The following is a 66,542-nucleotide window of genomic DNA, read 5'->3' on the forward strand; positions in this document are numbered from 1 at the left end:
GCCTCGCCTGGTTGGTTTGACATCTGCTCCTCAGGTGGGGTGTGTGGGTGGCTGTCCTACACAGCGGGCACAGGCAAAGGGTGGGGGCGGCTGTGGCCCTGGAGGGACAGGTGCTGGGCAGAGCTGATGGGCTGATGGGAAGTCGGAGTTGTGCAGAGGGTGGGGCCGTGGCTGGGCAGCTGCAGCTGTCACACGCGGGGTACTAGATCGCTATGGGTCTCAACCTGCTGCCCTGGCACCAAGCCTGGACACTTCCTGACCCGGTGGGGAAGGAGTGGTCCCTACAGCACGGTTATGGCGGGTGGGGCCTGTGCAAGGCCAGCCCCTTAGTGCCCTGGTGAGGCTGCACCCCATGTGGCGAGCGGCGCTCCAGGCACCCCACTTCACGGCTCTGAGCCAGGCCCAGCACCCCTAGGGGTTCCCGCTGCCGTGGCCACAAGGAACAGGCCATTATCGCGGTCAGGAGTCCTGAAAGCTCCCACTGCCCTGAGGTGGGCCTGGGCCTGCTGGTGCCCCGGAACTTCACTTCGCGGGGACCACCCCCGGGCTGGGCATATGTAACATCCCCTCCCCTGTCACCTCAAACCCCCGCCGGGCGCCGGCACCCCGGCAGTGCGAGCCGGGACCAGGCGGGAGCATGCGCCCCGCGCCCCGTGCACCCCGCGCTCGCTGCGCCCCTCTGCCGGCCTCGCCCCGGGAGGGGTCCCCGCCCCTCGGAGGGACGTCCCCGGGGCCGGGCCCGCCCCCCGCCCCGCCCCCGCGCTTCCTCCTCTTTCGCTTTCGCTTCCGCCCGAGCGGTCCTTCCCGCCGCCGACCATGGACGACCCGGACTGCGACTCCACCTGGGAAGATGATGCGGAGGACGCGGAGGACGAGGACGCGGGGCACGAGGATGCGGAGGAGCCGCTGCCCGGCGCGCTCCAGGTGCGGCCCGGAGAGGGGCGAGGCCCCCGGGGACCCCACGGAGCCCCGGGCTGCGGCCGTCCCGGGGCCGGGTGCGTGTGACGTCCGCGCGGGGTGATGCGGGGGCCGCGGGCGGCCGGGGTGCTGTGCCAGTGGCGTCAGAGCGCGCGTCCCCAGGCCTCGGGCCGAAGCGAGGCTGACCCCGGCCGGCTGCGGTCCCGCGTTTCCTCGCTCCCGCCCGACGGGAGGACCTGGGGAACCCCATCTGGGGGAACTCGTGGGCGGCGGGGACGCTGGCGAGGCGGCCGCTGCACCTGTCACCGCTCCAGGGACTGGAAGTGTGGCGGCGCCTCTGTCCACACCGGCCTGGGACGAGGACTGGGCAGCTGACCCAGGCAGAGGACAGGGGACATCGCGCAGGCGCCAGGGGCTGCCTCTCCCGCAGCTGCAACCAGGCAGCTCCCCTCACCACTTCCCATAAATTCTCCCTGCGTTCTGGGGGCTTGGCTGCCCTGGAAGGGGCCAGGGCGCTGAGGGCTGTGGTGCCAGTCAGGCTGGAGGTGGGCAACGTGGGCTGGGGACAGGTGGGGTGCCCTGTGGGTGGGACACGGCCAGTATGGGTGGGTGTCCTCCGGGTGGGACACGGCTGGTGACAGGTGGGGCGAGTTGCAGGTTGGGTGAGAGGTAGCACGCAGGGCCCAGGTCATGGTAGGGCTCGGGAAAGGAGGTCACTGGGGCCATACCCGTGGGGCGGGGTCAGTCACAGGCCACTGGAGCCCTTCACCTCCCATTCAGCCAAGGTCCAGTGCTCTGTCCTGAGGTCCCCCAGGGAGTTAGCGCTGTGTACCCCCGAGATGAGATAGCGCTCATCCCCTCTACTTCTCCCAGTCCAGGACACCTGGCTCCCGCAACTGGCGAGCCATGCAGGACCTGCGCAGGTACCGGCATCATTACCCGGTAGGCACCACCCCGTGGCCCTTCCACACGCCCCCGTGGTCCTGGGCTGGTCTGGTGAGCACCCGCAATACAGCCACTGCCTGCCCCCTGGGCTTGGGTTTCTCCATCCCTGCCTCTGCAGCTCCCCCCTTTCCCCTCTGGGCCACAGAGGCAGGGCCACCAGGCAGCCCTGAGCCCGTGGCGCGAGCCCAGGCCGGGCTCTGGGGGTGATGACCCCACGGCTCTGCTGAGACCCCCCCACCCCAGCTGCCCACCCACACCCTTTCTCTCATCTAGGATTTGGTGGAACAAGACTGCAACAATGAGGACATGCCCAATCTGAGCTTCTACAAGAATGAGATCTGCTTCCTGCCCAACGGTACCCACGCCTGCCCCCGCCCCACGCCTGCCCCCGCCCCACGCCTGCCCCCACCCCACGCCTGCCCCCGCCCCGGGTGCCCTGGCCCCACTTGAGGCCCTTCTGTTGCAAATAGCTCCATAGTGCCCCCTGCAGGCGACCAGGGGCACTCCGGGGCCAGGATGGTCATGGCTCAGGCCCATGGCCACTACCCAGTGAGGGCCACACGGACTAAGGGGAGACGGGCGCCTCAAGCGTCTCGCGAAATCAGAATTCCTATGCCCGTGATGGGGGGACTGTGGTTGGTAGAGACCCCCAAGTGCCCCAAGCCAGTTTGCCCTCAGCAGGGAGTGCCCGGGCTCCATGCCCATCACAGGAGCAGGGTCCCGGGGAGGTTGGGCTGGGAGCAGCCGGGGGTGGCTGTGCTGACCTGTGCCTGACCCCAGGCTGCCTCATCGAGGAGTTGCTTGAGCAGCGGCAGAGCCACTACACCTGGCTGGAAGACAACCACTCCTACATCCAGTGGTGAGCCAACCGGGGGCTGGGGGTCAGCTCCGGGGGAAGAGGGCCTCCGTGGCGGGGACAGGGCCTCACCTGGGCTGCCTGTGCCAGCCAGTGCATCTGGCATTTAGCCAGTGCTGGGGCAAGGACAAGGAGGAAGGAGGTGGGAGAGGCCCGCCCCAGCTGGCACAATGGAGCCAGGCGGCACAGTGGGGCCTGCTGGCCATGTGCCCCCTCTACCCCACAGGCTGTTTCCTTTGCGGGAGCCCGGGGTGAACTGGCACGCCAAGCCCCTCACGCTGCGGGAGGTGGAGGTGAGTTGCCAGGGTGGTGGGGTGGGACAGGCTGGGGGTGCCTGTCACCCTGAGGCCCCCAAGAGATGCCTGGGCCCGGGGTGGTGGCTCAGGGCAGACACTTTCCAGGCCTTTAAAAGCTGCCCAGAAGTGAAGGAGCGGCTGGTGCGCGCCTACGAGCTCATGCTGGACTTCTATGGGATCCAGCTGCAGGACCGGGCCACAGGTGCTGTGTGCCGTGCACAGCACTACCAGAAACGCTTCCAGAACCTCAACTGGTGAGTGTGGGGGCCGACCCCGGGGCGGCTGGTCCTTCTGGGATGTGGCAGCTTCTGGGCCAGCTTCTGCAGCGGTCACGGTCCCAGCCCCAGCCTGCTTTCCCGGGTGAGGAATGACTATTCCCTGGGCTGGGCAGAGCGAGGTGGCAGAAGGCCCTGCCCGCTCATGGTGCTCCCCGCCCCGCAGGCGCAGCCACAACAACCTCCGCATCACGCGCATCCTCAAGTCGCTGGGCGAGCTGGGCCTGGAGCACTACCAGGGACCGCTGGTGCGCTTCTTCCTGGAGGAGACGCTGGTGCGGCACGAGCTGCCTGCCGTCCGCCAGAGCGCCCTGGACTACTTCGTGTTTGCTGTGCGCTGCCCACGCCAGCGCCGCCAGCTCCTGCGCTTTGCCTGGGAGCACTTCCGGCCGCGTAACCAGTTTGTCTGGGGGCCCCCAGAGAAGCTGCGCAGGTGCCGGCCCCCCGCCAACGCCCTACATGAAGCTGGCACCCAGGGTCAACCCGAACGGCCAGAGCCGAACAGAGATGGGGACAGGGAGCCCCCCAGTCCCCAGGAGGACGAGGCCGAGGAGGGGGACAGTGGGCAGGACAAGACAGGCCTGGGAGAAGAGGCCAGGACAAGCGGGGAGGAACAGCTGGAGCCCCCCAGCCCCAAGGAGAGCAAAAAGAGGAAGCTGGAGGCGAGCCGGCAGGAGCAGACCCCTGAGCAGCCGGGCGGCCAGAGCACCTGTGAGGTGGAAGCCATTGTCCTCAACCTGGAAGGCTGTGCCCTGAGCCAGGGTGGCCAGGACCCCGCTGAGGCCGGGCAGCCCTGCTCCCCACCCCCGGGAGCCAGGCTGCCAGAGGCCAGGAAGCGAAGGAAAGTTGACCAGCCCGGGTGCCTGGAGGCTGCAGAGGGCAGAGATGAGGAGGATGGGGCTGGCTCCGTGGGGTTGCAGCAGGGAGCCCCTGGGAACCCCGCAATGGAGAATGGGGCTGTGGCAGACGAGGCAGAGACTGAGTCTGCCAAACCCGGGAAGCTTTAGGGACCAGGGTGGTGTGGCCTCGGGTATTGTCAGGCCTGCTGCAGGAAGAGGTAGGACGGCAGCAGGGGCCTGCGCCCCTTGGTGTCCCCCAGTACACTGGCCTCTCCCAGCGGTCACTGGCTGCGGGATGGAGGCCCCACCCTCAGGGAAGGCCAAGACCTCAGGCCGCAGCTTACCTCAACCCCCCATCTTTGAGCATAGACCCCCAGGGCTCTGAGGGCAGGGGTGAGCCTATTTTCTTACTCTGGTGCAGGGGGGAGGGCAGAAGGCCTTTTCTGAATAAACTCCTTTGTCTTTGAAGCTCATGGCTGCTCTGCTCCGCCCTCAACTGGCCCAGACAAGCACCCCTGGCAGGACCAAACCCTGACTAGACCTGGGCCTTTAGACACGGGGAGGTGGAGCAGGTGGGTTGGTGCTGCCTGCAGGGCCAGGCCCTTTCCTTTGGCTCATGTGCCTGCTGAGCTAGCTGCTGTCCCTGCTGGGCTAGAAGGCGAGCTGGGAGACAAGGACAGGGCAGAGTGGATCCAGGACGCCGGTCACTTAAGCAGGGGCTATCGGGTTCGGGATGTTTGGTCCAGGTTGCCTTGGGGAGCAGAGACCCTGAGTGCAGGAGGTGTCCTGCCACCCCCTCCCCCCACCTGGGGCTGGCCCCAGGCAGGCAGGAGTGGGGCAAGGAGGGGGGGTGTCAGCAGGGTGTCGTGGGCACCAGTCCAGTCCCCGCCCACCTGGGGGAAGGCCAGCAGCAGGCAGTGCAGCTGGACGCTAGGGGGGGCCTGACCCAGCCTCACCTGCCAGCATCCCAGATCTTGTCTGCGCTGCCTCCTGGACCCCAATTTCTTTGAGACCTGTTCCTGCACCTGCTAACATGGCTTCCTCACTTGGGCACCTCCCAACACCGTCACGACTGCTGCAGTGGATGGGGGGGTGCACATCTGGGTGCAGGTGGTGGTTGCTGGAATCCTATGACCTGGGGGATGTGAGCGCGCCCCCAGGCCTCCAGCAGGGCCACCTGGCCCTCCCCACTGGTGTCGCATTTTCACTTCTGAGTGCTGACGTGGCCAAGCACCGGTTGTGGGCAGATCTCAGGGTCCGTACTGGGCGCTACCCGCCTGGTACTCGTGGGCTGGGGGCGTGGCGCCGCAGCGCTTCCCACAGGGTCCCTGTCGGCCCCCGCCACTGGGGGCGCGCGACAAAGGGTGTCTTTCTTCCCCCCACCGCGCCAGGCCCGGGTAATTTTAACTCTGGCGCCGGCCTGGGGACGCCGCAGCCCGGGTCCCCTCCGCCCAGGTGGGCCCGGCTGAATGGGGGTCTTGTGCACGCCGCCCCCGCCCCCGGCCCGCCCCGGGCCCGCCCCCGGCTGTCGCCTCGACGCCGCCGCCATCGCCGGGCGCTCAGAGCGCAGAGTGCAGCCATGGCCCGCGCGCCCGCCCTGCTCCTGCTGCTGCTCGGACAGCTCCTGGCGGCCGGCGCGGCCCAGGTGAGCAGCCCAGATGCCCCAGGCAGGGGCCCAGCCGCCCGCCCGTCCTCGCCGGCCCGGGGTCAGCCGCGGCTCGCGGACAATGCAGCCTTTGTCCCCGGAGACTCCCCGCGGGGTCTGGCGCGGCAGAGACCCCAGGCTTTGGCGGTGCTCGCAGGAGGGCGTGTGGGTCCCTGCCGAGGCCCCTCAGAGCTAGCTGCTGGGACCAGGCCGGCCCCTCTGGGGAGCTCTCTTCTGATTTTCTCCGTTTCAGAAAGCCGGACCGAGAGGCCCCCCTGGCCCGCAGGGCCCCCCTGGGAAGCCTGGCAAGGACGGCGTGGATGTGAGTGGGGTTGGGATCCTGGGTCCCAGCTCCATCTTGCCTCCCCTGTGAGGGCCAAAACCCACCGAGGCACTGGGCGGACGCTGCCGGAACCCATGCCCTGGGCCCCCGCTGTGCCCTGCTGTGCTCTGGGGCGGGGGGGGGGGGGCGGGATGGAGAAGGGGGTCTGAGATGCCCGCCGGTGCCCCAAGGACTTCCCTCTGCCCCTCCAGCCTGGCTTTCCCTGACCTGAAACTTGGTCTTGGAGTGGGTGGGAGGATTTCAACCCTAACACAGGGGGCAGGGGTGGGGGCTTCCAGCAGAGGCTGGCGGGAGTCTGGAGCCCCTAGGCGTTGCTGTGTGGGGCACAGCTGGCCCACCCTGCTCTGGTCCAGGGATGGGCTGTCCAGGGCTCACGGTGCACATCTTCCACTCTGCAGGGGGAAGCTGGTCCTGCGGGCCTGCCCGGACCCCCGGTGAGTGTCCCTGGCCGGCTGGGGATCCAGAGAACAGAGGGTCATTGAGCCCTGGGCGGGGGGGTGGGCATTTCCGGGCAGGGTCTGGCCAGAAGCTTGCTTTGGGCCAGTGCCCAGGCAGGGCCCTGTGGGGAGGCAGGGCTGCTTGGGCAGTGACCTCAGTTTGATGGGGGGAGGGCAGGGCATGCCCCCCAACCTCACACAGCCTTTCTCTCCCCACGCAGGGACCAAAGGGGGCCCCTGGGAAGCCAGGGGCGCCTGGAGAGGCTGGACTGCCCGGACTGCCAGGCGTGGATGTGAGTGCACGGCTCCCCTCTGCCCACTCTGGTGGGCATCTCGGATCCCCTGAAGCCCACATCCCAGGCCTACTAGTGCTGGCCAAAGTCCCCCCACCTTACTGGCTTGCTGCGCCACCGCCCACCGTTGGCCCTCCCAGCCCCAGGTCCAGCAGCCTGGCCTCCAGTGGACTTGGCACCTGTCCATGGCATCCCTGGGCATTTGCAGGGCATGCGACATGTGACACAGCCAGTTGGTGAGGGCCTGCCTTGGCAAGTGCTCCAGTTACTGCCCGGCCTCCCCCAGAGTACGGGCGTCAGGACCGGCTGCTTCCCCAGGCTCCATATTGCTCTGTCTGCTCCTGCGGCTTCTGGAGCCCCCTCTCTCCCTCCCTTCCCAGGGTCTGACTGGGCAGGATGGACCCCCTGGACCAAAGGGTGCTCCTGGAGAACGCGTAAGTGTTGCCCTGTGTGTCACCTGCAAGGGCCTAGCCAGGGTGGTCAGCAGGACACCTGTGACCACATGAAGCCAGCAGTGGCAAGGCTGGAGGGGCCAAGCTCCTACAGTGGAGGTGCGGGTGGTGGGCATGGTCCACATGCAGGCATTCAGGCAGGGTGGGGATGGTGGCGCAGCACTGGCCACTCGGCCTGCCCCACCTTCCTGTACCCTCTCCTAGCCTGGGTGTGAGGCAGCTCAGCGCCTGGCTGGCCAGCATGGACACCACCATGGCTCCCGTCCTTGGTCCAGCAGCAGGCACGGGCACATGGGGGCAGCTCAGATGGGCCAGCTGCACTCCCCACAGGTGTCCTCCTCTGACTGGTTTGGGGCCGTGGGCAGAGAGCGCTGGCAACCATCTTAGGCCTTGGTCCCAGCACCCCTTCCCCCACCTGCAAGGTGAGGCCAGTGCCCAGCATTCACACCGCTTTTCCTCCCACAGGGGAGCCTGGGACCCCCGGGGCCACCCGGGCTGGGGGTGAGTGCACCCTCCTCCTTGTGGGGGGAGGGCTCTGACCAGATGGGGGTGGCCACTAGCTGCCCCCCCCCACCTCTCCCTGGGCGGGTTCCAGGGCCCCCGTGCAGCTTGTTGGGGATGGCTGGGTTGGCTCTGTGCTGGGTTTTGACCCTGCCATGTGGCTTTGCAGGGCAAAGGGCTCCCAGGACCACCGGTAAGTACAGACCCCAAGCCAGCCTGGACGTGGACAGGGTGCTTCCTGGGGTGCTGACAGCTGTTGGTTTATCACCCACTTCTTTTCCTCAGGGAGAGGCAGGCGTGAGTGGCTTGCCTGGAGGGAGTGGCCTACGTGGCCCCCCAGTGAGTAACAACTGCCCCCGCCCCTCCCCCAGCCCGAATGTGGGCAGTGGCTGGGATCAGGCAGCCAGGGGCTGCTCTGAGCTCTGCCCCTGCCCTGCAGGGACCCTCTGGATTGCCAGGCCTCCCTGGCCCCCCTGGCCCCCCTGGCCCCCCGGTAAGTACTGGGTGGGGCTGGAAAGTGCTAGTCACTGGCCTGGACCCTGTTTCCCAGAGCAGGGCAGAGCAGGGCATGGGGCACGGGGCCAGGTCTGCAGCCTGGCTGGGTGGGCAGGGCAGAGGGGTTTGGGCACATGTGATGCCAACATTGAGGACTGGTTTGTCTGTCACACTCCCAGTGCTAGGAGATATCAGTGATTTTTTTTCCAGGGACACCCAGGGGTCCTCCCTGAAGGTGCAACGGACCTGCAGGTGGGTGCTTGTGCCTGTGCAGGGGGCTGGGCCTGCTGCTTCCAGGACCCTCTGTGATACAGCCCTGCCCAGTGTCGCCCAGGCCTGCCCAGAGCCACCACACACCTGTCCTCGCCCCTCCCCACCCCTCCTCTCCTGAGCAGCACACACGGCGACTTGCCAGCAGGTGTCTGGGACACACTCGGGTCCCCATCCCTGTGTCCGCTTTTGCTGCCATGCATGGGCTCCTATTTCAAGGAGAAAGCCTTCCCCATGGGGCTTAGCCACGGGTAGCCTGCCAGCAGCCTACCCACCCTGGTCCTTGTGAAGGCTGACTGTGTCCTGGGAGGGCTAACCCTGCACAGCTGTGGAATGATCTAGAGAGCACCAAGCCTTCCGTGGGTTTGGGGACAGGGGACTGGTGGCACAGGCCTAGGGCCCTGGCAGAGGGTGGCTTGGTGGTGCCAAGTGGCTGCTCTGAGCTCCTGGGAGGTTGTGGCTGCCCTGCACTGGGCCAGGACGGGGAGGGGCCTGAGCACACTCTACTTTTGTTACAGTGCCCTTCCATCTGCCCACCAGGCCCTCCCGGGCCACCAGGAATGCCAGGGTTCAAGGTGAGAGACCACAGCCCTCGTGGGCAGGAGCCTGGCCTGGCTCAGGGACCTGTGGGGGTGGGCTGAACGCCAGCGGGGCTGTAGTGAACAGTCCTAGCCGGTTACAGCCAGTGAGTCCATGTCTGCTTTCAGGGTCCTGCTGGCTACAAGGGGGAGCAAGGAGAGACCGGCAAGGATGGTGAGAAGGTAGGCAGGACCCCAGGTCCCAGGTGGGAGTGACCCTGGGGTGCAGCTCTGAGCCTGTGGCAAGGTCAAGGTGCCTCTGAGTAACCCTCACTTGCAGTGGAGTGAAGGGCTGGGGCAGGGCTGGCAGGGAGGTGACCGCAGGCCCTGCTCACTTGCATTGTTTGCCTCCGCAGGGTGACCCTGGGCCTCCTGGGCCTCCTGGGCTCCCGGGCACTGTTGGGCTACAGGTGAGGCTAAGACAAGCTAGCCGGGGACGGAGGTGGGATATGCTGGGCCGGGCACCACTTTGTCCTGTCCCTCTCTGCCTGCAGGGCCCCCGGGGATCTCAAGGACTTCCAGGGCCACTTGGACCCCCTGGGGACCGGGTGAGTCCTGCTGGCCACGTGGGGTGGTGGGAGGCTGCTTGGCTGGAACACGGCTCTACCTGGCCAGCCCAGCACTGCGCGTTGGGAGGACCCAGCGCCCCTTGTGTCTCATGCAGGGTCCTATAGGGTTCCGAGGCCCCCCTGGGATCCCAGGAGCACCTGGCAGAGTGGTACGTGTGTTGCTTGTGTGTTGCTTCCTCTCCCCCGCTCTGCAGGCAGCAGGGGGAACGGAGAGGCTGTCACCCAGAACCCTGGGTCATGCCTGGGCCATACTGAATCCTTCCCCCCTCGTTTCCAGGGTGACAGAGGCGAGAGAGGCCTCGACGGGTTCCGTGGCCCCAAGGGTGACCTTGTAAGTGACAAAGAACCTGACCTCCTGGTCCTTTTGGGAGGAACCCTCATCTTGGCCTGCTACCCCAGCACACCCCTTCCCAGTGGTTCTCAGGACACTGGTGCCTTCCCGGGGCGGCTTGAGCCCTGCCTGGGCGGAGGGAGGGGGCAGGTGCATCTGCAGCAGTGGCACAGTTGGGTGGGGGGTACAGCCTGGCAGGAGGGTCTTCGGGACTCCACCTATAGCCACCCCCACCCCGTGCGTCCTAGGGCAGAGCTGGTCCCAAAGGCATCCCCGGAGTGGCTGGGCCTGGCGGAGAGCCGGTGAGTGCTGGCAGCTGCCTCCAATTCGTCCCTTCTTGAAGTCGCTGCTCCCAGACAACTGTCCTGGGCAGTCATGGGCCCGCACGCCCTCCCTGCCGCTCACGTCAGCCCGCAGCGCTGTGGCCACTGTTGCAGTGCGGGCTCCAGGGTGGGGGGAGAAGCCTTGGGAGGCTCGGCCCTGGCTCCTGCAGTGTGGGTCTTGGCGGGCCTGGCCCACTCCTTTCACTCCAACCCTGAAACACAACCAATCCTGGAGGTGGGAGGGGCAGTGAGGTGCTTGGGCAGGCCCAGTTCTTTGTGGCCCCCATGCAGCGCTGGCTCGGGAGGGGCAGCCCCCTGCCCCAGCCTCATGGGCCTGACCTCTTTTCCCTAAGGGCACGCCAGGCAAAGAAGGCCGGGATGGTGTGCCGGGCCTCGACGGCGAGAAGGTCGGTGGCTGGCAGGTGGCCTGTTGGGGTGGGCCAGGGAGGTATCCAGCTTCCCTGGCCCGAGCCCCCATTTCCTTCCCACCCACAGGGAGAGGCAGGTCGCAGTGGTGCCCCTGGAGAGAAGGGTCCTGACGGGCTGCCGGTGAGTGAGCAGGATGGTGGCACTGGTCCGGCCTCAGCAAGTGGCACCTCATGGCTGCATGTGCCTGTGCCCTGTGGGAGCTCCCCGGAGGCCTGGGAAGCTGCGGGCCCGCTTCTGACTCAGCAGGGCTGGAATTCTCTGGCCCCGTGTGTGTCGCCCTGCCCTGTGCGGCTGGTCACTGAGATTTCTCCCGCAGGGTCTCCCTGGCAGAGCAGGCTCCAAAGGCGAGAAGGGAGAACTGGTACGTGGCTGCTCCCCTGGGGAGAGACCAGAGTGTGGTGGCACCTGGTCCTGGGCAGACTGGGGAGTAGTTGGGCACCCAAGGCTCTTTTCTGCAGGGCCGAGCTGGGGAGCTAGGTGAGGCTGGCCCCTCTGGAGAGCCGGGTGTTCCGGTGAGTACTCAGAGCCACCCCACACGGGGCCTCCCGCCAGCCCCTCCCCTGCACCCACCCACCCGGGGCCTCCCGTCGGCCCTTCCCCTCATCCATGTCCCATGCCCCCTGTAGGGAGATGTCGGTGTTCCCGGGGAGCGCGGCGAGGCTGGCCACAGGGGCTCTGCAGTAAGTGGGGGTCCAGCTCTGGGGGGGGCCAGGGGACCTTCAGGGCACACTAGTGGCTGAGCTGTGCATGCTAAGGACTTCAGCCGTGGGGCAGGGGCCCACGGAGAGATGAAAAGGCTACAGGGTCCATGCAGGAAGTACCCTGGCCACTGCCCCATGTGCGCCAGACAGTGCCAGCGGCACCCCTCCCTGGCCCCTCAAGCCCCTGGCCTTGAAGCATCTGTCCACTCACACTCTGTTTTTTAGGGGGCCCTTGGCCCACAAGGTCCTCCAGGGCCCCCTGGCATCCGAGGCTTCCAGGTAAGGAAGGTCTGGGAGGGTCAGGTCCAGCAGGGACTGGTCCTGGAGCCCAGTAGATGCTAACATGTGGCCCCATCCACAGGGCCAGAAGGGCAGCATGGGTGAGCCTGGCCTGCCAGGCCCCCAGGGTCTTCGAGGAGACACAGGTGATCGGGTGAGCATCCTGGCGGGCTGGGGCCCAGGGTCAGAGACCAGCTCTCGCAGCAGACAGAGGGGCTCGCCCCGTGGGCTCAGCCTGCCTCCCCTGCTGGGTACAGGCCCAGGACCTCTTGAGTGTGTGCCTGAGGTTCTGTGTGCGTGCTTGGCTGCAGGCCAACCCCAGGCCTCCAGCAGGACAGTGCAGCTGGCGGAGAAGTGCTGGAAGCCCAGGGCTGAGATGGGAGGCTGGGAGCTGTGCATGTGTCCTGGCTCCATGGCTCCAGGAAGCGCCCTACTTCCTCCTGTGGGGTAGGGGGAGTGGGGTGGGGTCCCTGTCCCCCTGCCCTGCTCTAACCCAATACCTCCTCCTGTTCTAGGGCCTGGGAGGTGCTGCAGGTCCCAAGGGAGAACAGGTGAGTAGGCACCATTCCACTCAGGTCTGCCCATTTTCTGCCATCCCCCCCCCCCCGTGTCCACCTGGTGCCATGGTGGGAGCAGGGACCAGCTCTGGGGGTGGGGCTGGCTGTGACGTGGGGTGAGGTGGTATGGGGTAGAACAGCCTTCCCGTGGGTCCCACCTCGGGCCTTACCTCCACATGGGGTCTCGTTTTCAGGGAGTGGCAGGTTCCGATGGTCTTCCTGGAGACAAAGGCGAGCTGGTGAGTGTGTGAGGGGACTTGGGGTCGGTGCCATGGCAACTGTGGGTGCAGCAGCCACAGGAATGGTGTCAGTGGGTCCTGGTAGCCTTAGGCGCTTCCTCGGGGGCCCTGTGGTGTATGGACACGGCCAGCAGATGCATCCCTCGCCTCCTGCTGGCCGTCTCCAGGGAACTCAGGCCAGCGTTGTGGCACTGGCTTCCCATATGGACATGGGTTCAAGTCCCAGCTGTTCAATTTACAGTCCAGCTCCTTGCTAACACACCTGGGAAAGCAGCAGAGGCCAGCCCAGCACTGGGCCCTGCACCCACAAAGGAGACCAGATGGAGTCCAGCCTGGCCGTGGGCTGGCTCAGCCACAGGGGTGTGACCCAGCAGGTGGCAAGCTTCTGTCTCCCCCAGCTTTTCCACATACAACTGCATCCCCTTTCTTTCTTCACAGGGACCTAGCGGCCCAATAGGACAGAAAGGAGATGTGAGTACCTGAAGTCTCTATGACAAAACCAGGAGCCTGTGGGCCTGTGGCCCACACTGGGCTGTCAACCCCCCCCCCCCCGCCCCCAGGAGCCTGTGGCCCCTGCTGCGCCTTCAGCCCCCGGGAGCATGCGGGCCACACTGTGCCATCAGCCCCCAGAAGCCTGTCCATGCTGCGCCGTCAGCCCCAAGAACACAAGAGGTGCCTCCCTGCAGGCTGGGAGCAGCTGCTGAGGCTCACCTTTCGGCCCCTCATCCCGTTTCCCCACAGTCCGGCAGTCGAGGGGAGCCAGGTCCCAAGGGCATCCAGGGCTCCAACGGCACCAGCGGTGTGCAGGGCGTCCCGGGCCCCCCAGGCCCCCTGGGCATCCAGGGCGAGCAGGGTATCCCAGGCATCACGGGAAAGCCAGGAGTTCCGGTACGTCAGACAGCAGTGATGGGGAGGCTTCAGGGCTGCCAGGGTGTGGCCCTTCATCTCAGCTCACACCCTGGGGCGGGTGGGCATTGCAGGGCAAAGCAGCCAGTGAGCAGCGCATCCGAGAGCTGTGCGGGGGCATGGTCAGCGGTGAGTGGCCAGGCCGCCCCGGCCTCCTCCTCCTCCACTTCCCCTCCTGCCAGGCCTAAGGCCACATCTACCTGTCTTCTGGTGGGGGGCTCATGTCTGTAGGTGGCCACGGACACACCCAGGTGGCTAGCCCTGTCTGGAGGGCTCAGCCTGGGCAGTACCACAGGCCCCTGTGGAGGACCCGCCTGCCCCTTCTCTCCCCAGAGCGAATTGCACAACTGGCTGCACACCTGAGGCAGCCGCTAGCCCCAGGCGCCACTGGCCGGCCCGGTCCAGCCGGTCCCCCCGGCCCCCCAGGACCCCCTGGCTCCATTGGTCACCCTGGCACTCGAGGACCCCCAGGATATCGTGGTCCCCCCGGAGAGCTGGGAGATCCTGGACCCAGAGGTGAGTGTCGGCACACGTGTGGGCTGCAGTGGCACACACATGACGGCAATGCCTTGCCACGCGGCAGCGCCCCAGTGTCCCCATGTACAGCCCCTCCACAAGCGGGGATGGGACAGCCTGTGACCACAGCGGCCCTAGGCCACCCAAATGTGACCAGCTGGTGTGAGCCGAGCCACCGCATGGCATTCACCATCCACAAAGATCACAGATGCTGTGCATGTTGGTGTAGTCCCCAGGCCGACTGGTGGGCTTGGCAACAGCACCTTGTGGGGGCCAGCCCCTGCCCGGCAAGTTGGACCCCACCTGAACTGGGCACACAGTCCAGCCTCACAAACCCTAAGGAGCCAGATTCTTCATGTGGCATTTTCCTTCAACACCATCAGCGCCACATCTGGCGGGGGCGCTGGGAGCTGGGAGGCGTGGTGGGCCCCCAGCACGGTCTTGGTGGGCACTGTCGGTTAGAAGCATTTCTGAAAACTCCTTTAATGCTGTCAGAGCTCAGGAGGCCTTGGCCAACAAACATGGTCAAGCTGAGCACTCCGAGCTGGAAACCTGCGGGCCCCCAGTGTGGCCAGGGGGACCCATCATCTCGAGCAAGGGGTGGCTGAGCACATCTGGAGCAGGGGTCAGCAGGTGGAGGGCCGGACACTGTCCCCAAATGGCCCTCGGCAGCCTCAGCCCCAACACAGGTATGGGGCTCACGAGTCTGAACCCCAACAGCTCCCGCAGGCTGTACCCTGGGTGCCCTTTTGGCCGAGTGGCTTCATGTCACTTCTGTTTGAGGTAACCAGACTGGGGAACCCCAAGGGTAGAGAGGTTAAATTCATTTTGCCTGGATGTACTGTCTATCCCAAGTCAATAGTCAGATGCTTCCTGTTCCCTGCACGTTTCCCCCAGTTGGGCCTCTTGGCCCTCATGCCAGCTCAATGCCCCAGGAGGCATCACAGCCTTCCAGAGGCCACAGAGGTTTTCAAACAGGGGCCCAGATTCCTCCTAGACTGGAAATGAAATTCAGACAGGGCAGTCACCCCTCCACTGGCCCTGTCAGAGTCTGACCATGTGAGGAAGCCTGACGGCCGAGCCCCCTCAGCTGGGGGCTTTTCAACAAAGCCAGTGCCCACCCCGGGCAGGGAAGATGGCCGTGGCCTCCCGGGGCCCTGCACGGTCACCGGTCACAAGCAGTGAATGCCATGGGGTCAGACTGTCTGATGGCACCCGTGTCCTCACCACAGGGAGCCCAGGAGACCGAGGTGACAAAGGTGCGGCAGGCGCTGGGCTGGACGGGCCTGACGGGGACCAGGGACTCCCAGGTACGGAGACGCGCCTTCCTCAGCAGCCCGCTGCCCCTGGGACTGTGTGAGGGCCCTGCTTTCCCTGCCCTGGGGATACGCTTTAGCTAGGCACAGCTGGCTAAATCCTGTTTAACTCTATTTACTATTTATTCCCGTTAACTCTAATAGTTTTCTAACCAACCCAAACATAAGTGACTGATGCACTGAGAGACAGAGAAGACTCCTCTGGGCTGCCTCCCACTCCACACGCACACAAGGACAGTGGTGGGAGTCCGGTGCCAAGGACTGGAGCAGCTCTCCTGTGCAGGTGGCAGGAGCCCTGTCCCATAGGCCGTGCCCACTGACCCCCGGGCAGGAAGCCAGCCAAGGCACTCCAGTATGCGGTGTGGCATCCTAACCAGCTCTCTCACAGACTTCCTGGAAAGGGAGAGAGGGAGGGGCAGGGGGTAGGCAGGCAGGGCAGGCAGAGGTCTCTTCCACTGCTGGGTCACTTCCCACATGCTCCAACATCAGAGGCTTGGCCAGGCTGAAGCCAGGGGCTCCTGGCCCTCACTGCTCCTCCCAGGGCATCAGCAGCTCCCACAGCCAACACCAGGCCCTAGACGGAAGCAGGCGCTCCATGGAGGCAGCAGGTGGCACTGCTGCCCCTAGCAGAGGCAGCCTCTCCACCGGCATGCTCACCCCGAAGTCCCTGTCCCCCACTGTCCCAGATCCGTCACATATAGGCGGCTAGTCGACTGGCTGGCCCCGGAGGTCCCACCACCATGCCTGGGTGTTCCTGGCCAGGCCAGCTCTGCCCACACCTGCGAGGCTCTCGACCCAGCAATGGCTCCGGGAATAGTCCCTACTTCCTCCTGTGGGGAAAGGAGGAGCAGGGCAGGGCCCCTGTCCCCTTGCGCTGCTTCAACCCAATACCTCCTCCCTATTCCGTCGCCCAGCTGTGGGCGATGCCAACACTGGGCATATGCTGGGGTTGGCATACCATGGAATGGGCACACTGTTACCTGCTGGTTCTCGTTGCATCTTGACTCTCCTCCCGCTCTGTCTCAAGGACCACAAGGTGTACCTGGCATCAGCAGAGATGGCCAAGACGGCGCTCACGGTGAGCCTGGGCTGCCTGGCGATCCTGGCCTTCCCGGGGCCGTCGGTGCTCAGGGGACTCCGGGCATCTGTGACACGTCAGCCTGCCAAGGAGCCGTGTTAGGAGGGAATGGGGAGAAGTCGGGCCCCAGGAGCTCCTGAAACAGAACCGGAGGAAGCGAGAAAGCAACGGCCACTTGGGCAGTGAGTGTCCCACCCCCGGGAGCAGGTGTCACCACAGCTGCCTGCAGCAGGAACTGGCCTGGCCTGCACAGGGTATTGTCTGACCTCAGACACGGGCCAGCATCCATGGATGCCAGGTGAGGAGTCGGCAGCAGCTGTGGCCGTGACATGGCGAACGTGGCGTACTCCCAGTGAAGTGGCCTGCCTGGTCTTCGCATGAGTGAGCGCACGGCCCAGCAGGATGCCAACCCATAGCCCGTCTACACCAGCAACTGGACCCCACCTACTTTGTGTGTCAACTGAGCCCGGCAGGCGCGTTTACCCAAGGCCATCTGGTGCTGCACTACGCACTGGCCGCCTCTGTTGCAATAAATAAAGCCACTCACGTGAAAAACTCAGCTCCAAACACTACAGTTTATTGCACATAAATAATGACTCTCAATAGGAAAATATGCACATTTGAGCAATCTACCGAGACAATATTTGTTATGAACAAAAGTAGCACTGAGGGGGTCTGGGAAGTTTTCGTACAGAGGCTCCAAGCAGTGCTGTGTCCTGCAACACGGCACGCACAACGGGAGAAGGGGCGCGAGTGAAATAGCGTTTCTGAACTCCTACTTAAGAACAATTTAACTTGTTCTGGTCATTAAAGAGGCATTTTTTTTAAAATGTAAACAAAATAAGTAAAAAGCAGTGTACTTATTAAGACTAAAGAAATTACAAAGGATGTTCATTTTCAAAGTTATCATGTTGAGGAAACATGATGGAATCAGACAGATAATTGAAAAATTACTTACTAATTGTCAAGATGTCGTCACCCCAAAAGGTCTCAGAGGACATGGATGGACCAGTGCTGGGTGCTAGGTCACTCACACTGCGCACCCCCAGCCCCGATGGGAGTCCCTCACCTGGGTCAGCCCCCCTTGAGTTGGCCGGTCAGCTCCAGGATCCCGGGCCCCCTCGGGGTCACAGGCCGAGACTGCTCCCGTCCCAGGGGTCCTGCTCAGTCTGTCACTTGATCTCCATTGAGGGGCTGCTCTGTAGGCTCCCCTGTGCTGGACAGGCCATCAAGGAGTCGGGTCTGGTCAGCTTTAGCCTTCTGCCAGTTTTACCGCAAAACACGCTCTCAAATTCCTAGAGTGAAGAAGCGATCGTTAGGGTTGGGGCACAAGCTACGGGACAAAGCAGGGCTTGCGGCCTCACTCAGCTCCCATCACCCAGGGGCGGGGGAGGGCAGGCATGTGACAGGGATCCAAACTTCCCAACAGCTATCACACTGTTTACAGCCATTTTTAAACTGTGTGAAAATATACACAGAATGTGCCACTTGAACCATTTTTGAGTTTCCAAGTCAGTGGCGGCACTACCCACTGGGCAGCCCCTGCCTCCCAGCCTACGGTCAGGGGGTCACCAGGGCTTGGAAGACCTGCTGCTACACGAGTCTGCCCTGTGCCTGCTAATGAACACAAATGCAGCCGGTCACCTCAAGGCCTCGGGAAAGGAAGCGAGGGCTGCATGGACATGCCCAACTCGGGCCAGACTCCCACTTCCGAATACATGCCACAGAATAAAAGCGGGGACAAGGGTCCAGTGCGCCAGCCCAGGACAGCGTGTGTTCGTGGAGAAGGCCACCACGAGGGGCTGTCGCCAGCCTGTTTCACTTTCTCCTCGGACCTGCAGCAATGGCTTTGCAACAGGGCAGGCCTGGGGTGTGTGCCCTCTGCAAACACTTTCCAGAACAGCAGTCTGTGCTTCAGGCTTCTCAGGCTGAACTGTGGTAAAACCCTGCCCGTGTACGGCTCAGCATTAGCACTCCCCCACCACGTCAACCGCCATGACCCCGGACAATGTTTCGTTCGATCAGCAACTGTACTTTTATTGAGATTTGTTTGAGCACAGAGAGACGGGTAGGGGAGAGAAGGCCAATCTGCAATCTGTAGTTTGCCCCCAGATGGCCCCAGTGGGGAGCGCTGGGCCAGGCAGAAGCCAGGAGCCACACACAGCACCTGCCGCCGCCCCCCGTCTTCCCATCTTCCCTGGGGCAGTGCAGGGACCTGGGTGGAAATAGGGCACCTTGGACATGAACAGCTGTCCTGGTGGGACATGGCAAGGCAGGTGGGGCCCCCCACTTGCACTTATTTAGAGGCAGACTGACTTCACAGCGCAGGTTACAATACAATCAGAGCAATGGATGTTATCTATAACCTCACACTGTCACAGTTTGTTTTAAATATCCAAAATCTTTCCTGTTATTTTGAAATGGCCCTGTTTTGTCATCCAAGCTGACCCCTAGGGAGGGAGGGAGGTGCCTTCATGTTCTTAGAAGTGCATCTCAGCCTAGTGGAACAGTGTCACTAATTCTCCCCCTTGGGCGGCGCCAGAATCCCATATGTGCATCGGATTGTGTCCTGGCAGCTGCACGTCCCATCCCGCTCCCGGCTGCGGCCTGGGAAAGCAGAGGAGGGTGGCCAAAGCCTTGGGCCCCTGCCCCCACGTGGGAGACCGGAGGAAGCTCCTGGCTCTGGATCAGCTCAGCTCCGACTGTTGCAGTCACTTGGTGTGAACCAGTGGATGAAAAACCTCTCTCTCCTCTGTAAATCTGATCTGCCTTCCAATAAAAATAAAGTTGTTTATCTTTGAAGTTCATGAAATCTTCTTTTTAAAAACAAGTTCAAGAACACAAGCTGCTCCTCCTGTACCCCTTCTGCCCCCACGCACCTGCAGGCTCTAGCCTTTCTGAGTCCGCACGCCTGCGGAAGGAGCCTCCACCTGCTGGCTCCCTCGGACACCTGACCGCTGGGCCCGACCCCGTGCATCACTCCCTACAGCCCCCGGGATGCCTCAGCAGGACGCCGGCTTGAAGCAGAGCCAGGACTCCGCCCCGGGCCCTTCCACACGGGGGCAAGAGTGCCAAATGCCCCACCACGTCCTCAGGGTCCAGCCCCGAAGGCCTTCCCTCCGTCCTTCAGCCGACAGCCACCTGGCTGTGTCTAATGTCCCTTCGGCCTCTTCCAAGCGTCTGCCCAGGGCACTGGTGGGTCACATGTGGCCTTTCTCCTGGGAAGTCTCAGCATGCAGTGTCCCACGAGGGCCGTGATCACTGACAGGCCCACCAGCAGACAGCGGGCCCCTTCACTCTGACACCCTCAGCAGCATCCGCTGTCCTCTGGCTCTCCCTGTGCTCTGCCGAGGGGAGTACTTGGTCAGACCTGCTGCCACATATATGTCCTCTTTGGAGACATGTCTTCACTCCTTCACCCACTGTTGCCCACAGGACTATTGCCTGCTCATGGGCACTGAGCCGTCTGTATGTCCTAGACAGACGTCCGAGGCCCGCGGTGGGCAGCCACCTTCCCTCCTCTGCCGCCCTGTGGTGGGCAGACCCTGAGCTGGACGACACCTCAGTGGTCAGTCTTTCCTGCTACGTGTTCTGGGGTCTTACCTGGCCTAGTAATGTTCGAGGTGCCCTCCTCGCACCTTTTCCGAGCAGCTGCAGCCGGGGGGCTCAACAGTCCAGTCCTCACTCCATTTTGTCTTGGTTTGTCACTTGGCAAGGGACAGCTTGGGTTTTTTAGTACACACAGAGCCTGCTTTCCCAGCACCACGTATTCTACACTCTCCTTTGCCGTCTTCTTCAATCGGCTGGCTGCAGCCCAGGTGGCCGGGCCTCCCTGCTCCCCAGGCCTGTCTGCGTCACGCCAGCTTGTATTGTTGGTCACAGCTGTACAGCACCTCCCAGCTTCCTCTTTTTGCTCATGGCCACTCCAGCTACTTGGGCTCTTCCACGGCTCCATACAGACTTGCTTGCCTCATCAATTTCTCTACAGAATGTTACTGCTATTTTGGTGGGGCTGCATTGAATGTGTAAACTGCTTTGGGTAATACGGATATATAAGTAACATGAATTCTTCCAGTTCAAGAACAAGAGATACCATTTCATTTGTGTCTTCTTTAATTTTGCTTCACTGTTTGGTAATAATTCTAAATTTTATTTTTATTCTTAATATTGTACATAGTTGAGACGGACGCATGCCCACGTGGGCCTCGTTAGGGTGGGGAGGTGAGTGGACACGTTTGTCTTTAAAAAAAAAAAAAAGACTTATTTATTTTTATTGGAAAGTCAGATATACAGAGGAGGAAAGACAAAGAGGAAGATCTTCCATCTGATGATTCACTCCCCAAGTGGCCACAACAGCCAGTGCTGAGCCAATCCGAAGCCAGGAGCCTCCTCCAGGTCTCCCATGCAGGTGCAGGATCCCAAGGTCTTGGGCCGTCCTCGACTACTTTCCCAGGCCACAGACAGGGAGCTGGATGGGAAGTGGGGCCACTTGGATTAGAACTGGCACCCACATGGGATTCTGGTGCATGCAAGGCAAGGACTTTAGCTTTTAGCTGCTAGGCTACTACACTGGGTCTTCCGTCTTTTGTTTTCTCCTGTGTCTGCAGGGGAGGTGGAGAGGGCCACTCCTTGCTGTCTAATACCATCAGCGCCTGGGATGGGGTGGTCCCTTGATGACACCTCGGACGCTGCGGCACGGCAGAATGCTGTGAGCGTTACCTGAGTGGCTTGGTAGCTCTGACACATCGTCAGTTTTGTTGGGAAAAGCCCTCCAAGGTCTACTGGTTGACCAGGCGTATCCACAGACCCAGACAGCTGCTGCAAGCTTGGCCAGGAGAACTGTCCATCCTCTGACCAGGCAGTCCGTATCCCCTGGCGGTCCTCGTGTCCTCGTGCACATCTGGGCATGCTACCAGGCACAGGCATCAGCAAACCAGGAGGTCACGGCTGAGGAATCCCCAATAAACCTTGCCGGGGTGACCTCAAACTTGACTCTTACATGTGCTTGCCAGTGCAGCGTCAGGTTTGGTCCATCCCCTAAACCAGTGAATGTGCAAACCAGTGGGTGTAGCTGCCTGGTTGGTTCTGCCCCCAACCCCAGCCCTGGTTCTTGTGCTCACCTGTGACAGGTACAGCCTACCAGAGCAGTGCCCACAGTTCTGCCAGCTCCAGGTTCTGCTCCTGGCAGGGGGTACTGTGGTCCAGCCTGATATGACTTGCATCCCGTCCTGGCATTTGCCCCCTGAGGCCTCCTTGGCTGACCTGTACCCATTCTGGCTCTCATGCATGCCAGCAGGTGCAGCAGCTTAGCCCAGCCCTCGTGTGAACTGGCAGCTGTTGTGGTCCAACCTGGCCTGGCCTGTACCGTCTTGGCTCTCACTCACGCCAGCGAGCATTGCCGACTGATCCTACCTGGCCCACTCTCAGCACAGTTCACACATGTGCCAACAGGTGCTGCAACCCAGCTTGGTCTAGCCTGCTTCCAGCCTCAGCTCTCAGACTCACCAGCAGCTGTGCCTAGCTGGGTAGTTCCCCTACCATGCAATGGATCTTGCGTGTGCCCTGGCTGACATGGCTGGACCCCAGTCCTGGCACTCACCAGAGGGTGCTACGGCCTTGCCCATCTGGTCTGCCCAGAGCCCAGCTCTCACATTCACCAGTGGGAGCTGCAGCCTAGCAGAAGAGTCCCTAGAGTTCCTCTACCATGCCCATTCCCAGCCCTGGGTCTCACACGTGCCGGTGGTTCCTTCAACACAGCCTGGCATGGCCCGCCTGCAGTCTCAGCTCCTGCTGGCAGGAGCTGCAGCCCAGGAGGGCGTGGCCCACATCCTGTCCTGGATGTTGTCCTGGCCTGACCCCAGACCTGGCCCACACTAAAGCTGTCGAGTGCTGCAGCTGTGCCTGGCCTGGCCAGCCCCAAGCCCTGGACTCTGGGCTTTCCAGAGGAAGCTACAGGCCAGTAGAGGAATTCCGCTCGTTCCCCTATTAGGTCTGCTCCCAGCCCCCAGAGATGGCAGGCGGGGCCCTGGTGAGTTTTGTGGTCCAGCCTGGCTCAGCCCATCACTACCCTAGCTCTCCACATAACCAGTGGATACTGCAGCCCACAGAGGCAGGCTAACAACTGCCCTACAGAATCTGTCCCCAGAGCCAGTTCTCTCGTGTCTTGGTGGGTGTTGCTGCCTAGCCTGACACCGCACACCCGTGCTGTGACACTCATGGGAAGGTACACGGCCTAGCCCAGCCCAGGCCTCCCACCTGGGCAGGTGCCTTGGCCTGACCCAGACATGCCCTCTGGTTTCACCCTCTAAACCACTCCATTTCAGTTCCCTTGCCTGCTTGTGAGTACGTGGCCCAGTCTGTGGGAGGTCCCAAAAGTCATTCCTCCCTGTTGAACACGCCCTCAGCTGCTCCCACTGCAATACAAGCCCAGACCCCTTCCCTTGGCAGTCTACAGCCCATCCCACCTGGGGGCCAGGGGAGTGTGTCCTGGCCCAGAGTTCCCCCACTTTTCTTTAAAAAAAGCAGCAGCAACAGCAACTATTCCGGCACACTGAGTGCACCAGAGTGCCAAGCAGCCACTGGCTGCCTTGATCCCAGCAGTGCGAACACTCGCCTAGGGACAAGACAGCCGAGAGAGTTGCCAGCAGCTGCAGAGTTGTAATGTTTTGTTTTGGAATTTGAAAGGCAGAATTACAGAGAATAGGAGAGACAAAGAGAAAGGGAGGAGGAGAGATTCATCTTCCATTCACTGGCTCACTCCCTGAACAGCTACAGTGCCAGGGGGCTGGGCCAGACAGGAGCCAGGAGCTTCCTCTGGATCTCCCATGCGGGGGCGGGGGCCCCAGGACTTGAGCCATCCTCTGCTGCGTTCCCAGGTCACAGCAGGGAGCTGCATGGGAAGTGGGGCAACTGGGACATGAAGCAGCACCCATGTAGGAGGCTGGTGCTTGCAGGTGGAGAATTAGCCAGTTGAGTTTCCACGCCAAACCCCCTTGTTAATTGTAACAGCTGTTCAGTGGACTTAATCTTAAAATACAATCTTAATCTCTAAATACAAGATCCTGTCACTTGCCATTATGCTTTCTATGATTTCGAGTGCTTCCGGCACCTCGTGTAACGTGATGGTCCGGCATGTTTCCATCACTCGGCAAGATGGCCTCCAGGGGTCTGTCCTTCCTTTCCATGGCCGGGTGGGATTTTACCCCACATCTGCTCCTTTCTTCAGTGACTGTGAACGCTACTGCCAAGAACATGCGTGTACAAGTGTCCGTTCCAACACTCAGGAATGGATTTGCTAGGGCACACAGTAACACCTGCCAGTTCTCCACAGGCTGAACCGTCTCATCCCACCCACATTGCACAGCGGCATCTCGGTGCGGCCCCAGTGGCTGGCTGGCACCCTCCCCTGTGATTCTTGCCACTCTGTAGATCTTCCTTGGAGAAATGCCTATTTATTTTAAGTCCCTTGTTGGTCTTTTGTTTTTATTTTCATTTTAATTGTTGCTAATAGCAGAGAGAGATATTTCATGTGCTGGTTCACTCCCCAGATGGCCACAACTGGGGCCAGTCGGAAGCCAGGAGCTTCTTCCAGGTCTCCCTGTGGGTGACCCAAGCATTGGGACTATCACCCACCGCTTTCCCAGGCACTTTCAGGAGCTGGATGGGAAACAGAGCAGCCAGGCCTCCAACCAGCCGGCGGCGACCTGATTCTACGCCTCGGCCCCGGCCCCGCTGCTGATACTTAACTCAAGTCCAGCATGAAGAGTCTAGGCTTCCGCTGCCCCTGGCGTAGCTTCGGAGTGGACACGGCCCACTCATCCACACTGTGACCAAAGCAAACTGCCACTGTCAGCAATGTGCACTCGGAAGACGTCTCCAGTCCTCTCCCGAAACTTGAAAAGGTTCTATAACACAACTGAAGATGGACAGTTCATCAGCGTGCTGTGTCCTGACTCCTGACTGTCACTTGGTGAGGTTCAGCTTTCCTTTGAGAGTAACTAAACCCAAGAATGAAACCATCATTTCTCAGATGTCAAAAGCACCTGATTTTCCAAACCACCACATGCCAGGGCACAGCTGCAGAGCGGGCAGGCAGTGAGCCAAGACCAAGGCCACGCACGGTCACTGCCCTCTCCCAGCATTTATGTCCAACAACCACACACAAAATAGGCGGGTTCAAGGGATTTTTACAATTTACCAAAACACCTTGGGATGACATCTGATCAAAGTGTATATTCACACTGGATTTGTAACCATAAAAACAATAGCAACGATACAAACTGTATTTCTTAGTAAGAAAAACTGGTAACTACAGAACAGATTGGCAGAGCAAGAAGCTACTTAGAAGCTACACAGTCTGTTCCACCGCGAGGCCTAAAGGACACTGGACATGGCCGCCAAGGCTCGCAAGAAACGCGCAAGGCAGAATGTGGCTGACGAGGCTCTGCAAGACGGCGCCCTGCCGGACAAGGTCACGAACAAGGTCAGGGGAGACAGCCTCGCGGGCCTCGGATGGGAGACCTGACAGGTGAACACGACGGCCATCTGAGAGAGGCTCACCTCCAGACCAGCCCAGAGTTGGGGACCGGCAGAGTCCCAACATGAACTCCGTTGCTTCTCCCTTCTGATAATTTCTGAAGAGGGAGTGTGCACAAGGCCCCATGTGCTGGTGTCCCCCTGGAGACCAGCCCCACGGCCTCCCATGTGAGTGGCTGCAGTCATTTAGATGCCTCTCAGGCCCAGCCCTGGCTGGAAGCTGGAGCCAGGAGACAGGTGGGACATGAGGGTCCCAACCGCTGACCCCGCCCTACAAGCTGCTTTCCTACATGATGTCTCTGCCCATTGCAAAGGGCAGAGAGAACTGAGATGCAGTACTTCACCCTAACCTGCTGCCTTCTCCAAGAGAGCAGACATCAAAATCTGCTGTAATCATTAGAAAGCAACAGACTCGGGCCTGGCGGCATGGCCTAGTGGCTGAAGTCCTTGCCTTGAGCATACCGGGATCCCATATGGGCGCCAGTTCTAATCCCAGCAGCTCACCTTCCCATCCAGCTCCCTGCTTGTGGCCTGGGAAAGCAGTTGAGGACGGCCCAAAGCCTTGGGACCTGGCACCCGCGTGGGAGACCTGGAGGAGGTTCCTGGCACCTGGCTTCGGATCGGTGCAGCACCGGCCGTTGCGGTCACTTGGGGAGTGAATCATCAGACGGAAGATCTTCCTCTCTGTCTTTCCTCCTCTGTATATATCTGACTTTGAAATAAAAATAAGTAAATCTTAAAAAAAAAAAAAAAAAACGGAAAGCAACAGACTCAAAGCGAAGGACGTAAACTCTCAGCAAATCCATTAGAAAACATGCAACTTCAGAAAGAAGCAGCAGACACAGGTTCTAAGATACTAAGGTGGAACACAGGACCGCGGCCCCAACCCCCCTAAGCTGGCAGCACAAGAAGCCCGGGGGAGGGGGTAGGGATCCAAGTCGTCCCAACGACAGGGACCCACTGCATCAGGGGAGGGCAGGAAGGGGCGACTCAGGAACACAGACGCATTCTTTTGCCAAGACTTTGCTTTCAAGACATGCCCAGCACAGCTCACATCCCTCTGCAGGGTGCAGCTGTACACTCCCACACAGACAAGACCCTGCGGCATGGCGTTTCCACGGGCACCGCCCAGCCTGTGGCTCCTGCATCCATGCCCACTGCCCTCTCACCGGCCCCGTGTGCCCCTTCACAAGAGCCATGCTACAGCGAGGGTCCCGACACGTCTGCCGGCTGGCGCACTTGTCACACCCCCCAATGCAGATACACAGGCTCAGCCAGCACAGTCTACCTCCCCGTCTTCATGCTCAGTTGCTTTTGCAGTAGTGCTGGCTACAGGGCACAGGGGTTGGGGATCCCACAGTTTCTTATGTGGCACAGATGGGGTCCCTGCAGTCTGTCACATGGGTGATCAGGAGAACCAGCTCTTAGGTTCAGGCCTGGGGACCTTAGGGTGCTCGGGAGAACCAGCTCTTGGGGAGGGGCTGGTTGCTCTGTGCCTCACCCTCCCACCTAGAAGGCTGCAGGTTCTGCTGTCTGGGCGGTGAAGCGGGGTTTGCACCTGGGGTGGCCCCTTGGCCACTGGCCTGGGGGTCACAGCATGCCCAGTGAGCGGCAGCCAGCAGGGGGCGCTGGGGAGGCTGGGGCAGAGCGTGTGTAGCATCTCTCACAGGCAGAGAGAAGCAGCATCTGTGGGAGCACGTGAGGACTACAGCACAGGGTAACATGGCAGGGTGCCAAGCCTTGGTGACAGGGCATGGAGAGTGGGCACCAGTACGTAGGCTATGCAGGCGCAAGAGCCTGACTACAGCGTCTACCACAGCTGGACATGCCCAGTGACTGGGGAGTAGGTTCCCTGCTGGATACAGAGTGGAACTAAACATGAGCCAGAAATCAGAGGCAGGACTGAGCGCCGACCCACATCCCGACTGCGCCGCTACACTCGGAGCCCATCGGGTGGTACCCCTGGCCCAGGGAGGCCGAGTCCTGGCACCTGGGTGAGGAAGGAGCACAGTGCGTGTGAACCTGGCAAGGGACCCAGGCATGTGTGGACAACAAGAGGAGCACGGCTGACCCAGCAGGGGTCCATTCTGGCACTGCCTCTCCAGGCTTGAAATTACAGCAAGAAACCAAAACCTGCAGCCAAGCAGCCCTACCCTTCCACCACCAAGGCCCAGGCAGCACCTTGGGCTCCGGGCAGCAGAGCCTCAGCCAGCACAGGACATGGGCCAGGGCTGTGCGGCACAAGATGACCCAGCTGTCCTCAGCCTCCTGGGACCTGGGCACACCACAGCAGCACACGGAACACGTGGGCCGAAACAGAGTCAGGTCTGTCACTGAGCTTGTGCGTGGTCAGTGCCATCTGATTCGTGCACTGGCCCAGGCCTCATGTTCACCTAGGAACATGACGTAACCTCCACCTGCCGGCCCTGGGCACAGCCACCAAGCACATCGTGCACGATGCTGACTGCCTGGCCCATGCCCTCCCACCCCCTCTCAACATCCACACAGCCAAGCTGCCCTGGGCGAGACTCACCTCCCCACAGCAGTGAGTGGGACAGAGGCTCTAAAATGCACCTCAGGGGCCCGTTCTCCCCAAGTGCCCTCCAGCCTGCAGCGCCATGCCTTGCCAGTCCCAGACACAGTGAGGCACTGCCCCCAAGTTCCTGCCCATCACCTGGGCCTCACAGACACCCGGCCCAGACAAGCCCAGCTGAGAATCCTGCAGGACCCTTCTGCCTAGGTCCTTGGACATGTGCTTGGCTGAGCAAAATGTAAACTAGAATAATCCAGAAAAGCACCTCAAACTCGCATGGACTACACCTGAAGAACAGATGTACACGTAAGAAAAGTCGCCCAGGAAAGGCTCTGGCACACGTTTCCCTGGCCCCGCAGGCAGTCGGCGGCCACGTCTGCCCGTTTCTGACAGGCCTGATGTCCAACCCAGACAATGCATCATTTCCGTCTAATTAAATTATTTGTTGAACAACAGAAAAGGGCTTTTACTCCAAAGATTATAAACACCATAGTCATATTTGAATGAATCACATAAAACCATCTTTTAAAATATAAAAGCTTTATTACAGTAGAACCGGCCACCACCTCTAACACAATGACTGCATCACAAATGACCAAAAATGCTCCAGGTTCAAGCAGCACGGCTTAATTGGGCTCGACACACAATGAAACACCTCAGCACAGGAAGGACTTGAGAAGGCACAGCATGAGAAGCCCAAGACAGACGCAGAGCCCAGCTCAAGCAGCCTGGCACTAGGCGCGGGGGCCCCTGGCACACTGGGCCCCCCACCCGGTCCACTGCGCTCCCTCTGTGGTGTCATCCGAGGGTTTGGCCAAGCCACAGACCCAGGACAGTGTGGGCCCTTTCCAAAGGCACAGCATTCCTGGAGGAGCATGGCTGCTGGCCCCAGTGACCGAGGCTGGCACCTGGGACTAGAGGTCTCCAAGGTGGACGCCGCGACTGCCGTGCCCCTTCCCGGAGGGCCACAGCTTTCAAGCCCAGAACCCAGAGCCCCGGGCAGAGGGTCATCAGCTCTCCGGGGGCTTTTCTGAGGACAATGACTGGACGGCACAGCCATCCGGGCCCCGGCATACGGCAGCCGCTCCTGCGCTGCCTACACTGCCAACGTGACCTGCGGCCTGCCCCATGAGCGGAGTGTTCACATGTGGGTCGGTACCGGACGCCAGGAGACGCACCGAGGCTGAAGGGCCACAGCCTGGCCGGGCACTGACCTTCTTGAGAGAATCCCCGTGTCTTTCCTGGATGTACTTCAGGAACGCCGTGGTCCACTGAAGCGTTGTTGCCTTGTCTGTCTCCGCGTTGCAAAACGGAACCAAGAGGTTCAACTCGTCACAGCAAATCCGGATTCTGCGCCTGCAGTCCAAAGCCAAAGGGGTCACTCCAGAGGCCGGGCCAATCAGCTCACTCCCAGCCTGGGCCTCCCAGGGGGACGGCAGTGTGCGGGGTAGCCTCCCACTGCCCAGAAAGCACTGGGCCGGGTCATCGGCCACACAGGCGCCCCAGGTTCAGATCGGAAGCTAAGCTGGAGCACTGTGCGTGCGCTCTCCGCCCCAGCAGCCCTTCACCTGGCTGACTCATGGTCGGCTCTCCAGGGGCCCAGCGCTGTGTCGGACCCGACACCGACACCCTGCTACGTCCTCCAACTCTCACGTGGACACAGCTCCAACCACAATGTGGCTCTCACTTTCACACTGAGTGTTCATACTACACTCAATAAAGTCCTAACTAAGCTAGCAGCTCATCTCCACACCTGTGGGTGTGCAGCTACGGAGCCTTTAAATATAATGTTGAAAAATTTGTTTTCATTTTACTTGAAAAGAGAGACACAGGGCGAAGAGTTTCATCAGCTGATGCAGTCTCCCAAATGCCCCCATGGCCAGGCTGGGCCAACAGCTCCCCATCCGGGCAGAGGGCCACGCACCTGAGGCACACCTGCAGGAAGCTGGAGTAGAACCCAGCCCAATCCTGCAATCCAGGCTGCAGCGGCCCACGGTCCTGTGGGCACTGGCTTCCAGCACCAATGACTGGCCACTGGCCCCCCAACAGACGCACGACACTCTTGGGGACCAGCCTGGTCACACTCCACGCCATCCACAGGAGCCCAGGGCTGCTCCCCAGTAGGAACTACACGAACATCAGGAAGTGCTCCAGTCGGTTTGTGAACACAGCTTTATTGACCCAACAACAAACAAGCTGGCTTAGTTCACCATTAGCGCCTTAGCAGATGCAGCAAAAAAACTACATGGGCCCCATAAATACACACAATTTTATGACTCAGACCAAAACGAAAAATATATAAACTACTTGGACCAGCATGGAGCCTCTGCCAGTGGTGCCAGCAACCCACATGGGTGCCGGTTCAAGTCTCAGCTGCTCCACTTCCCATCCAGCTCCCTGTTGATGGCCTGGGAGAGCAGCAGAGCATGGCCCAAGGCCTGGGGACCCTATACCCATGTGGGAGACCCAGAAAAAGCTCTGGGCTCCTGGCTTCAGACCAGCCCACCTCCAGCCTTTGCAGCTATTTGAGGAGTGAATCAGAGAATGAAGATTAAAAAAATGTAGACACCACTGCAGTTTCAAAGTTGCATATTTAAGTTGGTGTTTTACTGCCCTAGCAACACAGCAATTGGACAGAGCCCTGGGACGAAGGTGCTCACTCACACAGAAAATGCTGTGTGACCGTGAACCTGCAGAGAATGGTAAACAAAATCCTGACACAAAGCACTTCGCAGAACAGCTAGAACCTCTGCCTCCCCAGCACTTCTCAAAGGAGCAACACAGACCCCAACGGGCCTGCCCTGCGGCCACTGGCTGTGCAGGCTGCTTCGAGACTGGCCCAGCACTGGCTCCTGGCCCCCCCCGAGCTCAGGGGGCTGGAGGAGGCTCTCAGGATGCAGACCACAGGGGTCACACCCTACACCTGCCCACAGTCCCCAGGCACTGGGTCTCCCATGAGCCTCCCTGACTGGCAGCATCCCCTGCACCCCAACACAACACTACTGGCCCTGGGAGAGGGGACAGGCTTCCAGGCGCCTGGCCAGTTCTCCCCCAGGCCCACTGCCCACGCACCTCCCTTTGCAGACTGGGCTCTGGGTCCTTTCTCTGTGGTCAGTCACAGGCATCCCAGCCCATCCCTGAACCTAGAGTGGCCTGGGGCCCTGCCCAGCAAGGCAGCCCGGCTCCTTGCTCCTCCCTTCACGGCAGCAGCTGGGGGCTGCCTGGGAGGCCTGACCCCGCGAGCGTTACCTCCTGTCCCTCTCCATGCGATTGTGTCTCTCCCGCCGTTGAGACCTTCCTCCCGGGGGCCCGCTCGGGGCCTGCTCGCCCAGGGTGGACTGCGAGGACTCCGAGGCCTGCCAGACACCCTGCGTGGCCGGGGCGCCCTCGCCCACATTCTGAATCTCGCCAAGGGCTCTTCGTTCCATGTTCGTGTCCAGCTGCCGCATCCGACTCCGATTCCTCTTATTGATCGCTTGTTTACATAGCGCTTCTTCTTTGCAAAAAAAGGAAAGAGCAGTATTTCAACTTGGTATTCCTAACCAGCTGCCACACCACAGCACAGAAGTGGGGGAACCCAGGAACAGCACCGCCCGGCCCACCCCACCAGGTACGAGGGGAATCCCCCTCCCCAGCACTAGGCAGCCTATGCATCGTGTCAGAAGCCCCGAGCTCATCAACAGATGTCCTCCACAAAGAGAGAAAGCAGGAAGGGCCAGTTCCCCCCTTTCCCGCTCTGTCCACAATAGGGACAGTCAGTGGCAGACGGCCTGGAGGCCATGTACCCACGTCACACTGTGCACCACTGTTATGCCACAATGTGTAGCACGCCATGCTGTGCACTGCACCATGCTGTGGGGCATGCCACACTGTGCATGCCATGCTGTGCACCATGCCACGCTGTGCATGCCAGGCAGTGTGCCACACCGCACCACGCCACACTGTGCACCGCACCACGCTGTGTGCCAAGCCATGCTGTGCACGCCAGGCTCTGCACGCCACGCTGTGCAAATGCCATGCACCATTGCCACACAGTGCCTGATGCCAGGCTGTGCGCCATGCTGTGCGCCACACCACACTGTGTAAATGCCATGCACCATGCCACACTATGTAACATGCCACGCTGTGCGCCATGCCACACTGCAACACGCCACGCTTTGCGCTATGCCATGCTGTGCAAATGCCATGCACCATGCCACACCGCAACACGCCATGCTGTGCGCCACACCACACTGTGCTCCACGCCATGCTGTGCACGCCACAGAACCTGCCAGCTTCCCTCTGCCAAGCACAGCAGTGTCCGAGCAGGGGCACTCCCACGCCCCACACAAAACCCGTCCTCCAGTGTCCTCTGGCCTGGGATGACTGGCAAGCCTTCCCATGGCCTGATGGCACTTCACCCCTTCATCACAGCAGTGAACAAGGGGCTGGCTTTTCCCCTCACCTCCAGCCTTTAGGAACGTTAACAGCAAGACTGGCAGCATGTGGCACGTGTGACGAGAAGCAGTCACAGGGCGACATGGGGGCAGCCACGCATGCCACCGGCCACCCAGCTGCCTCCGGTCTGGAACCGCACAGCACAAGCTGGGCTGCTTTACTGAGTAGCTGGAGAATTTTGTTTTTGTTTTTCTCTACAAACTTGCCAGGTCAAGGGTTTTCCTTCTTCACTGGGGCCTCTGGCTCCAGCGCCCATCCCCAGCCTGCCTGCAGGCAGCGCCCAGACTTCTCCACTCCTCCGCCACCTCTCCCTGGGGCCGCATCCCCTGCACTCCCAGCCACGCTCAGCCTCGCGCCTCCGCCCTCGGGGACCCCAGGGCCCCCCACGCGTCAGTCATAGCTTACCTCCCACTTTGATCCAAACCTGCTCGGGCAAGGCTTTGCTTCTGCTGCCCAGCGCCTGCTTGGTGGACTCGATCTCCTGCTGGTAACAGAAAGAGAAGGCGCGCGGCAGCCCAAGGTCCTGGTGCTTGGCGGCCTCCACGGCCGAGCAGGAGCTCCCCGAACTCTGCGGGAGACGGACAGCCGCTCAGCGCACGGCCCCGCGCTCGGGCCGCTCCCCAGCCCGCGGGCGGCCGCTACCTGCGTCTGCGCCAGGCCGGAGCTGCCCGCGGCCGAGCAGGCGCCGCCGCTAAAGAGCGGGTAGGTGAACTGCAGCGCCGTCGTGGCGGCCGCCGTCTTGTTTTTCACGAGCGCCGTGCACTTGTTCTGCTGCTGATGGAGAGGGACATTCATCAGGTCGGACGGGTGCCGGATCAGAGTCACCAAACTGCCAGACACAGGAGGCCCGGGCCCCGTGAGGCGGCGGGCCTCGCCCCCGGGCCCCGCCGGGCACCCCGGCCCCCCGACGCACTTGTTGAGCGCCACGCCCGGCTGCTCGGCGGACTCGGGGCCGCGCGGGGCGGGCGGCGGCGGCTCGGCCGGCATGCTGTTGAAGCGGTCCTCCAGGCGGACGCGCACGGCCGGCTTGGCCCGCGCCTCGGGCGCACCCTCGGGGCCCTCCTTGGCGCCGTCGGGCCGCGCCCGCGCCCCCGCGCCCGCCGCGTCCGCGCCGCCCGGCGTCTTGTCGGCCGCGCCCGCCTCGCTCAGCAGCATCATGCGCAGCTCCTGGAAGTCGATGTGGCCCAGGCAGGGCGCGTCGGCCGCCAGCGCGGGCGGGCAGAGCACCGGGTAGACGGGCGGCGCGGCGCCCAGCGCGCCCACGCCCGCCGCGCCCGCGCCCGGCCCGGCCAGCAGCGCCGAGCTGAGGCGCGCCTCGAGCTCGCCGTCGGCCGCCTCCATGTGCGAGTAGAGGATGTGCTGCAGCTGCGTGTACTCGATCTCCGTCATCTCCACCAGGCTCAGGTCCGTGGTCGTGAAGCTCAGCCCCGGCTCGCCCAGCGCCGCGTCCCCGCCGCCCGCGCCCTCGGGGCCCGCGTCGCCGCCCGCCGCGCCCGCCTCAGGCGGCGGCTGCTCCCGCGGCCCGGGGCCCGACATGGCGGCGCGGCGCGGCCCAACGGCGGCGGGGCGCGGGCGGCCGACGCGGGACGCGGGACGCGGGCGGGGCAGCGGCCACCCGGCCCGAGCGGACGCCGGACGTAGCGCCGGCCACCGCGGGGCGCGCCGTTGGGGGCGGAAACCGCTGAGCGCCTCGCAGCGCGCCTGCGCCGCCCCGCCTCCGCAACGGTAACCCCACCCCGCCCCGGCGAGGCCACGCCCCTCCGTTACCCGCCGCCCCGCCCCCCGCCCAACCGCCCGCCGCCCCGCCCCTCCGGCGGCGGCCACGCCCCCCGGGCGGCTGCGCGCGCACGCGGCGGGCGAGGGGCGAGCACGTGCTTCCGGCGTTCAGCGCGACTCGACGCCCGCCGATGGCCTCGCCCCCTCCCCCCCCCCCGCGGCGGCCGCGCGTGCGCCGCAGACCCCATCAGGGACATCCCGGGTCTGTGGGGCGGCGGGGGAAGGGCAGAGGGGACGGACAGGAAGGATGGAGGGGAAGGACGGGAAGGACAGAGGGGAAGAACAGGGAAGGGCGGTGAGGCCCTTGGTGCTGCTGAGCATGGCGCCGTGGCAGACTGCCACCCTCATGCCCAGCCATGGCCCCCCGAAACGCCGAGCAGGGCGGTGGGAAGCCATGGCGTGAGACGGCCGCGTGGCTGTGTGTGACAGCTTCTCCAGTGCCCACGGATGCACGTGGGGGGGTGTGGGTGTGCGGCTGTGCACTCACACAGGCGCTGGGACTTCTGGCTGCTGGCTCCCCACTGTGGTGGTCAGGTTTGTTTGTGGCGGAGCTGAGCCCTGGTTGTCCCGCACTGCGACCTCGGAGCCCCCACCAAGCCGTGTGCCTCTTAGTGCCCTGGGAGTGAGGGACATGGCGGTGACCTCGTCTAAGCCTTGGTTTGGGGGTGATGCTCCCCCAAGGCCACCCTCAGCCTGAGCAGCCACTGCCACTGGCCCTCAGCATTGCTGGGGACAGAGGACTCTCCTGGCTGACCATGAGCACTTGAGGGCCCAAGAGCTGCCAGCCAGTGTCTGGGTACCGCCCGGCAGGGGTGGCTCCTGCACATGGGTTGGCAGCCTGACATGCTGCCTACCAGAGCAGGTTGGTTGTAGGAACGCCTCAGCTCTGGCCGCCAGCTCTGACCCCCCCAAGTTCCCCGGGGGGAGCCCAAGGGCTGGGCCTGCATGGCAGCTGTCCACCATGGGTCAGGCGGGTCCAGGAAGGGGCAACAAGCCAGGGGCCCGCGCTCGAGTGGACCTGCCACCCAGCCACTGCCACCGCAGTACCCTGGGAGTCCCGCCCACCCTGAGCTCAGTGACAGCTAAGACAACGTTGTGTGGGTGTTTATTCTGCATCAAGTAACAAAACCTATCAAGTCTGTGTGTCACGTACGTGATACAATATTCTGCAATATAAAATACAATTTACACAAACCTCTATCAAGTAACCCTAAAGGAACACACTTGATTTTTACATTTGTGTATTTAAATTAGAAAAATCTGCTTTATATTGTAAAAAAAGAAAAAGCAACAACAAACACAAAGCCCCCACGTGACAATGGACACCGGCCCCATCCCTGCTGCCACACACCACAAGTGGGTGGACAGAGCGAGAGCGTTCGCGCCCTCCAGGCGGGCTGCGAGGGGACAGACTCTACCGAAGAAACGCATTCTGGTCTTAGGTTTGCAAGAGTCAATTTATGAAAATATGAATTTCTTTTGCTAAAGTTTTTACAAGGTAAGTGAGCCCGGCCCGTGTGGGCTGCCACGTCACTGCTGGCTCCCCCGCCACCAACACTGTGCTCCATTTTCAACAATTCATCAACTGAAGAGCTGAACGGCCTGCAATCAAGAAGAGCTGCTCGGAGGGCAAAATCTGACCAAGAAATGTTCCCAAAGGCACACCCGCCCTCTCCCGCAACACCAGACTGTCCACTTTATCTCGGCTTGGTCCAATGGAAACATGTTCAACAAATCCTTGTTTAAAATGCCAAGTTTCTTTAGTGGGAAGGTTGCTGCTTTTAGCCGCGTTCTGAAAAATGAGGTGACAGAAATAAGCGTAAATTCCTGGCTGAAGAAAGCCGAGGCTGTCCGCGGGGGTCCAGGGCCACTCCGGACGGGAGCCCCTCGTGGCTGTCGGCACCAGGTGTCAGCACTGCTGCAGCCACGCGGGCCCCACAACGTCCCATGTCTACAACCGTCAGGTCACCACAAAAGAATTTATAACCTCAGAAAAGCAATATGCTTTTTAGATGCCTTCCCATTTCTGTAATTTTAAATGGAAATATTAGAGTTCTTATTTTAAAAAAGCATCAGAATTGCAGCTGTGAAATTTTTCTAAGAAACCATTATACACAAAACCAGTCATTTCTGAAGTCCAGAATTGCTCTCCCGCACCAAGGTCACAGCGGTTCCCAACAGTGCGAGCCGAGGACCCGCAGGGCCAGGCGTCGGCCTCTAGGCCTGGACAGAGGCAGTGCCCCCATCCCGGGCGTCCCGCGTGCTTTCCTTGCTCTTGCTGTGGTCCCTGTGGTCACGGTCACGGCCACGTTCCCGGTCCTTGTCCCTTGACCTCTCACGGTCCCGGTCCCGGTCCCTGCTGCGGGAGCGATCTCGGTCCCGTCTCCGGTCTCTCTCCCGGTCCCGATTCCGACTTCTGTCGCGACTGCGGCTGCGGCTGCGGCTGCGGCCCCGCTCTCGCTCTCGGTCCCGGTCCCGCTCTCGGTCTCGGTCCCGCTCTCGCTCTCGCTCCCGATTGGAGCTCCGCTCTCGGCCTCTGTCCCACTCCCGGCCAGCGTCCTTCTCTCTGTGCCGGTCCCACTCCCGGCTCCAGTTCCGACCTCGCTCTCTCTCTCGCCTGCGGTCTTCGAAGGCCCGGCCCTGCCGACTCTCTGGCACCTGTCCTTCAGGCTCATCCAGTGACTTCTCTCGGGGGCCAGCTTCAAAACGCTCCCTCAGCCGGCCCTCCACGGCCTGGCCCCTGTACTCGTGGCCTTTGCCCTCGCGGAAGTCATTGGCTGTCCACTGCCCATCAGCCTCAAGGCCCTGCCCAGAGGAGTCCGAGGGTGCAGCTGAAGCTGACCCAGCCTCATCCCAGCGGTCCTTCCTGTGCTGCGGATGGCCAGGGAGCTCGAGCAGAGGCCGGGGCGCAGGGCCAGGCTTCAGCCCCTGTGGGGGCTGGCCCTGGAAGGGGAACCGTGAAGGTACTGCCTCGTTCTTCTCTGAAAAGGGCACAGATCCCCTGGGCCCGCCAAACTGTAGAGGTGCAGGTACTCTCTGACCCCCAAACCTAGGTGGCGAGTTCACCCTCTGCTCCTCAAACGGCTGCGGCTGCACCCCCCTGGGACCTGGTATGAAGGCTGGTGCCTGGCCTCGGGGTCCCTCAAACTGGCCCGGATGGGGCCCCCGTGGGCCCACAAAGTGGCCAGGTGGGGGTCCTCTCTGAGCCCCAAACTGAGATGGAGGCGGGCCTCCCCGGGGTCCCGTGAGCTGGGACAGCAGAGGCCGCCTCTGTCCGCCACACTGGAAGGGTATCCCGCCTCGGCCACCTGCACCTGGGGCTCGCTCGGGCCCCTCAAACTGGGCTGGCGGGCCAGGCAGCTCACTGTACACCACCTCCTGGAAGTCCCTGCTCTCCGCATGCAGGTCCTGGCGCTCTTCAAACTGAGAAGGTGCCACTCCTCTGGGGCCGCCGAGGAAGGGGGGTGAGGGGCCCCTGGCCTCCCCATAAGGAGGGGGCCCATGCTGACCAGGAAACAAGGAAGACATGGGCCCTTTCTGGGCCCCGAATCTGGCAGGAGGCCCCCTTGGCCCGTCACTGGGAGCAGTGTTCTCCTCGGGAAACGAGGGGCCTGGCCCCCTAGGACCCGGGAAGCTGGAACCGGGTAGTCCAGGCACCCCAAAAGCACGAGGCACTGGTTCCCGCGGGCCTGGAAACTGGGGCTGAAAGGGGGCCCCTCCTTTGTGCCCGGGTGGGGGGAAGGGGACAGTGCCCTCCCCCGGCCTGCCTGGAGGCTCCCTGCCCATGTCCACATTGGCCACTGGGCCAGCAGGTGGGGTGTGTCTTGGGCTCTCATAGGGTGCCGAGCCAAGAGGCTGTTCCCCAGGTGTGAATGGAGGGATGGGGTAGGGGCTCTGACCAAAGTTCTGCCCATCGCTGGGCAGCACGAAGCCAGGCTGCAAGGAGGTGCTAGGGGGTGTGGGCAGCAGCACCCTGCGGGCAGGCCTGGCCACGACGTCTCCGCCTGCCACAGGATGGATGCCATCCAGGGGCAGCTGGCCCGAGTTCCCCAAGTGCTCAGCCCTCTGGCAGTCCTGGCTGGGGAGCAGGGGTGGCTTTTCAGGAGGAACCCACGGGGGAGGTGCTGCCTCTCTCTCTTCCTGGGCTTGCACAGGCCCCTGCGGGGGAGCCTCCCTGGCTGCAGGGCCCCCCTGGCTGCTGCCCGTTGGGGCCTCGCTGCTCTCAGCAGCCAGCCGCCTGGCCTGCCGTGGGTCTCGGCGCTGTCTCGCCTCTGTGTTCAGATGTGCTGCCTGGGCAGCGGGGTTTGGGGCGATGGGCAAGGGGCACCCCTGCTCCGGCAGCTCAGCCCTGCTCAGAGCTGACTTCGGAGGCGGCGACATGAGCGCGTCGGACACGGAGAAATGGGCCATGGAGGCGCCCACAGCAGCCCGCTGCTGCCGCAGTGCCTCTTCCTGCTCCTCCAGCTGCCGCTGCTGCTCCTCAATCTGCTTGTTCAGCTCCTCCAGCATCTTCTGCTGCTCCACCAGGGAGGGGGTGGGGGTGTCCGCGGGCTCGCTCCCTGTGCCTGCACACATCCTGTTGGGCAGGTCCTCCACAGTCACTTTGGCCTCCTCTAATATCGTCTCGTCCTCAGGGTCGTAGGCCACCTCCTCCTTCTCGGCAGCCTCTGGAACAGGCTCCCCAGAGGGGCACGCCGGCGGAGCGGCGAGCTGAGGGTCAAGAGCCCTCTCGGGGCCGTACTCCTCCTCTGGGTCATAGGGCCTGTCGTCTTCCTCCTCCACTGGAACCTTCTCTCTCGACAACTGGCCAAACTGCTGCACGATGGGATCCAGCAGAGGGGCTGCTGGGGCCCTGCTGTCCGGCGGGGCTCCAGGCTCCTGGAGGGGCGTGGGGGTAGTGCCCCCAGCTTCCTTGCCAGGCAGCTCGAAGGATTTCTTCTTCCCAAAGAGTGCCTGCAGGATGTGCTCCAGTGGCGAGGCCGTCTTGGGCGCAGTGGGTGTGGACACAGTGGGCGCTGCGGGCACAGGCGCCGGGGGAGGCCCTGGGATGGAGCTGGTGGCTGCAGACTTGAGGGACGCCAGCCCCTTTGAGGTGGGTGGCTCTGGAAGAGGGGGGGGTGGGGGTGGGGACGCAGGGGGCGTGGTGCTAAGCACTGGGTCACTTGAGCTGAGTGGGTACCTCGAGGGCTTCTTGTCGCCTGGGGTGGTGACAGAAGTCCTGGGCCCAGTCGAGATGTCAGCCTCCTCCTGCGGGCGGCCCCGCCTCTCCTCCACTTTGTCCAACTCCCCGGTGTTGGAAGGACGCTTTATTTTTTGACAGATGACCAGCCCAAGAATGATATTTGGACGTGGAGATTCAAGACCTGGAAGACAATGTGCAGGCACCAGCATTAGACCCAACCTCCCGTTTTCCCTTCGGGGCCAATCGGCCACAGGAATTGCTCATCCAAAGATCTCAGAAGATTCTGGGCTGTGACGTCACTGAGCTGCCCACCTGGTCCTGAGCACGGCCATCTGAGGGAAGATCATGACTGACACTGGCCACAGGCTCTGGTCAAGGGCCCAAGAGACAGGCCATCAGAATCTGTGTGAGGCGCTGCTGCTCGCTGTGTCCAGTTGGCACCATGGCCCCGCCAGGCCCACCAACTGTCATAAAGGGCACTGCATAGTTCTCCCTCATGGAATAATGACACACGCTAAGCAGCGACACGCTCGGAGCAAGTGGCAGGCAGGGCCATCAGGGAAACTCGTTGATTACAATTAGTGCAAATAAAATATATGGGCTGAAATGACAGGGTAAAATAAATGCCTTTGAAGCCTAAACATTCCTGTATCAAAAACTCCTTAAAGTTCAAGACCCCGCAGGACCAGGACCCTGAACAGAGCCGCACAGCAGGTGTGGATTCTGCTACTTTGCAGTTTGGCAACTTGATGTGGAATGTTCTGGATCACGCTGTGCAGTGCGACCCTCCCACCCCTGCCCCTGCACAGGAAAAGTCCAGAATGCCAACGGGAGTTGTCATCTCAGTAACTCAGGGAAAGCACAGACCAGAGGCAAGAAGGACAAGACCACCTAAGTGCAGCCAGCGGGGCACCGTAGCACTCACAAAGGCATTCACACTGGGTTTCTCCCCTCAACACAAGAACTACGAGCTTCCTATGCTCGGAGACTCTGAGGGAGCCAGCAGGAGGTTCTAGCCACCCGCACCTGCACATTCCAGTCAGGCCATGCTGGGAGGCAGAGGCGGGAGCAGGCCCCTACAACAGCACCCCGTGCCCCTTCTGGCAGCAGCTGTGCGGAGCCAGTACCGAGCGTGGACAAGACCGGGCAGGCCCCCACAGGTTCCTGCTGCCCTCCAGCCATGACAACCTCAGGACTCCCCACCTAAGCGCCTCACTTCTGCATGCCTAATGGCCAGTGGGAGCGGCCAGCTCAGCGGACGGCAGGAAGGCCTTCGGAGCAGGCTCCTCACAGCACCAGCAACAGCCCAGCGGGATAAGGGGCAGCCCTGGCAAACGGGGAAACTTCCTTGGAAGGGTCTGTGCCGGGTAACAGGCATCCATTGTTCAGCTAAGCCTTGGTGCAGGGAGCAAGTCCAGCCAAGAGCTGCACCAACCTCCCAGGCACACCCATCTTGACATTACTGACAAAGACAGGTGGCTCTGACCATGTCCTATCCACAATGGTCTGTAAGTAGCAGGCCCCTCAGAGCCTGGCTTCGCAGCAGGCCCACGGCACCCCCAGCATCACATCCCACTCACCTCCTCCAAGGACCACAACCCCGTCCTAGCCTGACCTGCAGCCGGCCCCTGCACCGCATCTTGGCTGTGCCTGGAACTGAGTCCACATGTCACCCCTACCCCAACAACCCGAGCCTTGAGAGTGGGCAGAGGCCACTGCCAAGGGGCTCCCTTTCCGACCTCACCCCATCTTGGCACCATCCTGCTGTGAGCACTCGCCCTGCCCTGGCAGACCATGGTGGGGCCACTGGACAAGCCACCAGGTGCGAGGGATACCGTTTCACAAAACACACCTCACACTAGGAAACAAACTGCCAGCTCCACATGTCTGCGTCCAAGTTTCCAGCTGGGAGAAGCCAGCTGCGGATGCAGTGGCCGCGCCAGACCCGGGACCTGTGCACTTGGTGGGACGAGTTTCCACAAGCCAGTGGGCAGCTCTGCTTCTTGAACGAGCCGCCGAGAGTGAGTCCTCCTCACCCGACATGACCCCACTGAACCCTGAGTTCATGAAGATGACCAGGACCCTCCTACGTCTGGTTGGTCACAGACCTGGACAGAACCTGTGTGAATTTAGTCAACGGCAGTCCCTAAGTGTGAGTCTGACAGACTTGGCAAATGTGGAGACAGCGTGCTCCCCGACCCTCCCCACATATGTGGTAATGTGCACTCTCAGCACAGACCCATGCAGGGTGTGCTACACGCAGCTGCTGGAAGCAGCCAGTAGGAAATGCCTTATTGCTCAAGGACACAGTACATGCCATTGAACACTCGCATTCTGACGACACACCTGTGCAGGAACATGTGGGGACATGTGGGGATGTGCACGCAGTGGACACTGACACACAGGGACATGAGGGAATGCAGGGGCCCTGACCTGGAATGTCTCTTGGTCACTGACCTTCTCGGCCCCTTTGGAGAGCAGCTGCTGGTAACTGTGGATCAGAGGTGGCCCGGGCCCTCCCCCTCCACAGGGACAGAACCCCGTGGGTGGCAGTGGTTTTCACCCCCTCCCAGGCCAGAACGCGTCTGGTCAGAGAGCCCCTGCAGACACCCCGAAACCTCAACTACTAGAAGCGCCAGGCGGGGGGGTGGGGGGGTGTCAGCAGCAAGGCACTATCCTGTTGCAGGCTCCAAGCCGCCAGGGCAGATGGACCTGACCCGAGGCGGCCCTGGCAAACAGGGTCCAGGAGTGTGACTCCACAGCCTCACAGCTCCGGCTGAGCTGACCCCCGCAGATGAAGGTGGCCAGCTCCCCCGGAGGACTGGGTGAAGTCCCCAAATGTGCCATGGACCCATGATAAACTGGGATTTCTGGGTACAACGGACAGGATAGAGGCCTTGGGGAGTCCAGCTGGCTCTGCAATGCTAGATGCAATGCCATGCAGCTAAAGAGCCACGAGCCCAGCTGGCACTGGCACCCAGTGCCCCGGCCGTCCTCACCACTCGCCAGCATGGACAGGAGAGCTCGGGAACAGCCCATGTTCCCAGCTGCCCCTTGAGCCTGCAGCTGCTGAGGGGTCCAGCCAGCCATGCAGCCCAGCACCTCCTGGGCATGTGCTCATGGGCAGCACACCCAGGAGAGCCACAGGCCATACCCTCGGCCCTGGCCCGTGCTGCCAAAGGCCTTGTGTAGAGAAAAACCGTAAGACAGGACCCAGACCCCAACACAGAACCATCTGCACGCGCGCACACACACATGGAGCCACACACATACACACAGAGCCACAGCTGTACCCTGCAAGCACCAGGACAGCTGTCCCATGGAGCCAGGCTGGGCTTGGCTGAACTGTCAGCCGTGGAGCGTCTCCTAGGTGTCAGTGTCCAAAGGCCAGCACGAGGCCAGCCCTCAGCTTCCTCCACGTGGTGCTGCTCCCCTGGGGTTCAGCCGGTTCCCCGATGCTCCCGGCCCACACCTTGGCCCTGCTGCTTCTGGCTGCGTCATGGGGCGAGAAGCCTCCTGTCCTGCGGAGGCCAGTGCTCGGGACTGCTTCTGCTCTCCAGCCCAAGAGCCAGGCATACCGTCTCCACACAGCTGCCAAAGGGGCAGGTCTGACAGCAGCCTTGAGCACTGCGCTTCCAGAGGGTGATGCTACACATCCTGTCAAGAGGGCCCAACACCGAGGTGTAGCCGGCTAAGCCTCTGCCTGTGGCACCGGCATACCATACAGACCCTAATTCAAGTCCCTGCCGTTCCATGTCCTGACCAGCGCCCTGCTAACAGCCTGGGGAAGTAGTGGAGGATGGCTCAAAGACTTGGGCCCTGCGCCCACAGGGGAGACCTGGAAGGAGCTCCTGGCTTCAGCCTGGCCCAGCCCCGTCCAGCCACTGTGGCCACAGCAAGAGTGCACCAGCAGGTGCAAGACCTTTTCCTCGTGCACTCTCTAACTCTTTCAAGTAAATAAATACATACATGCATAAATGTTTTTAGCAGCACAGTGCTCAGGTCCTGGGATTACTGACAATCAGCCTCACTCGAGAGCACGCACCACCAGGCCCAGGCCAGTGCATCGCTGCCTCTGAGGCCCCAGGCCAGCCAGGGCCGCAGGTGCACCCCTAGTGCTTGAGGTATGGCCCTCACTGACCCACAGACCTTCACGTCAGTTCAGGCCTGACACAAAGTGGTCTTTCTCATGGGGGGCTCATCGCTTCAGTGGCTCTGCCCCCAGCGAGCACTCCACCCACTGGCAGCTCCCAGGGACCCTCGTCCGTGAGGGGGAAGCCGCGGGCACCACACTGGCGCTTACCTGGCCCCTCAAACGGCAGGAGTTTGGAAGGAACCGGGTCCTTGGCGCTCAGTGGGATCAAGTACAGGTCCTTGATGTGCCTGCTGTTGTTGGCGACAACGCCAAAGCGGCCCCGGCTGCTGAAGTACGAGTAGAGCGAGATGTAAGCGACCTCCTCCTCCTCCGTGGCCGGGTGGAAGCGGATCAGACAGAGCTCCTGCAAGCGGGCAGAGGCAGGACGCGGGTGTCAGCAAGGGCGCTCTCGGTGGCCATGCCACCCGTGTCGTGGCCCTGCAGCCAAGGGGGCTTTGTGACGCACCGACGGCCACGATCAAGGGCGCTGGAATCACAGGGTGAATCCAGGCCTGAGGGAGAACAGAGGGAGAGTCCAGAACTCCCATGACCCTGACGGTCACTGCAGGCCCTTCCCAGATGAAACGACACTCAGTCCCAGGTGCCCACAGGGACAGACTGAGGCCCTGGCCAGATTGCCGTCCATGCTCCCGGCTGCCACTCCTGCCTTTCCCTCAAAAACGCAGCTGTGTGCACCCCACGCCTGCATTGCTGCAGTGTCCCACAGAGCCTCGCAGTCATGTGCCTAGGACACAGGTGCTCTCTGCAAGCTCACCTGCTGAGGGGCAGCCCCGCCCACAGGCAGGCGCCCCTCAGCCGACTGCCCACCTGCAGCTACAAGCACATACCTTGGAGAGAGAGGACTTCAGCTTGCCGACGTAATCCCAAACCGTCTTGGGCGCAATCCTCCCACCAATGTGAATTGTGTCGGGCAAGTCCTAAACAAAAAGTACTTTGAGTGAGCAACCAGTGACAGGATCCGCAGGCAAAACTGACCAACCCTAGCGCTGGCTGGGACAGGCCCAGGGGGCTGAGCCACCGAAAGCCAGGGGCCTGTGACAGAGACCTGCAGGACAACAACTCACTCAGAGACCATCGCCAGCAGTGCATTTTCTTCCTAGACACCCAGTGCAGGTATTCGCGTGACTGGCTCCATGCTAAAGGAGCAACAGCCTGCTGTCTGCACTCCCTTGAACGGGACAGCTCTGTCACGGCCTGGCTGGACAGATCACCAGCACCCCGGCCTCTGGCTGGGCTTTCTGCCCGTCTACACCACTGCCAGCACACCGCAGCTTGCAGCGCCGAGCCGTGGCAGGGTTCCACACTTGCCACCCCTACGGTCTGGGCAGGACCCACTGCGCACCCCTCTGTTCTAACCTCACTGAGGTGATCAAAGCCCCCCGACACGGGGTACGCCTTCGTGACAAACTTTGCCACACTCTGCATGTTGATAAACCCTTTCCACACAGTGCTGAGCCGAGACAGGAAGAGGCTCGTGTCTCCCTCTGGAGTGCCCCGAGGGTCTGAGATGCTGAAAAACAAGACCAGATGGAAACATGACCACGGTGAGCAGCCGGCCAGCCAGCCACACGGACACTGCAGAGGCCCTGGGCTAACCATGGGGACCGCACGGCCCTGGGCAGAGAAAGCTGAGCCGCTGTGACCCCAAATGCAGATGCCCGTTCTCCACAGCCCCACATCCTACACCTGGGCCCCCCTGAGCCGCAACTGCTGACGCAGCCATGACCATCCCCTTGGCGAGCAGAGGGCACGCCAAGCCCGTACCTGGCCCCTGAGGACGGCGGAGCCGACAGGTAGCGAGGCTCAGGGCACGCAGACGGCTTGGCCAGGATGGACTTGGGCACTGAGGCAGCAGTCAGCACAGCCTTCAGTGGTTCAGCTTTGCCCTCCGTCGTGTGGGGACCGTCCAGCCGGGTCACTGCCGGGCCCAGGCCTACACTAGCAGCACTCGAACCAGTCCTGGGGTCCCGGCCAGACACGGTGACCGTGGTGACCACCGCAGCCCCAGAGGAGGCCAGGCAAGGAGCCAGGCCATCCGGCGGGGAGGCCTCGGGGCAGCCATCTCCGGGCTTCATGTCCTGCTCCAGCGCAGTGGCGTCCTCTGGCACAGCCTCCAGGGCCGTGGGCGCAGCTGCACCGGCCGCTGGGTCGGGCGGGGAGTCGTCATGCTTGGGTTTCAAGTCTTCCCTCCGAGCAGAGCCCGACAGCTTCTGCTTCTTTGGAGCTGGTTCATCTTCTGACGATGGAACCTGACCTGAGGAACAGACTGCATGACCACCCCGACAGGTGCAGGGACGCGGGGCATGTGAGCCCAGGCAGGCGAGGGCCACAGGAACCGCCCGGCCCAGTAACTGACCCGAGGTGACAAACTGCCTTTACAATCCCATTGTCTCTGTCTGCACACACTGCCTGTCCAGCCCCTCAGCACGCTCACCTGTACAGATCTTACAGTTGAGGTCGAACAAGTGGGCACGGTGCTGGCCGGTCGTGTCCTTGAGCATGCTGCTGCAGATGTCCAGGGCGGGAGCCACACTCCTCTCCGGGGCGGTCCGCACCGCCTCCTGCTGCTCCTGCAACCACAGGGGCCACATGTCTCCCGGGCTCAGCCATGGGCGCAGCCCGCCACTCGCAGGAGAGAGGACGAGAGACCCAAACATTGTGGTGCCAAAAATATCCAATTTAAGTATTCGGGGCTACTTCAAAAATACTCGGGAAAATGGAGTTAAAGGGTAAGCTCATTTGGATGCAAACTGAAGCAAGTGACCTGCACACACTCTCCTAACGGGCGTCTCTCGGGTCACGGGAGGCACTGTGCCGTGCCTGTGTGCTGCCACGCTAGCAGCCACGCTAGCTCACTAGCTCGCGCGTGTCCCCTGAGCCCCGGAGGCGGGAGGAGCTTACATCCGAGTCCGACGCAGGCGGCGAGTCCTCCATGTCAGGGACGGCCTCCGGCACCGTGGCCGGCCGCCTGCTTCCATTCGGCAGCTTAACTCTGGGCTCTGGGGGCTGTGGGGAAAGGGACAAGCTGGGGCTCGGCCTGCGCCTCCCGGCCCACAGACAGCCGACCCGCGCCCTTGCCGTGCCCACTCACAGGCCTGCGGGGCTTCTCCCTCCACGCAGACAGTTCTTTGGACACAAGCTCCTCTGGCTTCATTCTCACAAGCTTCGCCAAAGAGATTTCTTCACGCAGAACACGATGAAAGAGGCCCTACAAACACACACCGTTCAGCCACTTGGTCAGAAACGGACATGGAGAGTGAAAGGAAAACCCCAGGCCCGGGGCCCCAGCAGAGCCAAGACAAACCCTCAGTGCTGGCATGGGTTCACACTGTGGGGGTACAGAATGCCCCCTCGCCTCCCAGGCACAACGGTCAGAGGAGTGGTGCGGAGTGGTGCCATGGCAAGGACAGAGACAGCAGTGCGGGACGGAGCCTCCTGCCCGAGGCGGGCCCCGCACACACCTGATTCTTCGGGTCCTTCAGATTGAACAGCAGGCTGCGGTACTTGCTCTTGTAGCGGTTGTCCGTGACCTGGAACAGGCCGAACAGCTCCTTCTCGATGCGCAGGGCCACCTTGCCCACCTCACTCTCGGTCATCAACAAGTCATCACTGTCGTTCACTCTGAGCGGGACAAGAGTGACATTAGCCACCTGCGTTTCCAGGCCGCGGGGGACAGCCACAGCAGCACACAGCTCACCTTCTCCACAGGATCTCCTTCAATGAGCGCCTTATGTTCTGCCGGATCTGGGAGTTGGGCTGGGATGGTGCAGGGCTCACGGGCCCAACGTGTCCGGGGGCTGCAGAGGCCGCAGCGGGCTTCCTGTCAGCTGCCCCTGCAGCAGCCCCAGGAGACTTCTTGGAGGCGGTCATCCCAGGGACAGTGGTCTGCCCCACCTGCCTTGTGGCCGATGCACTGCCCGAGGGAGTGGCCGAGAGCCAGGGCCTCTTGGGGATGGTGCCCTTGAAGCCCGAGGGTGACTTTCTGACGACCATCTTGGCTGTCTTCGGGAGGAGACTTCGGGGTGCGGTCTGCATGCCCGTCGCAGAGCCTGGCCCAGCCATCTTCTTGGAGGCTGCAGCCGCCACCTTCTCCTCTGCTCTTCGCTCTTCCTTCACAGCTGGAACAGAGGAGGAGGCCACATCAGGCGGTAGCTATCATGTGACAACCAGGACACAGGAGGCATGACTGAGATACACGGAAGCCCCTAGCTACAGGAGAGTGTAAGGCTTGGCTGCCAAGAGGGGTAGGGGTGCAGGGCAGGTGCACAGCACAGTGATAACCCTGGCAGTGGGAGTGCCTGTGCTCCAGCCTCCTTCGGAGAGGGGCCTGGGGGAAATTGGCTTGTGCTTCCACTTGGGGGCCTGGATTCAGTCCCTGGCCCCATTTGGGAAATCACCCACTGGAGAGGAGGCCTCTGCCTCTCCACCTTTGAAATAGAGATTTCTAGAAATGCTTCATTAAAGCTTTCACTTCAAGTTATCATTCAGGCACCAGCTGAGCTCCGCACCGGGACAAAGTCCCCTTATCACAACGGTGGGTGGAGACTGACGCTGCGATTACTGAACACGCAGGGGAGATTCCTGGTGAACTCGCACACGCGTTCTTCTCCTCACATCCAGCCCCAAGGACAAGTCAACGGCAGCTAAGGCCAGTAGCGACACAGGAAACAGAAGTGTGGAAGATGATTGGGGAAGCCAAGAATGCAGTGATGCCACTACACCAGGGTCACCATGTAGAACCCAGAGCTGGAATTCAAACCATGTGGCTGGTGAGCCCGAGTTCTCTGAACTCCAACGAGATTATGGCAAGACGCTCGGGCAGAAGATGGAGGCCCTCTGCCCGTCCACATGTGACCAGGCCAACCACCAGGCCCCAAGGGGCAGCCATGCCACAGTGGGAGGCCTGGCATGCAGACTGCCTTGGTGGCAGGGGACCGTGTCCATCCAGCGCCAGAGGCAGCAAGAGCCTGCACTGCAATGCCCCATGCAGACTCCCAGGCTGCCAACTTTGGTCTGAGCTGGAAACCAGTCATCAGACCTCTGCCCTTGCAACCAGACTTGGAACCCCAGAAAGAATGGGACTCCAAGTGCAAATGAGGCCTCACTGTCCAGTGTCTCTACCCAAGGAAGCCTGGGCCAGGCCTGCTGCCAACCAAGACATGCTGGTAGGAGCTGGAGCTGCTAGTAGCCTTAATTTCACCATCCCCTGGCCAATGTGTCCCATGGTGCTAAGCCTGGGAGTCACACCTTTCCTCATGTTATAGGGTAAGAGATTCCTTCACTTCCAGCTCAGCAGTGTGGAGGGCAACTCTCAGCTCAGTCAGACCCACCGTGTGGCCTAACAGATCACCCCATCACCCTCATTGTGTCACCTGAACCCCACTTCATGGGGTGCCCTTTTGGGAACTCTACAGCAGTCACAATGTCCAGCAAACTAAAATATTGGGACACACAGGGAACAGGTGATTAAACCCACTTCCTGCCCCAAGCCAATCCCCTCCTTGCAAAGAGGGATGTAGGTTCCCCATGGGCAGAGCCTGAACACCCCCTCTCAGCAGGCCCCCAAACCTGGGGGACCCTGGACCTGGCCACCCTTTTTGAGGTGTAGATTTTGGAGACTGCCCCAGGAGAAGGAGAAAAGGTCAGGTCACCAGTCAGCAGACATAAATAGGCTCATGAGACCAGGAAGGGAGGCCGGAACTCCGGCCAAATGGAAATGCCACTGCCTCCGGGAGGGCTCTAGGGCCTACCCTTCCGTCCCTGCAGGTCAGAGAGGGGCTCACTCTGAAGATTCCAACACTGCCTCTCCCACCTCCCAGGACAACTGCATATCCCTCATTCAGGCAAAATCCAAGTCATCCCAGTGCGTGACTAAATCAGCCAGGGTCCACTGGCGTGTGTCCTCAATCAAGGTAACTTTCTGTAATCTCCACGTGGCCCCTTGGGAAAGCAGCTGCTTCCAGCCTTTCACCGGCTCTCTGCCGCCCCCTACTGCCACTCCCGAGAACACACACGCCTCAGCAGGCAAACCGGGAAAAGGCCGGCACCTGGCAGGCTTGGGCTGTCACTTGCCTGTCGGTGTCACCTGTCGGGCTAAGTGGACCACATCAGGGGCACTACACAACTCCTAACCCTAGGGGACCTCCTTTTACGGCAGCCAGCCACTGCACTTGCAAAAGGCAATGACCATTACACTTCTGGGTCAAAAGTCAGCAAGAAGTTGAAACTTTGGATTCACTGCTCATTTCATTGTGCAAATTTAGAAACCTCCCACCAGACCTGTGGGCCCTGCACGCCACGCCTGCCCATGGAGGGAGCGCTGGCTGCAGGAAGGTGCTGATCTTAGCAGTGTCCAGCAGGTAGCACAGCTGAACCAGGAGGAAACAGGCCACAGGACCCCCAGCCTCCTATCTCAGAGGCGAAGTGCCCGAGCCTGGCTTTGGCATGCCCACTGGGCAGCATGCTGCAACAGACCAGTGTCCCCAAATAGTGAAGCGCCTTGCAGTGCAGCCTGTTGCTATAGCACCACTGGCCACTGGGTGGCACTAGCGGACCTCGGCGCACAATGGAAGGTGGCCAGCCCCCTCTACCCCGGCCAATGGTGCCCTGGAGGACCCACAGGGCTTCACAGCCCGGCAGGCCCCACACCACCCCAGTCCTGGCTGCACTCTGGGGGCAGAGCGGCAGTCCTTCTGCCGCGGGTCTTCCTGGGGCAGTCCTCTCCCATGGGAATCCTCTGGAGTTCCCCAAGCAACAGAACTGCCCAATCCTTGCAGACACAGGCGAGGTGCTGGCCAGTGGAACATTCTGAACCCCAACCTGAGGTGGCGATGCTGCTCTGGCCCGCTCTGCCCTCAGAGGGGCAGCACCTGAGTCTTGAGAGCAAACCGGTGATCTCTGGGGGTGGCTGAGCTCCTTGGGGCACACTTGACGTCAAGGTCAGACCCTCCTAAATTACACTTCGGTGTGACCCACCAGGATTAAAGGAGAGTCGGCCAGCAACTGGTCATCTTGTCTGCTGGCTTGCAGCAGGCGTGTCCAGGTGGCAGGTGAGCCACTGCGTTCCTCAAGTGTCCCCCACTGTAGCAGTGGGGGGCAGCACTGCTGACACAGCAGAGACAAGCCCATCCCCTCGGGGGCCCAGCCCACAGCAGGGGGCCGGCTACCTCACATTCCTTCATTGAGAACGACTACGGTTCCCAGCAGCCAGTTTAAATAAACGGGAAGTAGCAAGAGTTCTGATTAATATAAGTTTACTTCTAATGTTTAGAAGCCAAGAATGTAACTAGGCGGGTGTAGTGTGTCCACTTACAACCTGCCGCTGCAGGGTTTCGAGGTGCAGGCTTCGGGGCTCCCCAGAGGCGGACCTGGGCAACACAGCCCAAGCCTGCCAGACTTTCACCTTCTCCCCGCCCCCAGCCCCCTTCTCTACACTGTGACATTCATTGTTTACATGAATGGCATTTAAAGACGCGGTTAAGCTCTAGCTGGGAGGCTTGGAGAGATGAAAACAGAGGCTCCTTGTTTTATTGTCCTGCACAGGGGAGACAAAAGCCCCCTTGGCCCCCACACTGACAGAAGCGTGTTCCTCCTAGGGTCCGCTGGAAGGTGCTTCTGGAATCCTGGAGTTCCCTGGAGCCGCCCTGCAGGCCGTCCGGGCAGCACTTCCGTCATGGCTAGCAGCAGGGCTGGCTCTCTGGATGGTGGTTACAAAGCTGCAGGTTTCCATTCTCACCCTCTTAACTACACATGTCCACCAGGGCCGGAACCACGAGGCAGCAGCGCAAGTCTCCATCCAAGGCACCAGCATCCCACTTGGGCGCTGGTTCAAGTCCCAGCTGCTCACCTTCCTATCCCAGTCCCTGCTTAAGGGCCAGGAAAGCCATGGAGGACTGACCCTGCTCCCACACGGGACACCAAGAGAAAGCTTCTCCAAACTTCGCACTGGCCCAACTCCAGGCGTTGTATCCGTTTGGGGAGTGAGCCAGCAGATGGCAGCTCTCTCCTAATTCCATATATCCAATAAAAATAAGTTTTCAAAAATATTTTCCAACTAGGAATTATCTGTACGAACACTGAGGGTGCTGTCCAGAACCCTAATAAATCAACATTTAACTGGGGCCAGGGTGAAGCCGACTGGCTAATGTATCTGCAAGCCGGGCACCCCATATGCTGGTTCATGTCCTGGCTGCTCCACTTCCCATCCAGCTCCCTACTTGTGGCCCAAAGCCTTGGGACCTGCACCCACAGGAGACCTGGAAGAAGCTCCCGACTCCTGGCTTCAGATCAACTCAGCTCCAGCTGTTGCAGCCACTTGGGGAATGAATCAGCGGATGGAAGATCTTTGTCCCTCCCTCTCTGTAAATCTGCCTTTCCAATAAAAACTTTTTTTTGTTGTTGTCTTTAAAATAAACTAAATGTCCTAACCATGTTAGGAATAAAAATGAAAAAACGGAATAAGGACACAGAAACCCAAGGGTGATTTTGTGGACAATCACGGCAATTGCTCCATCAGCTAAAGGAACTGTACCCCAAGCAGTCACTCCACCAACCGAGCAGGGGCGCGACGGGGCCAAGGGGGTCACCTCGAGTCGAGATGGGTGCTCTCTCCCGGGCAGCGTGCCCTCCAGCAGCAGCGGCACAGGTGCAGGCCCCACGCCAGCCTACTCCGGGGCTCTGGCCGGCCGTGGAAGTACTGCAGTAGAGGCTGCTTGGTCAGCTGTGCCACAGGCTCCTCCCAGTGCCCAGGCAGGGCTAGGGCTGCAGCCTGCTTCGGCGCCAGGGTGACCGGCGCCAGCCAGCGCTGAACATGGGCACACCCAGAGGCCTGGTTCCGCTGGCCTATCCATGAGGTGCCTCCACAGCTTTCGCCCCCAGTGGGAAACGGAGCCACCCACTCCTCAGCAGGGCTGTGGCCAGGTCCCATGGCCCTGCTGTCTTCCCGCCTGCCTGTGGGAAGGCCCTTCGAGGATAAGTCAGCTGGCTCCAAGTGTGTATGGTGTGTGTATGTCATGTGTGGGGAGGGTGTCCGGCTCACTCGGAGATGTGGACGTGCCCACCGGGCAGAGGCTGCGACACCCAGCCTGTCCCACTTCCTCTGAGCTCAGGGGAACAGGTGTAGCAGGGAGGGGGCGAGCAGTGGAGCCTGCCCCTCCTCCGAGCCCTCAGGGAGCCCCCAAGCCCTGACTCCGTGCCCGTCCTGCGTGCCAGGGCAGAGCCGGAAGTCACCTGCACTGAACTAGATGACCGTGGCTCCAGTCCCGCTGCTGAGCTGTCTGCCTGGGCCTGCTCCCCTTAACTGCCCTGCAGGCCTCCTGGGGACGTTAACACTCCTAGGCCACAGCGGCTGCAGAGGGACACAGATGGCTCCCACGGGGTCCTCAGCTTCAGCCGCCTCAGGTGTATGACAGTACTCTCCATGGGGGCGGGGCCGGGCCCATCTCTCCCTGGGTGGGCTAGGTCTGGTCCAGCCTGCAGCAGCACCCCGAAGCTCGCTGTGGTGCCCTCGCAGCCCACTGTCCCATCATGGCATTCAGGGTGATTCTTCAAAGGGCACAGGAGTTAGGGTCAAACTGAAAATGGCTTCCCTGATGCCGCAGGAGGTGTCCTGTGGCTAAGACTAAAGCTGGTGTCGACACTCTGAGGCAGGGCTGGGGCCTTTGACTCCAGACACCCCCGGGAACCAAGAAGTCCTCTCCCCCCAACCTCCACTACAGCCAGACGCTGTCACTTACCACGGCACCAGGACAGCCTGCAGACTCGGCAGTGTGAGATGGGTGTGTAGTGAGTGAGTAACCGTGAAATAGCTTGTGTCTGCCCGGTTCAGGTCAAAGTCCCTCCTGAGAGCCCCACTGGCCCGAGCGTCAGATACGACAGGAACGGACAGAGGTGCTGAAGGTTTTATGTGCTAACAGCAGAGAATGTGGAAACCAGCACGCACGGCACCCAGACCCGAGCCCTCGGGTGGGACAGGGAGGAGCTGCCAGCACCGGGCGGTGTCTGTCCAGCCTGCGCTCACGGCCACATGGATACTTACCGGGTCTGGCAGTGCCAACACACTGATGCAGCCAACTGCCAGGGCGAGGCACAGCAGCAGCAAGCCTTCCACAACAGGGTGGGAAAGCCCGACAGGGAAACCCCAGGTGCCACGGACAGGACCACGGGGTCCAAGAGGATTCCTGGGCACAGGCACCTGCTTCCGGCTCTGAGGGCGCCGCCCACGCGTGGGCTCAGCACTAGGACATCGGCGTGACTCACAGCTCTGGGGAGGCCCAGGGAGCGCTCTCCAGAGCAGGCAGCCAGCCCCTGGGAAATACGTACATTTATACAAGAGAGGCCCGGCGGCGGCAGCACTCTGCTCCGGCTTCACCGCGTTGTAATTGTGGTCGCTTGCCCAGGACGGGGTGCCCTCGCTCGGTGCCTCCTTGGCCAAGGCGTCGCCCCGGGGAGAAGCTGCCACCGCCTTCTTTGCTGGGGTCTCCTTCGTCTCTGGAGCCGGTCTCTTGTGCACAGAAGGGATTTTAATGCCTGCCTGGATAACGAGTAAAGCCCCAATCACGAGAGGGTCGCTGACGAGGGCCTAGACACTCCCTCCTCTCGGGCTCACGCTCAGGACCCTCGCCCACCCGTTCGCACGTCCCAGGGTGGCAACAGGGCGAAGGAGACAGCAGCACAGACGCCATCGCTCCTCCTGTCGCCCAGCACCCACACAAATGGCATCTTTTAGCACTTCCAGCACTCCAAACACCAGCTTTACAGTCTCACTGGGGTACATCACATCCACCTGAGTTCCAGGAAGTTTCCCAGGCCACAGTGAGCTCTGGACACCCCAACTCGTCCCAACTCTCAGAACAGCAAACATGAGGCGCATCCACAGCCAGGCCTTGAACAAGGCCCCAGTGGCCGTCCCAGGGCCCAGCTAACTACACAGACCAGCTCCTGGGCTCCTGATGCGGGGGCCAAGTTCAGCATGCTGCTCACTGACCCGCCTGGCCCTTGGCCAGCAGGTGCCCGTGCCTGTGGGGCTGCCTGGCCACCTGAGGGCTGCCAGGCACACTCACCTGCACACTCCACTTGGGAAGACTCAGCTTTTCCGATTTCGTCCTCACCTTTTCTTTAGGTTTTGGTTTTTGATCTTTCCCTGAGCTGAGGAACTTCATGGTGGCTGCAGCGTGCTTCAGGATGCAGGCACTGCTGCAGTACACGGAGTCGGGCTGCGCCACTCTGCCGCAGCCAGGGCCGATGCACTTGGCCGCACCAGGGGCCTCCACCACCTGCCCAAGAGAACGCGACTTCAGATGGCGTCCGGGCCAGCCTTGGCAGCCGGAGGGCCCTGCAGTTGCCACCGACAGTGCCCTGGCACGGACCATGCCTATCTTACTCCAACTGCGGTCCACGCCCCCCAGGGAAGCACTACACTGAGGCACCTGAGGCAACAGCGCACCTCTGTGATCAGGCAAACGCTAGACAACCCTCAGGTGTCCTTCTGTCAGCTCAGAAGAGGCTTTCAGCAACAAAATCCTCCCCGGAGACCCAGCCTCCTGAGCACAGCTGCCCTAGTGAGCTGGGACCCGTGCAGAACAAGAGTACAGCATACTCAGGCGCTACAGTGGCACAGCAAGCCAATCCTCCATGGGCAGCACTGGGATCCCATACTGGTGACAGTTCGTGTCCTAGCTGCTCCGCTTCCCATCCAGCCTTGGACCCTGCACACGCATGGGAGACCAAGAAGCAGCTCCTGGCTTCAGATCAGCTGAAGCCTGGCCACTGAGATCATTTGAAAAGTGAACCAGTGAATGCAAGATCTCTCTGTCTCTCCTTCCTTCCCTCTCTAACTCTGGCTTTCAAGTAAAATTTAGAAAATAGGGCCTGGCACGGTAGCCTAGCAGCTAAAGTCCTCACCTTGAATGCTCCGGGACCCCATATGGGTGCTGGTTCTAATCCCAGCAGCTCCACTTCCCATCCAGCTCCCTGCCTGTGGCCCGGGAAAGCAGTCGAGGACAGCCCAAAGCCTTGGGACCCTGCACCCGTGTGGGCGACCTAAAGGAGGTTCCTGGTGCCTGGCTCCAGATCGGCACAGCACCGGCCATTGCATTCACTTGGGGAGTGAATCATTGGACAGAAAATCTTCCTCTCTGTCTCTGCTCTATATATCTGACTTTGTAATAAAAACAAATATATCTTTATAAAAAATAAATATAATTTTTAAAAAGTAAACAAACAAAAACAGGACACCCAGTAGCAGCAGCCTCAACTCCAGAAGGGAGAGGCCTCACGGGGGCGTGCAGCCGGGCCAGCGCCCCAGTCCCCGGGGCCCCGTGCAGCCGGGTCAGTGCTGCGGCTGGGTCTAAGGATGCCAGCACTCTGCCAGGCCCTGCCAGGGCTGTACCCAGTGGCCTCGCAGTCACTGAAGATGTGTGCCAGGAAAACAACACATCCCTCAAATGTCCTAAAGCAAAATACCGCTTCTCGAATAATTAAGATAATCACTTTTCCTCCACAAAATCAAGTTTGTGCTTGGAACGAAAGAGAAGCTGATGTCAAGAACATGGACGATGAAGATAAAATCCAGGCGTCCGCGCATCTCCTCGGCGAATGCTCCAACAGCCACAGCTGTCCGTCTCCTCTCACATACCCACTCTGTGCCCAACAGCACCAGCACCAGTGTTCCCACCTGACACGCTGAGTCCGCCCCATGTTGGACAGGGAGCACGCCCAAGGGGACACCAAAAGCCAGGAGGGACAGATACAAAAAGCATTGTCCCAAGCAAAAATGTGAGCCAGACTGACCCACAAGGAGCGCCCCAGCCCCAGCCCAGCCCAGCACCTGGCAGGCATGACAGCAGCCAGGCAGGGAGGCAGCTGCCAGCAGGAGCTGCCAACGCCGCTTCCCCCTTTGCAAGCTCACAAGGCCAGTCACGCCCTGGTGTGAGGACGGGGCTGCCCCACAGGTCTGGCCCCTCGCTGCTGACCCCCACTCACCGGCTGGAATATCTTGAGTTTCTTCTTCCCACTTGGGTGAGCAGCTTTCTCAATCCTCCCCTTGATCCCTTGGTCCTCACTGGACCTCTGCTCGACGGTTCCTATGCTTGTGAGTTCCGCGCCATCGGTGTGGGCAGGCCTTGCCGGGGCCTCCTGCTGGCCCGTGGGCTCCGAATCCGGTTCACCGTGCCCTTGCAGGATGGTGCAGTTTGGACAGATGTAATCCTCCCCGTTGCGCTCCAGCAGCCGCCCCCGAGCTTCCGAGATGCCCACACAGTCACCATGGAACCACTCCTCACATCGGTCACAGCATATCATGAACCTGCAACGACCAACCAGGACGCTGGGCACGGGGCCAGGGCACCAGGCCACGCGTGTCTCTGCAGCCTGTGGGTCACACAGAGCAGGATCACCCGAGGGCCCGTTCTTTAGGTTTTAACATTCCACTGAATTTGCTTCTGATTTTTCATTGGAACCTTTTTAAAAGTAAACTATGGGGATGGGGGCTGACGCCATGGCTCAATTAGCTAATCTTGTTCCATCCAGGATCCCATATGGACACCGGTTCACATCCAGGCTGTTCTACTTCCCATCCAGCTCCCTGCTGTGGCCTGGGAAAGCAGCATAGGATGGTCCAAAGCCCTAGGACCCTGCACCCGTGTGGGCGACCTGGAGGAAGCTCCTGAGTCCTGGCTCCTGGCTTTGGAATAGCCCAGCTCCAGCCACTGTGGCCACTAGGGGAGTGAAACAGCAGATGAAAGATCTTTGTCTCGCCTCCTCTCTGTAAACCTGACTTTCCAATAAAATAAATCTTAAAAAAAAGAAAAAAGTGACCTGTGGGGACCAGCACTGTGGTGCAGTGTTAGAACCCTCCACTTGCTATCCCACTCCGCACTAATGCACCACGGAAAGCAGCAAAGGACAGCAGGTCCTCGGGCCCTGTCCCCATGCGGGAGACCCACAGGAAGCCCCTCGCTCCTGACCTTGGCCTGCCCCAGCTCTGGCTGTTGCCGCCATTTGGGGAACGAACCACAAGACAGAATAGCTCTCTCCCTTTGTATGACTCTGCCTTTCAGAACAAACAAAGCAAGAGACCCGTGAACTTCAAGGCATTCCCTGCCCCGCACGGGGCTCGGGCCACACCTCCCAATAACAGCCCCACTCAGCAGTGGGTCCCACGCCAACAACCCCAAGGCAGTCTAGAGGCAGCAGCATGGACAGTGTCCGGGAACAGAGCAGCCAGCGCTGCTGCCGCCCACGCTCGGAGCCCCCCAGCCCAGGCCAGCCCTGCATCCACCCACCTGTTGTTGTGCGGCTGACGGCAAATGCAGTACAGGGCACTAGGGTCGTACATCTCGCACTCGGGCTGTGGTCGGCCCATGGCCCCCCGCTCCTCTCCAGCTCCCCGAGCCACTGGCCCCTCAGCCTCACTCTCTGGGTCCTCCTCGGCCACCTGGGACGCTTCCCCATGGGCCATCTCGGGCTCCTCCTGAGAGGGCAGGCCCTGCTCGGCAGCACTGTCTGCCTCCACAGCCCCGGCCTCTGTGGGGTCCTCCTCCCGCTGCGGCTTCCTCAGGCGATTCGGGGTCCCCCGCAGGGGCCTCTCTGGGGGTTCCTGCTCTCGCTGCCTCCGGAGGCGATTCTGAAGTTCTTTCAAGGTCAGGCCGTCACTGTCACTATCGGAGGTGTCGTCCTCACCATCTCTCGCCTTGGCCTTCTCAGCTGCCACAGACCCAGGTTCGGCCTGGCCGCCGCCCTTGACCTCAGAGGCGCTCTCCACACTGCCTTCCGAGGCAGTCTCGCCATCAGTGGCAGGGCAGGATGCCGGCTCGCCCCTCCTCCCCCGGCGCCGCACCGTGGTGAGGAACTCCTCCACCCGCTCTGTGCGCTTGGGCTGCCGGCCGCTGCGCCGCAAGGAAGGGGCAGGCTCCCCAGCGTCAGCCTCCACGTCTCCCACACCCTCGCGCTTGGCGATCGTGGTTCTCCGGAAACCCCACGTCTTCCGGAACTCCTTGCTGGTGGGCTTGATGGCCCGAGGGGCCTCCTCGCTGCTTGCAGCTCCTGCGTCATCCATTCCTGGTGAGGACATGTCAGCAGGTCAGGAGCGACACAGGCAAGGTTCAAAGGTCCCAGGAGGGAGCCCTGCCCACCCCCTTCTGCCAAGCAGCCCCAGCATTCATAAGGACTCTGAGGGCTCTCCAGCCAGCGTGGGCACAATGGCACGGCCGCAAACACACAAGCATGTCACATCACCCAGGACACGTGCTATGGCAAGGACCACCCAGACACCAGCACTGGGCCAGGCCAGCCTTGACACGCACAGTCCAGCCCAACTGAGCAGGCCCACGGCCCCCCAGCCACCACCCCCGACAGTGCTGGGGGAGGCCATGGGCATGAACAGCACCATGTCCTTGGGCGTGTGCCCCACATCTTCCTCACCAACTGCTCCGGGAGCTTGCAGAGTACAGTTCTTGTGTAAAATCGCAAGCCTGGGAAAAGACGGGGCAGACCTGGAGGCTTCGCTCCCAGCTGTGCAGCTGCTAATCAGAGCCGAGCTCAGAGGACTCCATCTCAGGGAAGGGCTAGTGTACACCGACAGCTGAAAACAGAAACACGCCAACGTGCTCAACGTGCACAGCTTCCTGCGCGGGCGCCTGGCAGCTTGCTGCTGCCCCTCTGCTGGACGCACCCCCCTCGCCATCGCTCAGACGCGGCCACGGCCAGGGCCACAAGGACAGGAGTCCGAGGCTGGACCAGCAGCAACACCCAGCCCCAGAGCCGTGGTCTGAGTGTGACAAGCACAAGGAAAGACAGAAGCAGCTCCCACAGGAGCAAGCCTGGCCGGGGGCAGCTGCACGTGCACTTGCTCCCTGGACACACATGGTGCACCCTAGGCCCTCTCTGTCCCTGTTGGGTCTCCCACTAGGCAGACGGGAGGAGGTGTGTGTGCCAGTACCCTGAGCAGCTCAGCCAGAGCTACAGAGAAGCCACAGTCCTTCAAAGAGAGCCGGCAGCAGCCAGCCCACCTCCCCGACTGGACACCACGCGCCCCGAGGACCGTAAACAGCCATGTGAAATCCTCTGACTGAAGTTACAACACTTCCAATAAGCACGAATTCTACATGTTGTAGGGTTTGAGGCAAATGAAAACACAAGCTTACTAAGTTAAAATGTAATCCTGTTAACACTTTACCTGTCCAACAACAAACTCAAAGTTTGGACGTGTCCCCCAAAATCTTCCACACGAACAAATGGCTCTCAGGGCCGCTCCGGCCGCTCACTGGGCAGCGTGCATAAGTCACAGGGTTTGTCTTTTCAACAACTGCTCCAACTTTGGAATAAGTTCCTGGAAGAAAAGAAGAAAACATTTAGTAGATCTTAAGGAACCACAACAAATCCCCTTTTTGCAAAAGAAGGTGTGATGCTTTCTGAGGCGGCCCCTCTTCTGATCCTAACTGTGGGGTGAGAAGCCACACGGCCCCCGACAGTGGGGGCTGCGCCCGAAGGAGGCCCGTCCCCAGCTCTGTCCAGCAGGGGCCGACTTCAGACTGTGTGTCCGTGAGCCTCAGGACCACCACCCCACAGCTGAGCAACCCTTTAACTGTGGCCTCCCAGGCAACCCAAGATCAAGTCTGGCCCGGCTCATTTTAAAGAGACAGCAACTCTTTAGACACCACTGATCAGCCAGACACAGGTACCCTCTCCTCCCTAATGTGGCCCATAATGGCAAAGTTCAGAAATTACAACAGGCTAAAAGCAAACTTCGGTGTTTCACAACACTCAGCATTTGCTTTCAAAGATTTGAAAGCAGAGGGCCCGGCGTGATAGCATAATGGTTAAAGTCCTCACTTTGCACGTGCCGGGATCCCATATGGGCGCCGGTTCTAATCCCGGCGGCCCCACTTCCCATCCAGCTCCCTGCCTGCAGCCTGGGAAAGCAGACAAGGACGGCCCAAAGCCTTGGGACCCTGCACCTGCATGGGAGACCTGGAAGAGCTCCTGGCTCCTGGCTTCGGAATGGCTCAGCTCCAGCCATTGCAGCCGCTTGGGGAGTGAACCATTGGACAGAAGATCTTCCTCTCTGTCTCTCCTTATCTCTGTATACCTGCCTTTCCAATAAAAATAAATAAATCTTAAAAAAATTGAAAGCAGAGTGGCACTGAGAGAGGGGAAGGACGCAGGATCATGCAAGGGGGATGCTGCCACGGGTCTCCACTCGAGTTCACTCCCCGACGCCAGCAGCCTGGGCAGCAGTTCACCCTGCGGCGTGAGAACGCTCAACACTTACAGAAGCAGAACAAGTAGGCTGTACTCGGGAAGGAAACCCTGTTGCTCAAAATTCAATTTGCAGGTTCATCTGAAAAATGTCCCTCAGCTGGGCCCAATGCGATGGCTCTGTGGGTAAATCCTTTCCTTGTAGGCACTGGGATCTCGCATGGGTGCCAGCTCACATCTCGGATGCCCCACTTCCCACCCAGCTCCCTGCCTGTGGCCTGGGAAAGCAGACGAGGACGGCCCAAAGATTAGGAGCCCTGCACCTGTATGGGAGACCTGGAGAAGCTCCTGGCTCCTAGCTTCGGATCGGCCACTTGGGGTGTGAGCCAGCGCACTGAAGATCTTTTGCTCTGTCTCTCCTGTCTGTGCATCTGCCTTTCCAATAAAAATAAAAATGAATAAGTCTTTTTAAAAAATGCTTCCAGATTTGAGTTCTAAAACAATCAAAACTGGAAACTCTCCTAAGCAGAGTAAGAAAAAGCAAAATCAGAAGAGCTACATTTGCAAAACTGTCTTCATAATTTTCAATATAAGACCCCAGTTAACATGTAAATAAAAACATACATCAAGACAAGAGCAGAAAGAAAACAAAGTACACGAGGGAAAAACAAACGGTGCGAAGTCTATAACAGTGGAACTGCAACTACCAGCACACCCCAAGAAACACACAGCACCCAGAGGCCAGGCCGGCAGAAGCGGACACCCCAGGAAACGCACAGCACCCAGAGGCCGGGCCGGCAGAAGCGGACACCCCAGGAAACACACAGCACCCAGAGGCCGGACCGGCAGAAGCGGACACCCCAGGAAACGCACAGCACCCAGAGGCCGGGCCGGCAGAAGCGGACACCCCAGGAAACGCACAGCACCCAGAGGCCGGGCCGGCAGAAGCGGACACCCCAGGAAACGCACAGCACCCAGAGGCCGGGCCGGCAGAAGCGGACACCCCAGGAAACGCACAGCACCCAGAGGCCGGGCTGGCAGAAGCGGACACCCCCAACCCACCTCCCATCTCCATGTATGCACTGAGCAGTCCTGACCAGGTCTGTCAGGCGACCCAGTGCCAACAAGAGGGCTGCAGGTGGGAGGGAGCACAATTGCACCCTCACCAGCCTGCACTGGGCCACCCTACCCCCAGCAGAGACCTGACTGGGTCCCAGTTCCCTCCTGGGAGTGCACCCTGCCTCTGCCATCACCGGACAAGCACAGTAGCGCATCAGGCTAACCCTCTGCCCTACGGTGCCACTTGCTTATTTTGGCTCTAATCCCGTATGCTCCACTTCCCCTCTAGCTGCCCCTGGGTGACCCAGAGGATCTGGCCTAACACTGACGACTGTAGATGCAGTTTCCCATCTGCATCTACACTCAATCTAAAACTCAGTATGTGAAAGACAGAGGCCTTCTGTCCCCACAGGCTCCCACAGGGGTGCAGGGGATCCAGGGCCATCTAGGCTGCCTTTCCACGCACATGGGCAGGGAACACAATGGGAAGCAAAGAAGCCAAAACTGAAACCAGCTCTCCGCCCACCAGTTTAACCCGCTGTGCCACACCCCAGGCCCCTCAGCCGACTACAGACCTCAACTACAGACCACAACTACAGACCTCCCTGCTCTGGCCCACACTCCAACCCACCTTCTACCCTAGCCACAGGACAAGTCCCCCCCACTGGGAAGCCCTCGGGCAGCCGTCAGCCCCCACCTGCTCCGGAAGCTCCCTCACAGCCTTGGGCACTTTCTCCAAGACCCATGGGGGTGGCACAGAGGGCAGTGTTTGCCCCAGGAAAGTCTGCCTTCTCAGAAGTATCTGACGCTGACCAGGGAGATGCCTCATCAGGTACCCCTGAGGCCCAAGCAACCAGGCTTGCTGGAGATGTGCAAGGCCGGGGGACCCAGTGGTGCACCAAGGTGCAGACCCCCACCACTGAGCCCACACCTGCCCAAACAGGGCTTCCTCTACGGCAGGTGCTGACCAGAGCCGAGGTGCTCCAGGCAGGACACTCCCCAGAGGAAGTCCACCGGCACACAGAGGTCTCCCACAGCACCGGCTCCATGGACCAGGCCCACGTGTGCAAGCTCCAAAAGCCACAAGGCCAGAGGCCCCATGATGCGGCCAGCCGCTCAGCCTGCAGCTGTGCTAAACACCACAGGCCGCCCCAAGACACAGCCCCCCACAAGCCACTACGGACAAGACAGCCAAGAGACGTCCCAGGCAGCCGGCAGGGGCTCGGGGATCTAAAGAGAGCAGTGCAGGGCCTGGCACGGTGGCGCAGTGGTTAAGGTCCTCGCCTTGCACGCCCGGGATCCCATATGAGCGCTGGTTCTAATCCCGGCGGCTCCGCTTCCCATCCAGCTCCCTGCCTGTGGCCAGGGAAAGCAGTCGAGGATGGCCCAAAGCCTTGGGACCCTGCACCCGCGTGGGAGACCCAGAAGAGGCTCCTGGCTTCGGATCGGCTTAGCATCGGCCATTGAGCTCACTTGGGGAGTGAATCATCGGATGGAAGATCTTCTTCTCTGTCTCTCCTCTCTGTATATCCGCCTTTCCAATAAAAATAATAAAAATAAATCTTAAAAAAAAAAAAAGAGCAGTGCAGAGGCCTCAAGATGGCCAGACCAGTCAAGGAAAGCTTCCCTTCACTCCAGGGTCACATGGGCTGGGTCGGCCATTCCCTTTCCCCACCCGCCAGGAGCCAAGCACCCCCACTCCAGGCCCGGCCATGGGACCAGAGCTTTCGTGGACTTGGGACCCATGCCTAGGGGAGTCTGCTCCTCTCCAGTTCCCACCAGCACCACAGCGACTGTGTGCACTCAAGGTGTGGGGGGCAGACCTCACAGTCGCTCAGAGGGCTCCCAGGCTAGAGCAAAAGACTCCCAACTGCACGGAGGGCCGACATCCTGCTGCTCCTTGCTCAGGGCCCCGGGAAGAGCAGTACAAGTTGCCCCGAAAACCTGGGCCCGACACTCCCATGGCAGACCCCAAAGGCCCAACCTCAGCTTCGACCTGGCCCAGCCGCGGCTGTGGCAGCCTTCTGGGGAGGGAACCAGCAGAGGGAAGGTTTCTCTGTAACAGATTTTCAAATAAATTAGTCTTGGAGTGCACCCAGCACCTCAGGTCGGCTGCCCCGGCTCCCCCCAGGAGCCGTGTAGCCACACCTGGAGGCCCTCACAACCCACTGCCCAACACAGACACACGGTGACCCGTGGGGGCGGGGCACTGGGAGCCAGACCAAACACATTCACGAGGGGCTCTCCGCCTGCTTTCCAAATTCCTTCAGGGCCGCAGCTGCATTCCCAAACAAGCAGGTGCCGGATCTCCATGGAGGAGCTTCCGGAAAGCTCCATTAGGCACTCCAGGGGGGAGGGCGCGCAGGTCTCCCTGTTAAGCTAATGGCCAGGGCCCAGGCCGGAGCCCAGGACAGAGAAAACAGCGAGTAACGAGTAAGGTAGTTCAGGAATACGGCATTCACTACGCCAACAGCAGGTTCAGAACCTCCGTTTAGGAAGACGGAGGTGGCTGCGGTCGGGGAACAGGGAAGCCGCTCCGGGGCACACCGCCCCTGGACTCACTTCCACAGAAAGCTGAGAACATCGGCACCCGCCCTGAGGTACTTAACAGCAACTTAGCCGCCACGTTTTAACACCAAACACAAGCAAACTCGACCACCGGAAGACCAAAGCTTCCTGGGGGGCGGCGCAGCCCATGGCGGATGGGGGCTGCGCGTTCCCGCGGCCATCACACGGTCACGGGTTTCAGGCCTTCTGCTTGCGAGACCCCTCATGCACGGCTAAGGCAGAGCCCACCTCCCGACCCCGGCTGCCCACCTGATGGGACTCGGGCCCTCCTCACCCTGGACAGGTGGGGGGGGGGGAGACACAGCAGTTCCCCAGTGACCCTGAGCCAACACCGGCGGGAAAAGGGGCCCCCCGGGGGTGCCGAGCCCGGGGTCACCCACACTCAGCACCCCAACTCAAGAGGGACCCGGCAGGTGCCAACCAGCCCCGCGCACACCAAGCTGTCACCTGTTTCCACTTCCTGGCTAAATTCCCCATCTAAGTACTCCCTAGGAAAATGGGCTGATCTTAGAAGGGTGTCTAGCAGCACCTGGATGTCCCATCAGCACAGGAAAAACACCACCGCAGCACCTAGACGCGACACGCAGCTGCTGCCCAAGCACAGTCATCACCGCTGGACTCCGGCCTCCCGCGGGCACGGCTCCTCCGGACCCGCAGGGGAAGCTGCTCAACCCCACACGAAGACTTCAGAGGTCCCCGGGACCCCGGCCGGCCACTGTGACGCCCCACCCGCGTGCGGGGTTCGCGGCCCGGCGTCACCCGCTGCCCGCGCGGTCCTCCCCGAGGACACACACGGCGCAGGCCCCAGCATTCGCCTCCGGGGACACGGGCGCCATCCCCGGCTGCCCGCGGCCCGAGCGAGCACAGGCACGGCCGCGGCGCGAGGCCCGCGCCTCCGACGCCCACACGGCTCCCGCCCGCCCCCGCGCCGCCATCTTCTCCGCGGGCGGCCCAGCGCGGCCCGCGACTCCAGGCCCGACCGGGCGCCCGGCCCCGGCGCGGCCGCCTCCCTCCGCCCGGCCCCCGGCACGGCGGGCTCCTTGGCCCGACCCCAGCGCCGACCCCCGGGCGCCACTCACCAGGCCGCGGCCTCCGGGTCCGGCCGAGCTCCGGGCGGCCACCGAGACGCGCCGGCCAGAGCGGCGGCCGGAAGTCAGCCGTGCCTCGCGCGCCTGCGCCGCGCGCCCGCCGCCGATTCGCTCTCCCGCGCTCGCCTTTTCCCGATCCGTAGGGTCAAGCTGCAGGCGGCGTCCCCGAGGAGCACCCCGAGACGGCGGTGACGGGGTGCAGGCGGCGGTGCAGCGGGGTGACCGCACCCCGGGAACCTCTGCCCGCGGCCCCGGGGCTCCCCATGTCTGCACAAAGTGCCCCCTGGCCAGGCTGCTATTTGCAGTACTTATCCCACGCGCTCGGCCATCTTTCCGCTGCTTCCCCTGGAGTGCCTGCCGGAGCTGGGACGCGAACCAGCAGCCGGACGGCAGAGCGGGCTGCAGGCGGGCTGCAGGCAAGTCCTGGGCCCTTGCCGCCCACACGGGAGACCTGGCTGCGAACAGCGCGTGAAAGCACTTGCCCCGTGTCTCTGCCTTTCAAATTAAAGAAATCTCTCCCTAATAAAAACACATGGGACCCAGCGCGGTAGCCTAGCGCCTAAAGTCCTCCCCTTGTGAGTCCCAGGATCCCATCTGGGCGCCAGTTCGTGTCCCGGCTGCTCCACTTCCCATCCAGCCGCCTGCCTGCGGCCTGGGAGCGCAGGGGGGGACCTGCACCCACATAGGAGGCCCGGAGGAGGCTCCTGGCTCCCGACCAGCTCAGCTCCGGCCACTGTAGGCACCTGGAGAGATCTCTGTCTCTCCTCACTATACATTTCCCATAAAACGAAATCAGCCTTAAGCACACACTGCCCCTAAACTCCCACCAGCAAGAGATGGAGTGTGGTGAGCAGAGGGCGGCCTCGAGCAGCCGAGCCTCCCCGACCTCAGGTGTTCCGCCTGGACTCCACCAAGACAAAGACACCTGCGCAGGCGCAGCTGCAGCCGCCACAGGCCTCCCACCAGCCAGGGACAGAGGTAGTGTCCGTCCCTCCAAGGGGAAGCACGCGGCCAGAGGAGGACCTGGAGCTGTCCGTCAGCCGGGACTGCGGGTGGTGTGGACAGAACCGAGCCTGGCGTGGCAGCGAGGCACGAGAGGCTGCCAGTTTGGGTGGGGGCCACTCCATGTCTGCCCCAGTTTCCTGCTGGGCCTGCTCAGATGCAGCTGCTGGCGCCCAGCCCCGGACAGCCCCGGTCAGCCCTGGACAGCGCTGGACAGCGCAGCCACTCAGGAAGTGAGGGGGTGCAGGCAAGATCTCGGACGCTTCTGTTCAACAGGGGACCCTGGGGACACCCCCCTGACTGGTCAGCACCCGCGCTGAGGGGCTACCAGGCTGGACACCCAGGCCTCCTGAAGCACACAGCACCTGCTGACCGAGAGCAGCACTTCCACCTGCAGGGTCAGTGCCCCGAGTGGCAGCACCCCGGGGAACGGAGACATCTGGAAACCACCCACTCGCCCACAAGGCTGACAGCTGTTGCAGACAGCCAAGTGGACACATGGAGGCTCAGTGCCAAGCTCAGGGAGACTGCAACAGAGACAAGAGCTCAGAAAAGCAAAGTCCAGTTCCTGAGGGCGCCCGGCCCCGGGGCTGTGGAGGGGGCAGGACCGAGCAGCAGGAGAG

At 61.4% G+C, this 66,542-nt stretch overlaps 4 protein-coding genes across 8 annotated transcripts; 2 read left to right on the top strand and 2 right to left on the bottom strand.

Moving 5' to 3' along the window:
* The first annotated feature begins 796 nt into the window (after positions 1-796).
* OGFR (opioid growth factor receptor) lies at positions 797-4,594 on the top strand. The gene is made up of 7 exons (XM_040988272.1): positions 797-924; positions 1,792-1,860; positions 2,137-2,218; positions 2,644-2,722; positions 2,946-3,012; positions 3,121-3,269; positions 3,457-4,594. Exons 1-7 carry the CDS (start codon positions 817-819, stop codon positions 4,295-4,297), a joined length of 1,395 nt encoding a protein of 464 aa, XP_040844206.1. The 5' UTR covers positions 797-816; the 3' UTR covers positions 4,298-4,594.
* Positions 4,595-5,063: 469 nt separating this feature from the next.
* COL9A3 (collagen type IX alpha 3 chain) lies at positions 5,064-16,926 on the top strand. The gene is made up of 32 exons (XM_040988263.1): positions 5,064-5,774; positions 6,028-6,096; positions 6,516-6,551; positions 6,776-6,847; positions 7,228-7,281; positions 7,765-7,800; positions 7,970-7,993; positions 8,086-8,139; positions 8,240-8,293; positions 8,506-8,547; positions 9,084-9,140; positions 9,273-9,326; positions 9,500-9,553; positions 9,638-9,691; positions 9,808-9,861; positions 9,990-10,043; positions 10,292-10,345; positions 10,720-10,773; positions 10,862-10,915; positions 11,112-11,156; positions 11,254-11,307; positions 11,422-11,475; positions 11,722-11,775; positions 11,858-11,929; positions 12,291-12,326; positions 12,527-12,571; positions 13,010-13,042; positions 13,313-13,459; positions 13,552-13,606; positions 13,811-13,993; positions 15,226-15,303; positions 16,337-16,926. The coding sequence occupies exons 1-32, from the start codon at positions 5,163-5,165 to the stop codon at positions 16,525-16,527; spliced, it is 2,589 nt and encodes an 862-aa protein (XP_040844197.1). The 5' UTR covers positions 5,064-5,162; the 3' UTR covers positions 16,528-16,926.
* A 19-nt stretch (positions 16,927-16,945) lies between these two features.
* Positions 16,946-33,428, bottom strand: TCFL5 (transcription factor like 5). Of its 3 annotated transcripts, none has more exons than XM_040988271.1 (6): positions 32,806-33,428; positions 32,535-32,721; positions 32,298-32,460; positions 30,705-30,948; positions 28,670-28,811; positions 16,946-17,682 (listed from the first exon to the last, which is right to left on the bottom strand). In XM_040988271.1, the coding sequence occupies exons 1-6, from the start codon at positions 33,426-33,428 to the stop codon at positions 17,560-17,562; spliced, it is 1,482 nt and encodes a 493-aa protein (XP_040844205.1). In that variant the 3' UTR covers positions 16,946-17,559. The 3 variants fall into 3 exon arrangements, with proteins under 3 accessions (XP_040844205.1, XP_040844203.1, XP_040844202.1); XM_040988269.1 differs by having other exon boundaries at positions 30,705-30,951; XM_040988268.1 differs by lacking the exon at positions 16,946-17,682 and having other exon boundaries at positions 28,028-28,811.
* Positions 33,429-34,757: 1,329 nt separating this feature from the next.
* DIDO1 (death inducer-obliterator 1) lies at positions 34,758-59,263 on the bottom strand. Of its 3 annotated transcripts, XM_040988262.1 has the most exons (16): positions 59,181-59,263; positions 58,427-58,586; positions 57,289-58,063; positions 55,988-56,309; positions 54,067-54,279; positions 53,327-53,537; positions 46,704-47,124; positions 46,468-46,627; positions 46,098-46,214; positions 45,908-46,012; positions 45,441-45,576; positions 44,771-45,260; positions 44,363-44,516; positions 43,834-43,923; positions 43,154-43,349; positions 34,758-39,031 (listed from the first exon to the last, which is right to left on the bottom strand). In XM_040988262.1, exons 3-16 carry the CDS (start codon positions 58,059-58,061, stop codon positions 35,886-35,888), a joined length of 6,534 nt encoding a protein of 2,177 aa, XP_040844196.1. In that variant the 5' UTR covers positions 58,062-58,063; positions 58,427-58,586; positions 59,181-59,263; the 3' UTR covers positions 34,758-35,885. The 3 variants fall into 3 exon arrangements, with proteins under 3 accessions (XP_040844196.1, XP_040844195.1, XP_040844194.1); XM_040988261.1 differs by lacking the exon at positions 59,181-59,263 and having other exon boundaries at positions 54,115-54,279; positions 58,427-58,812; XM_040988260.1 differs by lacking the exon at positions 59,181-59,263 and having other exon boundaries at positions 58,427-58,812.
* Between the last annotated feature and the right edge of the window lie 7,279 nt (positions 59,264-66,542).

Source organism: Ochotona curzoniae, unplaced genomic scaffold (genome assembly GCF_017591425.1).
Source record: "Ochotona curzoniae isolate NIBS_2020 unplaced genomic scaffold, NIBS_Ocur_1.0 contig_48, whole genome shotgun sequence".
NCBI lineage: Eukaryota > Metazoa > Chordata > Mammalia > Lagomorpha > Ochotonidae > Ochotona > Ochotona curzoniae.

What these genes read in the sequence shown, in the direction of transcription:
- OGFR (XM_040988272.1), top strand. Translation starts at nt 817, where the DNA reads ATGGACGACCCGGACTGCGACTCCACCTGGGAAGATGATGCGGAGGAC. An exon ending in GGTACCGGCATCATTACCCG is followed by an intron (nt 1,861 to 2,136) that starts GTAGGCACCACC and finishes TCTCTCATCTAG; the next exon opens with GATTTGGTGGAACAAGACTG. An exon ending in TCACGCTGCGGGAGGTGGAG is followed by an intron (nt 3,013 to 3,120) that starts GTGAGTTGCCAG and finishes GACACTTTCCAG; the next exon opens with GCCTTTAAAAGCTGCCCAGA.
- COL9A3 (XM_040988263.1), top strand. Translation starts at nt 5,163, where the DNA reads ATGGCTTCCTCACTTGGGCACCTCCCAACACCGTCACGACTGCTGCAG. An exon ending in CGGGGCCACCCGGGCTGGGG is followed by an intron (nt 7,801 to 7,969) that starts GTGAGTGCACCC and finishes GTGGCTTTGCAG; the next exon opens with GGCAAAGGGCTCCCAGGACC. An exon ending in CTGGGCCTGGCGGAGAGCCG is followed by an intron (nt 10,346 to 10,719) that starts GTGAGTGCTGGC and finishes CTTTTCCCTAAG; the next exon opens with GGCACGCCAGGCAAAGAAGG.
- TCFL5 (XM_040988268.1), bottom strand. Translation starts at nt 33,428, where the DNA reads ATGTCGGGCCCCGGGCCGCGGGAGCAGCCGCCGCCTGAGGCGGGCGCG. An exon ending in CCGGGCGTGGCGCTCAACAA is followed by an intron (nt 32,722 to 32,805) that starts GTGCGTCGGGGG and finishes TGTGTCTGGCAG; the next exon opens with TTTGGTGACTCTGATCCGGC. An exon ending in GGTTTGGATCAAAGTGGGAG is followed by an intron (nt 30,949 to 32,297) that starts GTAAGCTATGAC and finishes TTTGCAAAGAAG; the next exon opens with AAGCGCTATGTAAACAAGCG.
- DIDO1 (XM_040988260.1), bottom strand. Translation starts at nt 58,688, where the DNA reads ATGGCGAGGGGGGTGCGTCCAGCAGAGGGGCAGCAGCAAGCTGCCAGG. An exon ending in GCAAGCTCCCGGAGCAGTTG is followed by an intron (nt 58,064 to 58,426) that starts GTGAGGAAGATG and finishes TGTCCTCACCAG; the next exon opens with GAATGGATGACGCAGGAGCT. An exon ending in CAACTGTAAGATCTGTACAG is followed by an intron (nt 45,261 to 45,440) that starts GTGAGCGTGCTG and finishes TCTGTTCCTCAG; the next exon opens with GTCAGGTTCCATCGTCAGAA.